Source organism: Lates calcarifer, linkage group LG7_1 (genome assembly GCF_001640805.2).
Source record: "Lates calcarifer isolate ASB-BC8 linkage group LG7_1, TLL_Latcal_v3, whole genome shotgun sequence".
In the NCBI taxonomy this organism is placed as follows: Eukaryota; Metazoa; Chordata; class Actinopteri; family Centropomidae; genus Lates; species Lates calcarifer.
In genome coordinates this window covers 21,985,420-22,045,594 of record NC_066839.1, presented here as the reverse complement: position 1 = coordinate 22,045,594, position 60,175 = coordinate 21,985,420, and the positions used below count along the sequence as shown (strand labels likewise).

At 40.5% G+C, this 60,175-nt stretch overlaps 3 protein-coding genes across 3 annotated transcripts; 1 reads left to right on the top strand and 2 right to left on the bottom strand.

Annotated features, from left to right (window-relative positions):
• The first annotated feature begins 550 nt into the window (after positions 1-550).
• ccn6 (cellular communication network factor 6) lies at positions 551-6,552 on the top strand. The gene is made up of 5 exons (XM_018699697.2): positions 551-950; positions 3,548-3,827; positions 5,212-5,448; positions 5,983-6,176; positions 6,265-6,552. Exons 1-5 carry the CDS (start codon positions 903-905, stop codon positions 6,544-6,546), a joined length of 1,041 nt encoding a protein of 346 aa, XP_018555213.1. The 5' UTR covers positions 551-902; the 3' UTR covers positions 6,547-6,552.
• A 1,823-nt stretch (positions 6,553-8,375) lies between these two features.
• tube1 (tubulin, epsilon 1) lies at positions 8,376-19,827 on the bottom strand. Its single transcript, XM_018699696.2, is given in 13 exon segments — positions 8,376-8,536; positions 9,155-9,329; positions 10,260-10,276; positions 10,278-10,401; positions 11,713-11,853; positions 14,332-14,501; positions 14,622-14,809; positions 15,133-15,254; positions 16,860-16,975; positions 17,202-17,259; positions 17,363-17,415; positions 19,376-19,449; positions 19,642-19,827. Coding segments are annotated over 13 exon segments (1,422 nt in total). The 5' UTR covers positions 19,667-19,827; the 3' UTR covers positions 8,376-8,377.
• A 1,375-nt stretch (positions 19,828-21,202) lies between these two features.
• Positions 21,203-50,885, bottom strand: lama4 (laminin, alpha 4). The gene is given in 44 exon segments (XM_018699714.2): positions 21,203-21,747; positions 21,837-21,956; positions 22,892-22,985; positions 23,100-23,227; positions 23,520-23,679; positions 24,210-24,299; positions 24,301-24,366; positions 24,485-24,674; positions 24,797-24,969; positions 25,081-25,234; positions 25,557-25,721; positions 26,524-26,657; positions 26,813-26,950; positions 27,196-27,325; positions 27,737-27,879; positions 27,982-28,113; positions 28,337-28,508; positions 28,624-28,757; positions 28,863-28,910; positions 28,912-29,026; positions 29,984-30,129; positions 30,826-30,990; positions 31,606-31,745; positions 31,895-32,080; positions 32,187-32,303; positions 32,409-32,493; positions 32,495-32,503; positions 33,008-33,149; positions 33,943-34,031; positions 34,033-34,092; positions 34,438-34,554; positions 37,494-37,687; positions 39,469-39,633; positions 39,831-39,942; positions 40,267-40,377; positions 40,803-40,954; positions 41,057-41,140; positions 41,615-41,795; positions 42,676-42,776; positions 43,228-43,442; positions 44,080-44,160; positions 44,261-44,388; positions 44,520-44,621; positions 50,484-50,885. Coding segments are annotated over 44 exon segments (5,622 nt in total). The 5' UTR covers positions 50,592-50,885; the 3' UTR covers positions 21,203-21,601.
• Between the last annotated feature and the right edge of the window lie 9,290 nt (positions 50,886-60,175).

Genomic DNA, 60,175 nt, shown 5'->3' with positions numbered 1-60,175 from the left:
AAATTTCAGCTAGCTAAAAGGTTGCTGTTTTGACACAGTGTAGGAAGTCCAGAGTCGCAGATGGTGCCCAACACCCTCACAGAATGGGACTTCCAGGAAGCGTTCCAAGTGCGGTTAGGTGTATTGCTGCACAAAGCGACTACTAAGAAGTTTCTTGTTATAGGCACACTCTTTTGGTTGTATTGTTATCAGATATCTGTAGTCATTAGTCTGTCATTATTAGTACTGGTAGTAGGTACAGTAGGTAGTGTCAGTAAAAGGAGCATTATCCTACAAATAAACAGTTTTTATTTTGGGCTTTCCATTTAAATACTCAAAGGGGTGTTGGCTTTACATGGATAGAGGGGGAGGGCTGGCTGTGAGAGGAACCTCTTTACTCAATGTAAATAATAATGGAATGCAAACTCAAATACATCAGTCTACATTAAGTGGGCTCCTACAGCTTCGGCACCACATTAAACAAACAACATACAGTGACTGCATTTACTGACTGAATTCTACCCATGAATTCAGTTTTTGTCCATTAAAGAATGAACTAGAGTATGTACTTTACCGACTGGTTGGTAGCAGCCTGTCACACATGGTTTACAGATTTAACTGTTAGTTGCACCCAGGTAAATGTGAGCAGAGTCCACAGACTAAGAATAAACAAGTGGGCAGGACTTGAAGGCCTTGGAGCGGCCCAGCAGTTATGAAGACAAATATTTCCCCTCTGGATCAGTTAGGTGGGGAAAGGTGTGTTTGGAGAGGAGACAGAGGGGTGCTTTGTCCCCTTCTCTGACAGGTCAGCTCTCCCAGTCTCTTCCGCCTCATTCCTCCCTCCCTTTCCCTCAATCCCACCTTCCTGCTCCCTCGTCCCTTTGCACTCTCCTGGAGCTCACACAGATCTTCTCACTGGAAAGATGCTATCGCCCCTCCACTGTTCACTCCTGCTCGTCCTTGCTCAACAGGTAAGAGGTGCATTATCTTCTTCTAACACTGTAGACAGACTGGGGTTTCTGATAGGTTTCTGATGCTTAATTTCCCTGAGGGAGTCATCCCAAAGGGATCAATAAAGTCTGTCTAAGGACAACACTTGGTGGAATGCAACACATGCCACATATGGAGTAACAGGAAGATTCACAATTGAGATGCCTGGGTGTCAAGAAAGGACACATTTAGAATCAGTTTTGGCAAAACTGGTGTATTTTTCCGAATTTGCCTTTTCATTAACTCTTGGAATATATCTCAATGCATACTGAGTGGTTTTCAGTGTTGCTATTCTATTTTTGTCACTGGCAAAAGAGAGGCAAAGTCTGAGGTCTTTATATTTAAAGCTTCTGTGGACCCATTTTCACACTATGAAATGAGCTCATTCAGTAAACCTGGCAGACAGGCTTCAGATTTTTGGCATAGCCGTCAGTGACCCTTGGAAGCACTGAGTGGCCAGGGGAATTGGAGCACAAGTGGCAAGCACTGCATCTTAGCAAATACCAAACAAAGCAAACCAAACATATTAGAGATTTTACGATAGTGAAAAGTAGCATATTTACGAGCTGTTGGGATGCCAACGCTCGTCTCACAAGTTTTTGATTCATAACAGGCTTAAACTTTAAATGCAATCATTTAGCATCTGCAGTCAGGCTGAGGGGGTTAAACCATTTGATTTACGAGTGGATATCTAATGAGAATAATAAAATACTTTAATCACAAACCCAGCAAAAGAACATTACGTCAACATTTAGATTCTAGCTGATTGATTTTAAGATGCTGTTCACATTTTTAAGTGATCTCACTGGCATTTTCTTTTTTGAACTGACAGCAGAGAATGAAAAATGAGGAAATAAAGATGGGTGATAAATGTCCCCAACCAGATTTACACATCACACATAGAATGGTGATGTTACATAGCAACTGTGATGTGGTTTAGACAATTTCATATGCACATCAGAAGGCTCGGTCATTTCCTAAAACAGCTGGAAACTGTAGTTTTCAGCAAAGTTAACCAAGAGGAAATAGTGCATTTGTTGAGAACTATTTTCAGCAGTCAATTAATATACATTTGGTATAGCTATCCTATCCTAATGACTCTGGAGATGACCTGACTTTTCCTCCAGCGACACCATGAGGTTGACATTTGTGGCTTTAAATAAAATGTTTTGACAAAAATTCCTGTGACATTCGGTTCAGACATTCACATTCCCTCTGGATGAACTGTAATGACTTTGGTCTTACCTTAAATTTTCATTAGCAATGCCATATTTTCCATTTGTCCAATACTTTGGTTTATGACAAAATACCTGCAACATTAATGTATGTATCACAGTCATAACAGTCCACCCAGGGCAAAATACCAACATCACTGAAGGTTTTTCTTTCACAGAAATGACTTGTAAGGGTTTAAGTTACAACTTAACATAGACAGGAAAGGTTTAGAATGGAAACAGAATGCTTCTGTTAGCAGTGGGCAGATGTAACACTATAGAGTAACAATGTTTTTTGCTACAAAATTATGTTTTATCTAAAATGGAATTAAGTTTATTGAAGGGAAGGGAAGGCTTACAGGAGATAGGAGCAAAGAGTAGAGAAAGGATGGCTGTGTGTACTCTTGTCAATATCTGTAAATATGCCATCAACTTTTACACTGTGCTGTTCTAATGTGAGCATTTGACATTTAAAATCTACCCATCCTTGATTTAATTTTTTATCAGTGAAACTTTTTAGCACTGGTCATCTGTATAAATCTATAGTGCATGCAGTCAGTATTCCTAAATTCAGACTGGGGAAAATATATCAAATTCAGCTAAATCACAATTTAGTTTAATCTGATATTTCCATTTGCCAATGGTTATACTGACATTAAGATGTGGAGCTGCTCTTTATTCACTTCTTGCACTTTGAGATGTGTTTTTCAGTCTTGGTAGAAAAGACTGAAAAAAGACTCTGAAAAGACTCTCTCTCTATCTCTTAGGCTTCGAAAAATAATATTTGACACAAGCTAAGAGAGATTTTTTTCCCCCTGTAGTGTCCCATGAAGGCTTCTGCAATTCAAAGTACCTCATACATGGCATACTCTAACCAGCCAAATCCAACATTTGCCAAAGAAGCTTAACATGGAGGACATGGGACATGGAGCCGTCCTATCACTTAAGAGAAATGAGATTATAAATGGGAAGTAGTTGGTGGTAAAAAAAAAAAATAAAAAATCTGCCGGTCACAGTAATGAAAACATTTATTACATGTAGGACTTTATGTTTGGTTTTGTCCACCAGCTGACACTAGGATCTAACTCAAATCTGCTTCTTACTGTTATTGAAGTTACAAACCAATGTGCACCTCTTACTGTGATATATGCTCCTGTCAGAGGAATCCATCGCCAACAAAACTGAAAGCTTTGGTTGGAATGAACATCATTTGATTTCTTACCAAAGTTACTAAACATTTTTAACAGCTTGAGCTTGAAAGATGTGGTCAATATTACCTCCCATTTCAATCCAGTAGTGTGCAAAAATTCATTGCAAAAGTGCACTTTGAATTAATCAGACACTTTGTCCTTCTTCTCACCCAGTGCTTCAGCAGGGCTCAGAACAATGGGCAGCTGCCGGCTCTTCGGGGTGGACAGCCTATGGCTGAGAGGCGGCAGTTCTGCCAGTGGCCCTGTAAGTGTCGGGAGAGACCTCACTGTTCCCCGGGGGTGAGCGCTGTCCTGGACGGGTGCGGCTGCTGCAAGAGCTGTGCCAGGCAGATTGGGGAACCGTGCAATGAGAGGGACGTTTGTGACCCACACAAGGGCATGTACTGTGACTTCTCAGCAGACCATCCAAGATATGAGGTTGGAGTGTGTGCATGTGAGTGGCTCATGTCCTCTCTCTCCTTAGCCATGACAGGGGAAGCCAAAGTAACAGGGACCCTACAAATTTTCCATGAACGTAACCCATTATTTCTGACTGATCAGTGTGATCCATGCTGTGAGCAGGTGTTCAAACTGAAAGCAGCAATCTAATAAAAATGCTTTTTGTTTTTTTGCAACAGTAAGAGAATAAAACTGAGTCACTTTGTTTGTCAAAGATCACAAACATTAGAATATGCAATTAACTTGACAAAACACCCTGTCTGAAACACGTTTGCATGACGTGATCCACTGCGTTCAGCGCAAGTCATGTGAGGTTCAACGTTTTCGGCCAGATGATCCTGCATGTATTTACTGTAGTCTTCTGGTATTGCCACATGCGGGCCCTTTGAACTAAATGAGGAAGCTGTGTTTTCTTTTGGGGCCCCCCCGAAGACGTTTTATCCCATACACCATCACTGGTGAGGAAGCAGCACTGAAACAGTGAATACATATTTCTGAGTGACACAATCCTCTCAAATGATTCTTTATGTTATTAGAATTTGATCCATTCAGCCTAGTAACAATTGGAAAGCCTAGAGGAGTATGATGAAATGATTAACATTCATGGTGCCAAAAGGAAATCAGCCGCCCAGAAAACGTGTTGGATGTGCATGCTCAGTGAGCTACTTCCACAGGAATGAATAGGAATCCATTTCTGTACATCATGAGTATATTCATGGTCTATACCAGCAGTCCACCATTTCACATGCACCTGACAGAACAGATCCCAGTCACAGCAAATACTGACTTAGGTTTAGTCTCTTTACTGTGCTGTATGAAGTTAACTGACTATTCATGGCTTTATTTTTGGAAAGCATCCTCACTTTACTTTTAGTGCCTAAAACATTTGAACAGTACAATACCTAAAATCTGAAGTGCATTTTTGCATGTCATGTCTGTTTCCTACAGACTTATGCATTTAACTACAGGTGCTGTGTTCTGGGCTGTGAAGTAAGAGCAGAATATGTCAGAATATACTTGAAATAACTTTCATTTACTTTTATTGAATTATCTTTAAATTCCAATAGTTGTGCTCATAATGAACTGCTGAATGAAACACCTGGAACATAACATGATTATTATCATAATCATGATAACATTGCTTTCAGTCACAATTCTGAACTGTCAGAAATATGAAAATCAACATTATTGTGACCATATTTGCATATTTCACTGTATTTCAAGTTTCTTTTTGCTTCATTTTCCATGCCTGTGAAAAGTTTAAAGATCATCACAAATAATGTAAAAAATTTGTCTCAGCTTTTACGATTCACAGTCACATGACCAAGAGAGGTTTAGTGGATACCAGATCCCTGAGATGCATCTCTTTATTTTTTCAGACATGATGGCAGTGGGCTGTGACCTGAATGGAGCCCACTATGAGAACGGAGAAGCTTTCCAGCCCAGCCCCCTCTATAAGTGCACATGTATTGCCGGAGCCATTGGCTGTACCCCAGTTTTCATCCAGAAGCCTGCCGGTCTCTTAGGCCCCGCTCCACTGATGAGCAACATGCCAGCTGGCCTCAGCAGTCGTCAGAGCCCAAAGAAGCACCAGCAGGACACTACCTACATGTCAGGTGTGTGTTTATAGAGTAAACCTGTGGAGAAGGGCCAGTCTGTATGGCCTGGAATGTTAATTGCTCTCCAAGCTGGCTGAGTGGGAAGGGGAGAGAGCATTTCATTACACTACTGGAATGAACAGAGTGAGGAGAGAGGTGTGACTGACTGGTTAAACTGACTCACTGAAGAAAACAGAAAGTTCAATGGTTGCTGGAGGCAGGACGCACCAAACATTTCACTTGATTTACCCTTTGGTTTGTTTGCTTAGCTGGGCATGAAACACTTATTTAATCTGTCACAGTGAGAAATGAAGCATATTGTTTTGAGCTAGCCTCCAGACAAGGACCTTTAAACCTGTGTGAGGTGTGTGTCAGTTAAGCTGATTGGTTTCTTAAACTGCACTAAATTGAAAATGAATTGGGTGCTGCAGTGTATGCTTTCACTTCGCAGGCTGACTGATCTGTGCTCTGCTTAGCAGTATGGTGACAAACAGGCTAGTTCTTTTTGTAGGGTGTTGTTGACACAATGCCCTTTAACTGTAATACTGAAAGCTTACAGGGATCCTCCTTTAGCCTGGAAGAAGAACTGTCTGATCCAGACCACCCCCTGGAGTCCCTGCTCTAAGACCTGCGGCCTGGGAATCTCTGTGCGCGTCAACAACGACAACAGCAAATGTGAGATGAGGAAGGAGCGCCGCCTGTGCCTTCTGCGACCATGTGAGAGGAGCGTGCTTAGGAGTGTTAAGGTAGTAACTTAAATTCAAATTCTTTTCAAGCACTGACATGATTTTATATAAAATCTAAAAAGGTACTCGACACTGTTTTCATTTTCAGGTGCCAAAGGGAAAGACATGTCAGCCTAAATTCCAGGCAAAGAAAGCAGAGAACCTGACACTCTCTGGCTGTACCAGTACCAAAAAGTTTAAACCCACATATTGTGGTGTCTGTACAGACAAGCGCTGCTGTGTCCCTAACAAGTCACGCGTGATCAAGGTCAACTTCACTTGCAAAGGAGGTTCCAACACACAGTGGAAGATGCAGTGGATAACGTCCTGCGTGTGCCAGAGGAAGTGCAACAAACCCGGTGACATGTTTTCTGAGCTGCGGTTACTCTGATGGAGCCATCAGGAGACACAGACACAGGGTATGATCCCTGCTGCAGTTGACTAACAACTGAAAAATATACATACTTTGATTTAAGTTTTCCTCAGCGGTGGTGATGTGCCCCAAGGAAACTAAAGACAGAAACTTAAACTTAAACTACAAAACCTCATTTCAAAAAGAAGAATGGCTGGGATCAATAACTGAACAAGACTAGTTCAGAACCTAGTATATGGCTGGACCGCATCGTATCTGCATTGAGTCTAGTGTCAGTCGATGTCAGCTCTTTATCTTTATCTTCTCTCCTGCTCTCTGTGCTCATATATATAGTATTTTAGTTCCCAATAAAGCTGTTCTCATTTATATGTTTTCCTGTTTCTGTTGTTAAACAACGGAGCAAGTATGAAATAGTGACTGAGACGTGGCCCATTAAGACTACATGATAACCAGCAGTCACTTCCAAGCTGCTGCTTGCACTGCTAAAATCCTGATTTAATAACCTCAACGTCATCTGATAAAATCACCAGATGCAGATGTTAGAGACAACGGCTGTGCTGTGATTTCAGCGATGTTTCCCATTCAGGGAGAAAGTTAGAAGATCATTTACATCTCTGTCAGGTGCCATGCAGTCAGCACAGAGAGGTATGCCTGCAGGGGGAAAAGCCAACCTTGCGCTTGAGGGGCAATACTGTTGACTCTCTTCTATGGAAAGTAGCAAAGGTCACATCCACACTACTACGTTTTAGTTTCAAAAAGCATCATTTGCTCCTGGTGACCACACTACTCCGGAGTCTGGAACCACTGATACTGAGACTTTTGGAAAGGCTGCTGATCCCGTTTTAGCTCGAAAACTCTGGGGTTGCCTTCTAGTCTGGACGGGCAGAATCACCAACATTTGGAAACAATGACGCAGACTGACCCACTACAGCTTCTTGGTCATGACGCATCTTTCCCTGATTTGTCATGCTCCTATGACGTGACCTATTTCAGCCTGAGGTGAATGTAACATGGATAATGAATTACAAGCATACCTGTACATCAGTTCAATTTCCTTGGTTGTATTTTCTGCAAGCAAGCAATAAACTGCAGAGTAGACAATTAGCTTCTTGTTCACACGGGCACACGCCTATGATACATAAATGGTCACGTGACATGCATTTTCAGGCGTTTTAGTGTTTTGAAAACAAAGCTAAAATGCTCACCTGGATGGAGATAGTTTTTATTTGAAAACATTGTTCTGAAATGAAAATGTATTAAGGTTTGTCCAAAAAGTTGCTAGATTTGTTGCTAGGTGCCTTTTGGAGCAAAGAGTTGCTTAAGGGGCCTGAAAAGTCAGTAAATCTAGCTACCAAGGTGCTGAGTTGCCACCCCCACACCCCCGATGATGTAACGGAAACTTTGGCTCCAGTTAAAAAGCAAGAGCCAATGGGGAAGCTCCAATGGTGGACAATGGTGTAACCTAGTCAGCAACATCCACATTCCTAGAACTGGCCCCTGTGTTCAGCCAAAAATGCTGTTTGCTATGATAAAACCTTTTATGAACCCTGCCTTCAGGACATGCGTGTGCAGTAACAACATAGACAGCGGCCAGTGTAGTAGCTGTGACAGCAGGTTTGACTCATTATCAGTACCTCATAATACTGTGGTCATGGAGCCTAAAATGACAAATTAGATCTCTCTAAAGATTAAGTTTCATTCTTCCTTTCTTTTTTCAGACAGGGAAAATTTTTATTTATCATATTTTATAATTTAATTTTGATTTAAGTTATATACAAAAGATTTGACTGTGTGAAGCTGTTTTAGAAAAATAGGCAGACAGAAAAAAAATCTACAACAGAGTGGACCTTCATCTGGCAATGCTGAGCCTGGGTGAGTCCTGCATGAATCTCCCCTTGGTGGCATCAAGATGATGGTACTCTTCAATCAGTGAGCTGAGAGAGGTGATGGCCTCTGAGAAGCAGCTCTGCTCCATCCCCTCTATATGCAGGTAGTGATGCAAGTGAGCCTTCAAGAAGAAAACAAAGAAAACAGACAATTACATTTACAGTCACTCAGTCTAAATACAAACAAAACTATTCCAAATTTATATTTAGGTTCCCCTGTCCCCTTGTGACAATAATATGTAGAAACAGAAGCATTCATTTTCATTCATACTTTTGAGAAGTGGCAAGTGACAGTATAATACCAGGCAACTTCATAAAAGAGAGAGTAGGGCACACTGAAGGTAGTGTTCATTTTAAAAGAGGATCTTCATTCATATTCAGCCTTTCAATTAAAGTGCTGAATGATGAAAAAACATTTAACTGGAGGTTATAAAGTTCATTTGGCAGGAAGACAGAAGAAACAGTCATGAGTATCATGCTGCTGTGCAGTCAACTAAATGAGATGCAAGGAGAGGTGTGCCTGTGGAGGGAAGCCTGACCTCACACTTGTGGGGCAATACTGGTAACTCAGTTTGTCAGTAGTCAGTAAATCTAATGACAAAGCCACCAAGGTGGCAACACTAAACACTCCCTGATGATATCACAGAAATGGCAATGGTAAAACTTCATCACAGACATTTGCACTTCTAGGGCCGACCGTGCTGTTGTGGTCCAGCCAAAAATATGAAATGAGTGGGCACCTTCTTCCTGTAGAGCTTGGTAAAACGCTCTCTCAGCTCCATGAATCTGTGCTTCACACAGGTGTTGTTGGCCAGGGCTAACAGGGAGTGAGAGTGACCCACAGGAGGCACTGAACACAGGCCTGTCTTCCAGCCCTCCTGGTTCCATGAGACAAAGGGCAGAGATGTCCTCAGTCTAGAACAGGGACAAAATGATATATTAAGTGCAAGAAAGTATAGCAGGAAATTCAGAAGGTTACATGGTTCCTGAAGCACCTAAAAGGACATTTGACATTTCATTGACAGAGGGATCTAGGTCTACACCTATCAGCCACAACCTGCCTAATGGTCTCCGCATTGTTTTAGTAGTTTGACGTTCAAATTCTGTTTAATAAGTAATAATAAGGACCTGCAGGTTGGTAACTGAGAGTGATAATGTTAGGTCATGTTGTCTCTAGATGCTCAGCTTGTTTTTAGGTTAGGATTCCTTCAGTGTTCATTGTTCAGGAGGTTTTTACTGGGTGCTGAATTACCCACAGAGCTCTTATTGAATAAAGCAGTTTCATATTTTAAAAAATCTGTTTCTCTGTGACACGGACACAGGACTTTCAGAAGGGCTGTTTGCTCAGCTTGTTTCTCTGTTTTCTGAAGATCCAGACGTCTGATGACAAAAATCCTCATCTGGTTTAAGATTAGAGTTATAACATTACTATATATACTATATACTATATACAGTTTTGCTTGACAAATGAAGGACCTACAACATATTTTGCCATAACACGTCCAGTGATTAAATATGCTCCTAAGAGTCTTCAGTTGAGCAATAATTCTGTGCTTTCCCTCCCCCCTCCCTTTTCTCCTCTTTTACACCATGGTCACCCATAAATATGTGCTCTCACACCAGCCTCTGTTAGTTTCTCTTGACAACATGCCATATGAAAACAAGGTCTGCAGGGGGAGCAGAGGAGAGGTGGGTGCTGAATGGGCTAGTCATGAATCACTGCTGTCTGTGCTGAATGGGGATACTATTTGAGAGACGGTCATCGTTGGGCCTATCAGGGTGGCTGTACTTGCTCGGCGCCTGTTTTGGTGCAGATGGAGGCTGGGTGGGAGGATGTACTCTAACCTCTCAATGTTCCTGCGGTAGGTCGGAAACCTGCACGTTGCCCCTGACCATGAGGGCACAGGCCAGGTAGAGGCTGTGCTTTGGGTCAGCTCGAATTAGCTGGTGGTCTTTACTGAAGGCATCGCTGAACATCTGATCCAGTCTAGAGACGGCAAAGAAAGAAATGTTCACATTAATGATTGCTCAAAAGCTCAATGTAGTCAATTCTTCTCAGATATTACATTTAAACTGCCTTTGTTGTTGACTTCTTTTGCACTCAGTGTCTGTATTTACTGGCTGTAGTAAGTGAAACGGCCTTGCACAGATTTCAGGTACAGTTGGGCCAATGGGGCAGTGTTTGAGAAAGCAGAATTTTTTAACCTTTATTTATCCAGGGTAGATCTGCTGAGAAGGCAAGATATTTTTAAGCAACACCCTGCTCTGCATTCATAAAGTCACATACATTCAGCTCTGGGAGTTACCCAGTACAGCCATCACTCTTTCTGACCAATGAGCTCCCAATGTCTCCATGGCTAACACAAGGCCACTTTCATGGCAGTTGTTGCTGAGGAGGAGGTGGGTTGGTGGTTGGGTGGTGGGTCAGATGGTGTTTTTCCTGTCACAAGCCTGCAGTACTTTAACTGCCACTGTTTCACTTGATAAAGTAAAAGCCAGGCTTTGTGCTGTCTGAGAATCTTTGCCCCATTTAAATTACGGCAAATGAATTAACAGCTATGTTTTTAAGAAAAGAAAAATGCAAAATAGCTTTTATGAGCTCTCCTTTGGAGTTCAGCAATAATTCTTAAATCTGTGATTATGTAAACATGTTTTTCAAAAATGCTGGGCAGGATTCTTACATTATTCTAACAACGTACTGCATTCATGTAAATAACTGGAGCTCAGTGATAATTGCTTGCTGACTTTCACTGGAATGATATCATTAGGATATGGTCTATCATGTTATTATTTTGCACCATTCAGCTGTGCTGTATGAATGCCTCTAAACAAACTAAAGAGTGACAAAATTAACTTCTGAAGTTGTTTTATACTAATGAGATTTATCAGACGTTATGCATAAAAGTGGAACACAGGTCATTGTATCATCATCAGTTTGATTATTTCATGTTATTCAATATATCTGCCATGTCATAATAAATACCAGTATCAGGAAAATATTCTATATATTATATTGTGATACATGTCCTCTAGCCCCATCATAATACACTCCTTATTCCACGTGAACAGTGCTGTTTCATCACGTTTCAAATAACAGTGTAAACAGATTTTACAAACTTAGTATCAGTGAGGTCATCACTGCAGGGGCTTCCCTCATCACTCATCACTCATCACTACAGTCAACGTGAGGCGTGTGAAAGGGATGATGGAGTTCTCAGTGAGCTAAATACCGAGAGCTCTGCTGGAGTCAAAGCAACTGTGAGGTAAAAATAGCTGTAGTGGCAGCCAAACAGCAGACCTTCTGGTGTGGACACTGACATCTGCCAGCGTGTAGAGAGGGGTGAGGCTGGGCACCAGGTAGTGTAAACGAGGGAAAGGCACCAGGTTCATGGCAATCTCATTCAGATCCATGTTGAGAGAACCCTCAAAACGGGCCGAGCTGAAACATAAGATCAATAAAAAAGAACACTTAATATGACACTTAGCAACTTTTACATGAATGGAATTGATACTACTTCAGCTTTTACTAATACATTTGTCATTACAGTGCACACAGAAAGTTTCAGACCTTTCAAGTTTCACATTTGTCATGTTTCGGACTCATCTTAAAATGGATTCAATTAATTTTTTCCTCATCTACACACAATACTCTACAATGACAGAGCAATTTTTTAAAGAGATTTTATGAGTGTTCTGCAAATTTATATAAAAATAAAAGACTGAAATATCCCATCTTCAAGTATTCAGAGCCTTTGTTATGTCACTTGCAACTGAACTCTGGTGGATCCTACTTATATCAATGGTCCTCGAGATGCTTCTACAACTTGATTGGAGTCTACCTGTCAATAATGTAATTCACTGGACATAATTAGGAAAGGAACACACCTGTCTATATAGGGTCTCACAGTTGATGGTGTATGTCAGAGTGAAAACCAAGCCATGAGGTCAAGAGAACTGTCTGTAGACCTGTGAGACATGATTGTGTCAAGACACAGATGTGGGGAAGAACAAGAAAATCTCTGCAGCACTGAAAGAGCCCAAGAGCATGGTAGCCTCCTACCATCTTCAAATGGCAGAGATTTGGAACCACCAACACTCTTCCTAGATCTGGCCACTGAGCCAAACTGAATAATTGGTAGCTGTGGCTCAGGAGGTGGAGTGGTCACCCACCAACCAGAAGGTTGGTGGTTCGATCCCTGGCTCCTCCAGTCCGTGTGCCGAAGTATCCTCGGGCAAGATACTGAACTCCAGATTGGCCCCGATGTAGCATCAGAGTATGACTGTGTGTGTACGTGAACAAGTGCTGCATGAATGTGTGTGTGAATAGGTGAATGTGATCTGTGGTGTGAAGTGCTATGAGTGGTTGACACGACTACTATAGTGCAGTCCATTTACCATTTAATCAGGGATGAAGGGTGTGTGGAGGTAACCAGGCACTGAGCATCACCTCATTAATACCATGTCTACAGTCAAACATGGTGGTGGCAGCATCATGCTGTGGGGATGTTTTTCTGCAACAGGGACTGGAATACTAGTCAGGATAGAGATGGATGCAGAAAAATATAGAGCCATCCTGAGTGAAAACCTTTTTCCAGAGTGCTCTGGATCTTAGTCTGGGGTAAAGGTTTACATTTTAACAAGACAACCCTAAGTATAATGCCAAAATAACACAGGAGTGGCTTTGAGAGAACTCTGTCAAAGTCTGGCCCAGCCAGAACCCAATACAACATCTCTGTACAGATCTGAAAATGGCTGTGCACCAATGCTCCCCATTCAACCTAGTTAAGCTTGAATGATTCTGCTAAGAAGACTGGGAAAACGTTCAAAAGGAACATGCTTGTGTAACATGCTTGCAGGATAATTTGAAAAGACTCAATGATGAGTCTGAAACATAACAAAAAGTAGAAAATTTGAAAGGGTCTGAACTTTCCATATGCAGCTGCAGATTGTATAACAGTCTAAGATTCTGTTTACATTTACATTTAGTATCCTTAAGGTCTAATAAAGTCATTGAACACATTTACCTCCTCAAGAAGCATTTGTAAATCTGTTTAATTTCAATATTTTTGTATATTTTTTTAAATTTGCTAGCTGTCTGTCTATCTGCTAGCTGTTCTTCTGATCTGCCTTTGTTTTTGCATGTTCGATCAATGGAATAGTGTGAAACCATTGCCAGGAATGTGGTTTTGAGCATGCATGTGCAAACAGCCAAATGAAAGAAGGACCCACCCACTGGTAAAAACATCACGTCATCATGCTCCTTGTACCCTGAAACTCTACAAGGTGCCTTTTCAGCAGTTCACATATTTCCATCACTTCAGATTAGAAACTATAGAAGGGTAACAAATTACGAAAACCAGAATACCTGAAGTAAAGAAGCATAACTAATAGATAATGCATGGTTCCATTCATGCATCAATTTCTCACTGAATGGTTTGAGGAGTGCGAAACTTATGTGAATCTCATGTTGTGGCCTTCGCTGCCACTACATCTCAACCCAATTCAACAAATATGAGAGATTCTAGTTTTAAGTATGAGGTATTTCTTTCAAAAACACCAAAGGACATCCCATCTTTCAGGAATATGCCATCATTCCTCCATTTAAGTCCCACAGACTGACCGGGAGAACTAAAGCTGCTCTGGAGGACTGTGGTTGACACCTTATTATAACAATTTATATTGTATTTTCCTTTCATTTGTCACTTATCTGAATTTGGCATTTAACTTTATTGCTTTTATTGTTAGGCATTAGGAGTATTATATTATAGTTTTATAGAAGTGGCATGAGTATTTTACACTTGCTAGCACCACAAAAAGAAAAAAATCCATGGCAGCATGACCAGCAGTAAGAACAGTCTCCTTTCCCTCAGCATACAGGGGTCTACTGTACACAAGCACACACACAGTAACACTATACCTGGTAATATTGAGCAACAAGTTAGCCACAATGTTATTCATGGCATCAAAGGGCTTCTCTGCTTCACTGAGCCCGCCCTGTCCAGAGATGATGGTGCTGTCTCTCTTGATCATTGGCCCTGGTTTTCCATGAGACATGTGTTTAATCTTGCTCACGATATCAAGCAGTGACTGGAGGAGAAGTGACAGAGAGGAAAAAGCTATTAATCACAGATAGTTGAGATGTGTACATACAGCCAGAGATGTTTACAGGGAGACTGAGAAAAATACAATATTCATAAAAAGACAAACCTGGTTTTCCACAGGCAAAACACAGTTAGCATGCTCTGTGAGCTCTCTCATGGCCAGGACACTGTTGTAAGGAGAGGTGATGACATCATCCTCCGCAGTCGGATAGACTGAGGTGACAATTCGACATACCTCTGGGAACTCCTCCTCCAGCAGGCCCAGCACCCTGGTTCCCAAGCCGGAACCAGTACCTCAAATTCAGTCATGTGCATTTATTTGAATTAAAGTAAGAAGTTTTCTGTAATCTGGTTTTTTAATGTCATGAAATCTGTTTCCATAAATAGAGTAGGGGATTAGAGAAACCTGATTGCCTGGCTATGTATAAAGATAATCTGATCAGTTTTTTATAGTTGATATAACTGATATATTTATGTAGTTCAAATGCAGTGTATAAATATAGCAGAAGCATCTACACTCTACTTGTGCAAAATGAATTAACTGAGGTAATGTTTAAGTAGAGGACCTCCTTCAAGGATCAATGCATGCATTTGGTCAAAGCAGTTTTGTGCCTTACCTCCTCCCATAGAGTGAATGAGAAAAAAGCACTGCAGACAGTCACAGTCTTCTGCTGCCTTCCGCAGCTTATCCACTATCTGCTCCCTGTAGGCCGAGCCATATGTCATGTGTCCAACTGCCCTGGACAAGGAAGCAGAAGCATCAGACCAAGTTGCTGCATTGTTAATGTGTAAAACAATACCTTGCTTTTCCGTGTCATGGGTTAAAGCTAGCACAGGCTACAGGTATGTTCATACACTGATCAGCCACCATGAAACCACTGACAGATGAAGTGAATAACATTGGTTATCTTGGTACACCTGTCAAGGGTCAGGACATATTAGGCAGCAGGTGAACAGTCAGTTCTTGAAGTTGATGTGGTGGAAGCAGGAAAAATGGGCAAGATCTGAGCAACTTGACAGGCACATTATGATGTCTCAACGACAGGTCAGACCATCTCCACATGCAGGTCTTGTGGGGTGTTCCCTGTATGCAGTAGTTAGTATCTATCAAAAGTGGCCAAAGGAAGGACAACTGGTGAACCAGCGACAGGGTCCATGGGTGTCCAAGGCTCACTGATACACATGGAGAGTGATTACTGCAGCAGAAATAGCTGAAAACATTCATGCTGGTTTTGACAGCTCTGTGTAATGTTCTGTTGGAAAACCTTGGTTCCTGGCATAAATGCTGATGTTACTTGTACATGTACCACCTATCTAAATATTGCTGCATATCATGTACACCCCTTTGTGACAGTATCTCTCAGCATGTACCCTGCCACACAGCAAAAATTGCTCAGGAATGCTCTGAGGAACATGACAGAGTTCAAGGTGTTGCCATGATCCAGTGGAGTCCACATCTCAATTCATCAGAGCTGTTTTGGCAGCACAAAGGGGATATACAAAAAATCTAGCGATTTAATGTTGTGGCTAATGTGTGTGTGACGTGTGTGTGCTAAGGTGTGTATGACGAGAAGTACAATGTACAAATTAAGTAATTTATTTTTTATTAATTTGGGTACGATCTCATTTGCAAGCTTCACAAGTGGTGGATAAAATGCTCAAAGAATAAAAAGACTCAATTTTAAATGTTGAGAAATGTAATGTGCATGTCTGCACAGAATCTTATAAAGTCAGTTCCCTGCATTTTGATAAACTTCAGAGCAAAAGGCTGAAGAAGACCAGTGTTGAGGGGGAAGTCTGTATGCTATAAGTACAGCACTAATGTAAGACAGCCACAACACGTCTTTGTCTCTTGTGAACTTCCCTTTAATATGCTGAAAACTTCCACCCCCCCCTGCCTGACCAGAAACTGCTTGACAAGTGTGTCATTGCAAAGAAGAAGTGTTTCTTTTTACAATGGCTGTCAAGCTAAGGAAAGCACCACTGACCTTTCCCCTATATTATACTATGTGGGCTCGAGAAAGGGCCTACTGGAAAAAACACACCCAGTTGCTGAGGTTACTGAGCCGCTAATGTTCCTTCTTGCTTTGTCCCTGGGAAGTTGAAATTTGCTGGCTGTATAAGAAATCAGATTCCAATCCTTTCAGCCAAGGAAAAATGATTATTTAACACTTATTTTGGCAAACCAATCTCAACCCCTGGGCACCTCACCATTACGACACTGCATGATGTAACTGCACGTGTGAATGACTTTAAAACACATGTTAAAAATTCTGGTTTGGAACAGTTGCTCCTGGCCACGTGAACTTGTGAGATGGCATCCTGTGGCTCGTCTGTCTCTCACCAGTTGTTGCCTGAACCTGACACGTCTGTGAGGAGCTGAGTGCTGTCGAACACTTCACTCAATGCGCCTTGCAGGATCTCATTGACCACACCCTCCTCCATGTCCACCAGCACCGCCTGTGGATTTAAATATGTGAGTATGAGGCCAACGCATATTTCACTGCCATTATAGGCTCAGCACAGGTCTTTGACCCCCCACCATCATTCCATAATTCTTCTTTGTAACCTTAACCAATAGATGCCAGAGCAATATCCAACCCTGACCTTGACCCTGAATCTAAAATAAACTGGTACCACAAAAAATGTTCTCTCAAGCTGTTTTCTGGCAATTGGCAGAACTTACTCTGGCCTTCAGATGTTGGATTCTCCCACCAACGCCACAGGCATTCCCATCACTTTTCCTGGAAAAGCACATCAAATATATAAGGACTCATTTTGGACCACTGTGGTAGAAACATGTCTAAACCCATGTATCAGTAACTCGACAAAAACAGTTGTAATTACCTTGAGTCCACATTCCGGAAAAAGCTACTGAGAGCCTCATCGTACAATCCTTTCTGAATAAGAGAAAAACGTCAGGATATTAGGAATGCCCTTAAACAGTGTGGTGGGTGACTGCATGTCTGTCTTAATAGGATGACACAGGGCAAAACAACAGCAGGCATTCCTCACAGGATAAGTCAAGTTTGTTACAACTCAGTTTTTATTAACAGAGTTATGGCCATCACTACTATCCATCACACTTTTATATGTAGTCTGTCCATACGTTCAGTCATCTGTTTTCATCTGTTTTTGGCCTTGTGAACGCAATGTATCAAGAACGCGTTGAGAGAGATCCCCACAAATTTGACACCAACATTCACTTGGACTCAAGAACAAACTGAAAAGAGGTCAAAAGTCAAGGTTACTGTGCACAAACACACTAACTGAATGCAAGTGGACCAACAGGTGGAGACATACAACTGCGATGCAGTAATTCTAGTTGTAGTAATACTTGAGATAAGTTATTAATGTCCAAATATATATATATATATGTATCCATTCATGATATTGACAAGATTTTAACAACTTCATCTGATCTGACATGGAATGAGCCAGTTATGCACCCAGATCTCAGCAATTAATTCAGCAAATACAAATTAAGGCAAGTAATAGGAATGAAGTCCAGTACTACAAAACTAAAACCCAAGTTGGGGTAGAGTTTATTATTTAAATCTTGTTCTGTAAGGGTTAAACGGACTGTATAAACAAGACTTTTATGTGAATTCCTGATGCATTAGTGGGTATTTCCCTATCCTCAGAGAGATTTTACTGTTTTTTTCACTGCAGTCCAAAACGTAAATATATTCAATTTAAAATAATATAAAACAGAAAAAAGAGCAAACATTCACATTTGAGAGGCTGGAATAAACATAGTTTGCCATTTATGCTTTAAAGAACAAAAATTATTATTCAGTTATCAAAGTTGTTGGTGACTGGGACAACCTGGCAGCTTAATAAGGTAAATACCACATGTCAGCAACATCTGAAGTTTGACTCCTGGCTGGGGGACCCTTGTTGCATATTTCCTCTACACCGACACAAAGGGTGAGTTAACTAATTGTTTCACCCCCTACTATCGACATGATCAGAAACACACAGTGTATGATGTTTCGAATACAAATGATCATGCTGTGAGTAATTTGTAACACAATGAATGACTCAGATATTAGAAAATATTTTGTAAAATGAAGTGACTGATTTAAAACTGAGAGACTTGTTTTTAAATATTCAGTACTGTGCAAAAGTTTTAGGCATTACCTGTAATTAGTCATTTATCCCATACAAAGTGAAATAAAAAGACAACACCTAAATCATTATATATAATATTGGGTATGATTACCCTTTGCCTTTGAAACAGCACCAATTCTCCTAAGTACACTGGCACACAGTTTTTCAGGGTTCTTGGTGGCAAGCAGATTGTTCCAAGCAGAACTTGCCACAGTTTTTTTTTTTTTTGTGGATTTATTGTAGAGATTATTAATTTTTATCAAAGAAAGAAAATAAATTAGTACTGGTGACTGTTACAGTTTAAACTTGCTGGCAGGAGAGGGATGTGTGGGAGTGAATATGAATGATAATAGCTGGGTGTAGAGGCCTTATGTGTGTTGGTAAGCCATAACTCTATATTATAAACTGTGACCTAATATTAGTTAGAGTTCAGTCAAAGTTCAGGAATACATTTTGACCTGCAGAGGCAAGAAAATTACAGGTTTAAGTACTAACATTAAGTAATGTAAAATACACCATTTCCAACAAAGGGTCACAGTAAAATATAATGTATCCATCGTTTACCAATTACAACTGTGTTTAACTGCTACATCTGTAAAATGTCTGCTGTACCAAAGGTCTATTGTTGGTGTTAAAAAAATACAAGGTGACCAGATGTAATGCAACCTAAAGTATACTGACTGTGAATTGCGTGAAGGTCTTACTGCAAAGAGTGCTGGTGCTGTATGGTATTTGTATTGCACTTACTTTATTGACATGTGCATGTTCTCGCAGAGCAAGATCCCAAAACCTGCAGCCAACCTGGTTACCACACTGTCCAACTGAAGAACACGAGTGTTAAGTTTACTACACATTTATTAAGGGAACTGTTCCATTAGTTTAACTAAAGATTAATTAAATCAGTCGTAAACCAATTCAACAAGCAAAGAAGCTACAAGCTACCTATCACTTAGCAACAAAGAGCTAGCTAAGCTAACATTCAGTTCAATGAACTGCTTTCGAGTTTTACCCACCCTGGACAACAACTGACTGCGTCATGACAGCAGCAGCACATTGACACTTCGTCGCACCGACTTAAGTCATTAATATTGACATTTGTCCACATAAGCGTCCATTTTAACATTTCTTGAAAAACCGTTTAAGTAACTTTTGAGGCTCGCGCCTCAGCTGCTTTTTGGTCGGATGCTGATGACGTTTAGAAGTGGACGTAGCCACAGTGACGTCACCCATTGGTTTGTGAAGTACCGTTTTGCAGCATGGCCGTTTTATTATGATCAATACATCCATGTTTCGAAGCTCGAGATTTGCCATCGCCTATTTTTTTCCTCTCTTTTTTTTCTTTGGAGCCAGTAATGACCATATACATTACATAAATTATTGTTCCTCTTTTTCAGAAAAAGTAACGTTACTGAGTGCTTTTAACTATCATGGCACGTGCACACACACAATGTCACAGAAATGAGTGTTACTTACTTTTCTTCTATGTTATTTTTCTATTTTTCTTTTCTTTCTCCTTTTTGCCCTTTTATAGTGACCTTAGTAATCCGAGAGAATGTTAATAAGAGCAGATTTCAGATCAGCTTCTCCCCCCAAGCTGTGAGCCTGCTACATATAAACTGTCCCACACACAAGGACTCATGATGAATAATGATTCATAGATTTTTTTGCACCTTATCTCCATTAGGACTGCTGCAACAGAAGAACTAACATCTTGAATTTCTAGTTTACAATATCGTCATCGTTATCATCATCATAACAAAATACTCTATACGTAAGTGTCATTTCACTAAACACCCCCAACTGTAGATTTCACAAATTTGGTGATTATGTGTTGGACTGAAAAACTTACTGAATTGTAGCCTACAACACTGAATTTGTCACTGTACTGATCCCCCAATGTGTTACAAATAAAGTTAATGTAAAAAAAAAAAAAGCTAGTGCAGTGGAACTCTCTTAATACCAAGGTTCTCTTTTCCTAAGTCCTTATGAATTCTCCTTGACATCTTTTCTTGACCTCATGACGTGATTGAGGTCAAAGAAAAGTGGCAAAGAAAGAAGATTTTTTTGATTATTTGAGTCATTTTTTATAGAGTCTCTTGTCAAAGGTTTATATATATCATAATATATCTAAAGAATCATCACACTATCTAGACTTCATATTATGGTTGTATAACTTACAACTACTGCTGACATAGCAACAGCTGTTAAACAATGAATGAATAACAGTGGATATGTAAGTATGTAAGTATCAAACAAGGGTCCAAGTCCAAGCAGATCAGTCACAAAAGGAGTTGTTTTCACTCATCCTCTACTAATTTGGTTCGAAAAATCCACTTAATACGCAATAGAGGACAAAAATAAGTGTAGCTTTACGATAGGAAAACAATGAGCCACTTTACTTATTTTCCAAAATGGGTTGTTCTTTGTCAGCACAATTCACAAATGAAAATTCTCTTTGGTTGTATGAAATTTAAGCACAAAATAGAGCATGCTTCCCCTTGTCAATTTCCAAAATATTGCACTGAAAAGGAACTATTTATTTGATAATGAAAATAGGAAAGAGGCAACCTTACATGGGTGGAAAACATTATTTATTTGTCAGAAATAAAACTGTAAAAAAAAAAAGAAAGGTTTTGAGCACAAATGTGTACAAAAGGGACGGTGGACCATAAAACATTCCTCATGATTCTGAATCTGACACACATTCTCTTATTACTGATTAGATGATTTATGGGTTTTTTTTCTTTTCACATAGTTTTTTCCATTCTTAAAATTGGACGATTTGGTCATGTGGGCAATTTCACATAAAATAATTAAAAAGACTCAACAAATTAAAGACAGAAACAAGGACATAAATCTGACAGAGTGAAAAGAATGACAATACTTCTCTTTATGGTTATGTTTAACAGAGAGACTTTTTAAATGTGTTTGGTCAGTGCTGTATTGGGGATAGTGATGGTGTTGACAAAAGTGTTATGCTGCTGGGCAGGTTCCAATGCTGACAGCTCCACTGACCAGAACAGCTTTGCTGAAGTTCACTTGACTGTTATTGATGCTCAGGTTCCTCATACAGCCCACGTAGGCCTCTCTGGTGGGAATGTTCTCTGGGAGGAAAAGATCTGAAAGGAGGAGGAGTGTTTATGTGATTAGGAAAGTGTGGAGTTTGTGTCACAAGAGAAAAGCAGGAAAAGTTGTGTTCCTCACTTACCGGGAGCTCCACCGATGAACACTGGCTTTGTACTATCTGTGGAGCTGGCATTCAGAGGTCCCACCACATGGTTGACCTCAGAGTCCACATCCAGCTGGACAACATTGGCATCTCGGATCACTGAGATCAGGCAGGACATAATGCATGAGTTTAGCCAAACAGCTCTTCAGAATCCCTCATTATGGCTGTTTCTATATTGAAACCAAAGCACTGTGATGCACTGTTGTGACCCTTGCATGCAACACTATAAAAATGCTCAATTATAGTAAGTAAAAGTCTTGCATTTAAAATTTTACTTAAGTAAATGTACAAAGCATGTAACGTACCAAAAGTAAAAGTACTCGATATATAATGTTACATTACAGGATTGTTTATATTGTTGAATTAACATGTAAGAGCAACATTGTAAAGGGGCACCCCACTTATTCTACACATAAAGATCATTTCCTCAAAGAGGCGTCATGGTTTGTACCACTCAGCCTGTGAAATTAGCAGTAAAATGTCTTCTATGTGACTTGACATTTATCAAGTCTAAAAAAAAACAACAGCCCTAATGTTGTTTATAGTGATGCTATCAGGGTTATTTTTTACCTCACAAAGGGAAACCTGTGTTTGAAAATGTGGGCATAGATTTTGACCATGCTTTTTCAAAACTTTCAAACTTTTCCCAATTTCACAGGAATAGACCATTAATGCTTTAGCTGATGGAGGTGGGGCTAATTTTATACTTTATATACTGTTAGGTAGTTTCTAGAAAGAGGCATCATATTTTGAAAATTAATCTTAATGTATGTTTGAAAAATCTTAATCTTCAAAGTAACTGATAACTACAGCCATGTAAAGTAGCAGCAAAAAAGTGCAGAGAATGTACTTTGAAATTGTATTTAACTAAAAATAAATGCTCACTTAGTAATTTTCTCTTTTCCACCAATGTGACTGGTATATTTAAACTGAAGATTAAGAGTTGCTCTACAGAGGGCTGAATAGCAATTCATGTCAGTAACAAGTTAAAAGCCCTTGAACAAACTTTTGATAGCTGATAAGAAAATCCTCACCAGTAATTCTGTGCCAGTTTCCAGCACACAGATCCTGTCTTGGAGACACCTTTGTGAAGAACTCATGGGTCCCATCATTTACAAGAACCACCACCTGGAAACACACATCAAAGTTGCATCCATACTTTTGAGCAGAAGATACATTTCACTGTAACATAACCTGACCAGAATATGTGTATTTTTGTGGTTAACAATGGAAATGACTTACTGCTCCTTGATGAATGTACATAGTTAAAAAGCCCTCTGCTGCGTGCACATGCATTAGCACCCCAGATGACACACGGGGGCGCACCTCCATCACCAGCTCAAACCTCAGCCCGAGGTCAAAAGAGTCATCTGAGGGAGGGAAGCAGACAGAACAAGATGAAGTGAGTTCTGCTTACGTTATTCATTCTAGAACTCACCTTTTTGGTGCATTAGTCAGCCATGTTTCTCTGTGATGTATCTGTGCATAATGTGAAACTACTTGACTTGTTCAACAGACTGCAGCTCAGATTTTAAGTTACTTGGGGCCATCTCCTGGTACCCTATTCTCCACTCCACTAAAATCAACACCTTGCCAACTTAAGATTAAGGAAAAACATGCCAGAGCCTTTCATTTTCCATCAAAAAGCTGCTAGAAATTTACCCAGCATAATGTATCCTCCCTCTTTTGAGAAGTATGTTCCTGTCTCAGAGACTCCCTCAAAGCAGGGTGTGACCCCAAACGTCTCTGTCGCAGAGGACAACTGCTGCCCATCGAGCTGAAGGTTCTTCAAACAGCCTGTAAAGCTGTGTGCTGAGTTTCTCTAAAAGGAAGTACAAAGAAATGTATATCAGAGGTATAAATAATATAAACACAAAGAAAAGTGAAGGAAGAAATAACCCATTTTTCCTCCTCAAAGCAAAAGTTGACTTTGTAAGCAATATGTACTCTTTCTCAGTTCAACACAGAGGTTTTGCTGCTACAGCCTTCTTGGTCTGGTATGATCAGTTGCTTACAGTGGCTAATGTTAGCTTATGTTAGCAAGCTCATGCTAGATACGGCCATGAAACTATCATTTCTGACTTAATCGCTTCTTTTTACTTGTGCTGCTGTTATGTTCATTTAACACTGACTAATTATTGTCATTTGTGGTCACTGGAGTTGCTGTGTGAAAAGTTACATAGACTGGCATTTAAACCACCCAGCAGTACATAGTATCAGTAAAAGTAGTTATATTGCACTAAAATGCAATGTTCATGTTACTGCATCAATAATATTAATCCAACAGTGTAATATATAATAAGTTACACTGATGGAGAACATTATTTACCCCAAATGAACTTTTACCCATACCTGAATATTCTTCTGAGCTCTCCCAGGTGGAACTCCTCCAACATAGAGGGGACTGTTGACATGCCAGGAGGTGTTGCTTCCCTCAAGCTCTGTCCTCCAGCACTGTAAGCCCATCAATTATCAACCGTCCCATACTTTCATCACGGATAAAAATAACCTTCATCAGGGGAAGAGAGAGGGTTGTCACTGTATAAACTGTTGACACATAAATAAACATGCACCTACCCATGCATATATATACAATACTGACAGATGGAATAAGTTCATGAACTTACATTATGCCATGCACCATCATTGTATTTCTTCTCACTCTTGATTTTGACTCTCTGGTCTGCTACATTGAAGGTGTATACAAGCTTCCCATGGGCCAGAAAGAGAGCCATGAAGTTGTCCTCTTGGACATCAGATACATAGAAGATGAGACCAAAGGATGAGTGGGTCTTCAGGGACAAGGAGAAGTGGGACCTGAGAGATGGAAGGTGTATTTAGTTATGCATGCAGACACAAAGAAACCCTTGAAAGAGTATGTGCACTGTGAGCTTTTGAACAGACTTTGAGGTTACCTCAAGCTCTCTGTTAGACATTACCTCTCAGAGAGGGAGTCAGGGAGATCTTTGTAGTGCTGTCTGCTATTGGCAATGCCACCATAGTGGAAGGCTTGGGGAGATGCTCTGGGACTTGAGGAGAGGTAGCAGGGCTCCATATTTGGCTCTGATATTAGGCTCAGGCCTAGAGGGAGGCTGGACTTATCCCTGGTAACCTTTGAGAATATTTTTTGAATGTCAGTATGGCTCAAATTATTGCAACCAAATGAAAAAGGAAACATCCCCCAAAAAGCAGTGTTCATTAGGGGCACTTGTTTTGTTTTTACCTTCTGTGACTGGCCATGTTTAACTCTGGTTGTGTTAACGCTGTGTCCTGACAGTAGAGCGGCAGGGGGGCGCTGGACTGGACAGTCCTGCAGGGAGGTCTGAACCTTCTCTGTGTACCGTTGAAAGTCCTCTGGTTCAATGTCCCGGTCTTGTCTACAGAAGATCAGATAGAACGAGTGACAGGGAGAGAATACAAGAGTGCCAAACATGTAAAACCTTTAAAGATGCTCTCAACACACAATCACGTCTCCATAGCAACATACTCCTTAACCACACAACTTTATTTGCGAGTCTCCTCTTCAGATAGAGCAAGCAAGCAGCAACTAAAGTCAAATCCTCACTTGGAAAACTCTGACTGTCACAGTCTGGAGAAGATATGAAGGGGACAGTTTGGCCTGCTACAAAGAACATAATACATCGGTCCCATCCAGCAGTACTCTGAGCTGTAGTGATTTACCATTCAATAGTGACTCACCTGTTGATGTAGGCATAGCTGATGCAGCCTGTGAAGTTCTTGAAGCTGCTGCTTGGAGACCCACCATAGTAGAAGGTTTTTACAGCAGAACCTGATGAGGATCTTGTGGCTGATGACGGACGTTTCTTCTCCTGCTTGTCTTTGTCATCCACCAACAGAGAATACCTAAGGTGAACAGTTCAACCAGTTACTAAATCAATTCTGACACTTGGTATTTTTGTTATTTTCTGGTATTTTCCTATTTTTAAGTACCTATTTACTGCACACATCACCCCATATCTCCTAATAATTGTTTACCCACCCAGATAGACAGTCAGAAAGGCTATCTACAACATATTACAAAAAAATGTATCATCAATTTTTCATGAATTGTGTCTGAGAGATGCTCAGTTAGTATACAAGTTGCTATATTTGGAGCTGATGTAGCTCTGGATGTTGTGGGGCTCTCTTGGCAAACCTCAGATTCATGGAGGAACAAAATGGATTCAGTCCTGGCTGTGGAACAGTGGGCCAGCTCTTTACCCTTGCAGGAGTGCTGAGGGTGGTTCATGGGAATTTAACCATCCAGTTTATATGTGTTTTGTGGACTTGGAGAAAGCTTATTACCGTGTCCCCCAAGGGACCTTGTGGTGGGTACTGTGGGAGCATGGGGTACCGGGACCTCTGAGGCTAGCCTGGAAGGCTGAGCCAGAAGACAAAGCTCTTGATTTACCAGTTGATCTACGTTCCAATCCTCACCTATTGATTATTGACTACTGATTTGGATAATCTATAATTCGATAATCACATGAAAATTCTTCATATGGGTGTTATCATGTTATCACGCCACCAAGATAGAGAATTTTTTGTGTCTAATGACTTAATACAGTTGAGAGGAAACAGGATGTAATGATTATACACAAGAAGCCAGGTGTGCACAAAAGACAGCTGCTGACAGGATTCTGCTGCTGTTTAGTTAAATACTTACTTCTGATTGTTCACTGAGGCCACTAAGAAGTGTGTTCTTCCATCACTGTATTGTTTCTTGTGTGATTTGACTCTTGTACCTCTGGAGTTTAGCACCACTGCTCCATTCTCCAGGGAGATACTAAATTCATCAGACTGAAGAAGGAGAAAATAAAATGATAATTATTATTCAGCAGCACAAGAAGGTTTTAAAGAGAAAAGGCCTTTTTCTTGATTACAGAATTTGTAAACCAACTGAAACAGTACTAAAAACTGTCTCACGACAAACAGCAAAAATGATTTGTACGTACCCCTTCACTGTGATAGAACAGAAGTCCACTGGACTGCAATGTTCTAAAGTTGAGGCCTCCTTCAAAGTTGTCGAAGGGTGAAATCTTTGCTGTGGATCCCAGGTAGCTCTCTCCAGTGAAATAGGCTTTACGGGACATCTATCGCAATGAAAAGACATCTCAGTTTCATCACCTGTCACAGTTCAGCTTACAGATCCTTCAATGGAAACATCGAGTGGCTCAAGTGAAAGTTGTTGAATTACAACAATAATCTTCTCTCAATTGAGAGTGAACATTTATGTATGTGCAGATGTGTGTTTGACTGTTTGAAATAGTGTATGTGGAGAGGGGGATATACAGTGCATTATCTGTGACAATGTGTAATATGTTGCAGGGACACTTACAAAGGACTCCTCAGGGCAGCCGCTGCTGATGCCAATAGTACCAGGTTCCTCCAGCAGGTTAAAGTCTTTTTTCTGGAACTGGAAGCCTTTCACACAGCCTTTCAAACCCATCACAGCAGACAGCTCTGGCCTGTGGTGATACACATGCATTGCAGGATTCATTTAGAGACATGTTTGTGCCCCCTGACGAAGCATCATTTTAGCTGCTAGAGGTGAGCATCTAGTTATCTAGCTAGATTGTCTGTCTGCCAGTTGCTGTCTGACTGTCATTTACTCGGTTAGTGTACAGTGGATTTATCTGATTATTTGCTCTGAAAACAGATGCCTGCTGCTGGAAATGACTGTATGCTACCCACCACCAGACAGCAGACAAAGTTAGCAACTAGCTAGTTAACTAGAGTTGTCAGAGACCAAAGCAGAGCTACAAGAAGGACTCAAAAGGGTGTGTCATCACCCAAGAAACATACTTTAAATGCAGTTCCTGCAGAGGCCTCTGCTGCATTTATAGTAATACATTTTGTTGTAGCATTATTAAACTCACCTGGATTTTAGGATACTCGAAGGAGCCCCACCTATGTAGATATCTGAGAAAGGCAGTGTGGTTTTTGGATTCTCCATAGACTTAACATGGCTTTTGTCCACTAGTAAGATCACCTTCTTGGACTGATGGTAGATGACTGACACCTGTGCAAGCAGCCCAACACAGACAGTTACAGCAACACATAACGCATTCACATGTCCGAGCTGAGTTTGCCCAGGCAGCTAAATTACAAGTGTGAAATATACCTCGTGGTATCGTGCATCATTTATTTGCAGCTTTGGTAAGTTATTCTCCAAAAGTTTTGGCCCGTTGCTGAAGCCAAAGTCGTACATAAGGCGCAGGAAGCCATTTTTTAATTCTAAAAGGAAGAATTTATCCTGCAAAGAAGAAAATAAAATGTATAAGCATTCAGTTAATAATCAAAATGTTTCAAAAATGCTTCTATGCTCTGATAATTTTTGTTATGTGTTTACAACATGAAAGAAACTTGATACGTTATGATTCACATTGCTGTATGTACAATATATGGGGAAAACTTATATCTAAAAATGAATTTCAAGATGTTATACACATGCATAATCACAGAGTTCTTAGACTTACCCCACTGACCATGAGGAATAGGACACCATTGTTTGCAACTGTTCGTACTGCAATATCAAATCTTGTGACAACACCAAACTTGCCCCTCCTCTCAATATTATTGATGAGCGCGTAGCCTGTTCCATCAAACAGGTAGCTGGCAATGCGACTCTGCGAGAACGCCAACTTGTACCTGAGAGAAAAAGGAGACATGTGATTGGATACTTTAAACACCAGCTTGTCTGATAAATTCAAAATTCTTGACGTGTCAGTAGAGAACTTGTAGAGTGAGCATGAAAGATGTGTACCTGGGGCATGGTGATGATGTAACCATATCCATTTTGTGAGTCATCTTGAAATTGTATAGACTGATCACATCATTGTTCAACGAGGCCAACTCAATGCAGCCCACAAAAGGAGCAAGAGCCAGGGGGGGAGGAAGCTTGGTTGAAAATAATGAAGCACAGTCACATGACATTATTTTAGTAAAGACAGATAATTCAATAAGGACTTATATTTGTATTAAGACCTCAGTAAAATGCATTACCCTGACATCTGGTGGGACACCACCAACAAAAAACACTATATCCTTGGGAGTCAATGTCAAACAGGGAATCAGTGCCTGGAGCCTCGCCTTTCTGGATGAACTTCTGCTCGTCTGTGGAACTCTGACTGGGAATGGTCAGGAAGACTTTTCCATGTCTGCCCAGCCTACATGCAGAAAGCACAAAGAAGCATGAGTAAAAAAAAGTCATTTTACCACCAGCGAGCTGGGCTTCATTTTTGTGTTCGTATCATGGAGCTCTCTTACTTGTCTCTCTTACTTAGATGTGTGTGTAAAAGTTCCAAGTCAGATTCAGAACATTCTGTTAACTGAACAAACCTGTGTGAATGTTGAAGTGTTGCATAAGTGAGTTTTGATTATTACCATAATCAACTTCTTTGAATTTCTACATACAGCTACCTGTTCCTCTCCATTTCTAAATAAAAGAGTAAAAAGAAGCTATCTGAAAAACAGAAGGAGGAGTGATCTCACATAAACAATGTCTTGCTAAAGCATGAGGTCCATGACTTGGACTGAGGTAGCCATGGGGATGTCACAAACGATTGCTGAGAGAATATTATACAGTAAGATGATGGTACACTTGATAGAACAGAATGGACAGAACAGAAGGTCACTCTGGTAACTCTGAGGCAGTTGCTGAGTTGAACTCAATAAGTTACCATGCTAAAATCATAAAGTAAAAATAAATAACTAAATAAATGAAATGTCTGAAATCTCAATCTAGTGTATGCTACTGAGTAAACTATCAAGTCTATTTGAATTCATTTATCGAGTAAATGAGACTTCAGAGAGAAGTCTTCCTTGCCTGCAAGATGTGCCAGAGGTGCTTACACATGCATGTTTGTCATTATGATATAATAACAAAAGATAATGCTTTCTCCACAGTGCTACTAGTGGTCAGTATAGGGTACTTTTAAGTTGTTTTTGCTGTTTTTTTTTTTTATCACTTTAGTAAATTGCACATGAATTGACTTTATATTTGGTCAAGAGGGTTGATCTGACATTCAAGTTTAATCACATGTATTTGCTTCTTGATCAAATCTGTTTGTATGAGTGGTTTTTGCATGAGGCCACTGCTTCAAAAGCTCATCAACAGATATTACCTCTCTACTTTGATGTAATTGAAGACTGCAGGCCACTGGCTAACAGGCTTTGAACCCAGTGGGATTTCAACATCTTCGCCACCGAGGTTGTAAACGTACACCAGGTTGTCATTCTTGATAGCCAAACCCATGTAGTCCTTTGCACCCTGAAGGCATAAACATCAGAAAACATCAGAGTAAGCTGACACTCATTTTCCTGTCACTGCCATTGTTGTGTCACTTAACAACAGTTCACCACTGTGGTATGACTTCTTTTTTGAAAAACAAAGACATCCTGGATTTGTGACTACCAGTTGTGCTTATCTTGAAGCTAATATTCCACACTGAAAAGCTGTAGACAGACATTATTGCATATATTACAGTGGCAGTGAGATCACCAAGGTGGAATGTCATTAAAGAGAACAGAGAGGCCTCACACTGGGTAGCTGCACTAGTCTGTGCCCCAGTGAACAGGGGCAACGGTATTTATGTAAATGAACGCCAACTTTGAAGGCACACACATGCACTATTGTCACAGGCGTCTCTTGGAGACTCTTTGAATGGGGCAACTGTGCTCTTTCAAAGGCTGTAATTCCTGCTCCCATGATCACAACAAACTATTCATGTCACAAGCTGATCCCTGCATTTTATCTCTGCCCTCTGCCCCTGGGCGCAAGTCTGTGTTTTAGCAACAGAACTGAGCCACATACCCAGCCATATTAAACACAGTTGTTTCCCACAACTGCATTTACTTGATGTAATGACTCCCATCTGTGTCTAAGTAGCATTCTTCCTGGTGAGCATTTATTTTAGCGTGACTAACACCAAACTGCAAAGCAAACAATTCTCCCTGGACTACTCACATTTCTGTCTCCCAAGTAAAGGATGAAACGGTCCTCTATGGGATCCTTGTCAGGGTCCACTCTCATGAACAAGCTAATGGATGTCACTGTCTTCAGCTCTTCCAGGTTGGTGTGAGGATGAACCTCCACCGAGGACTGGCCGTTAAACTTCATGGACACTTGGACCTGGGATAGAAAACAAATCAGAATGACTGAGAGCTTAAGGTGAACCAATACGAGGGGTTGTTTTTGTGACAAAAATTGCATGAATTACAAAAGTCATGTATGGGGGATGCTCCAATGCCCCATGAGGGGTTAGTTATTAGCCTCTTGCTCTCTGGTCAGGGCACTGGATTTTAATAGGGTTTATGCATGAGCAATAGATAATGCAAAATTTTATTAGGCTCTATGAGCTTTTCTCTGATGATCAGTTTAGATTAACCCTGCCTCTACTGTTTTGTCTGTTTTTATTTTCATCTTATTTTGCAATAATGCTGAGTTGTTTTATCTTACTTTTACCAAGCAAAGTACTTTTAAACGTGCTGTATATATAAAGTTTCTTCTTCATCTTACTCCTCTTACTGTTATGATTTTATTATTATTATTACCAATATTGCCTCTGAAAAGTAATTTGCTGGTTTCCAGCAAGTTGCTACAGTTATAAATACAATAAATCTCTATATCCTGACAAGGTGTTTTCTATATTGTAACTGTGTGAATCCTTGGTCTAAAATGAAGTTGGATTTGCCTGTCTCTCCTACACCTACCATGCTGTAATCATGTTTTGAGTCATTAACTCACTTTCTTGGCCACGCTCCTGGCCTGGGCTATGAGCTCTCTGATCCTCATGATGTTGGTGGTCACGTTGTTGACAGGTTTCTTCTCCTCAACCACCTTCAGCTTGTTCAGCAACTCAGGAACGAGCACATTCAGGTTCTCCACTGCAAAACGAGTTAAAAAAGAGAACAAATATTTAATTGAGATACATACACTGTTACTACAGTGGATAAGCCAACTGGATAGCAGAGTTAACACATTTTTGAGTTACTGTTTGCTGATATTCATATAAATGTATTCCTGAGTCTGATACCAGCGTCTCCGGCAGAAGAAACGGCCTGCTCATAAGCAGCTGTGGAGTATTCATTGTTTCTCATGTTGTTGGCCCATTCCTCAACCTTGCTGCTTATGGGGGTGACAGTTTGAAGGACTTCTGCTGAGCGGTTGAGAGTACCCTCAGCTACCTTCAGGGTGAACTCCAGGCGCTGTGGTGTTCTGTCTGTGAACAGATGCAAATAGATAAAAAAAAGAGCTAATGTATGTCAAAGTATGTCATGGAGAAGTGAGAAATGACATATGTGTAAAATAACAAAATATCATCTTACCTGCCTGAATTCCACTGATATCCTGCACTATTTCTGAAAGTTTTTTGGTGTTTTTATCCATGGTCTCTTTGGTCTCTTCAATGTATTTCAGCTTGTCAGCCACCTCACTTTCAACCTCTGTCACAAAAAAATGCAGTAAATGATGGACATTGGATGGTGTTCACATGTATACAGTTGATATGTCAGTAGTATTTAGTTCTGTGAACAAATTATTATTCATACCAATTTGTTCTGAGCGTAATGAAACAGACTCCTTGAAAACATTGTCACTCTGTGTCACCAGGTATCCAAGCTGTTTGTTGACGCCCAGTGATAGCCTGCAACACAGAACACATAAGGTGAAACCTAGTATGCTATGAGTTAAAGTAAATGTATTCTGTATAGTGAAATGATGTAACCAGTGGGGTGCCATCATGACAAGAAAGGCAAGCAGCAGCTTGTTAAAGCTACAAATACACAACAATTAGAATGATATGATACTGAAGTGGAGGCTATAGCTAGCTACGGACAAGTGTGCTTGTCAAGTTGCTCTTCCACTGTTCTTAGATCAGTTATGATATTGATATTGTAATACACATGCATAGATGTGTGTGGAAACTGTACTTACGCATTAGAAAAATTCTGCAGTCTTTTCTTCCTAAGCATTAGAGTGTGTCATTGTCTAGTAAATATTTCAAAGATAACCACTGAAGTGATTTTTAATTTTCCCCCTCTATACTGCAGATTTGATATGTTTACTGTCAGTTCAGAAGAATAGAAAAGGAAAAGGAATAGCTGGTTCTTTGGCTTTGCCTGCATATCTGCCACAGGATGTAACCTACATCTTCAGCTCTTTGGGATAAGTTGAGGGTGGTGAGTGAGGTGATGTTGGCATCGTCGATGTATTTCACTATGTTGTTGTAGACATTGGCGGCACTTATGGCTCTCTGCACAAAGCCGTTGGCATCACTCGCTCTCAGATCCCTGGAGGAGACAGGATGGTAGATGTTACAGTCTAACTTGAGTGTTTCTATGTTGTGCTAATACATTTGCCAACATGTTAGTCATTACAAACTAAAGAGGTGATGCTATGTTACTGTGTTTTCAATGTGTTCCGCTGGCCAAAATGGAAAAAAGAAATCAGTGCAGCTTTAAGTTTTCAAATAATGTCAGGTCATCACATATTCTTTAGATTCCCCAGTGAGTGTTAACTAAAATTAAATGTGAAATTAATAACTTAATTAATAAAATTAATACTGAATAAAAAAGTAGTGGTAGAGTTAGTAAAGCAGCAGTTAAAGAGCACATGAACAATAATCAATCTTTCCTCTGTTGCAGCTATAGACAGAAGACATTTGACATGTCACAGTGGGAAGTGTACAGGTGTAAATAACAACATGAATGATGGAAACTTCTCTTCAGCTGCCTCAGTGTGAGGGTCCTGCTATTGTTGATGCTGCCTCACTGTCAAGTCACAACAATGAATGTATCTTACTAACAAGCATTGTGTGTGTGTATCCAAAGCTTGATATGTTGCTCCTCTGTGCCATAGAGCTTCACTGATGTCAAAAAACTAACATCAGTGAGCCGCACTGTACTGGGTGATTTATAAAAGATTGAACTGTAGTATATTTTGTTTTCAAAGGTTTATATCTTCAATAGGAACCAAAGGTCTAAAGGTTTAGCATCACAAACAAGGCAGAGTTTCGATTTTGCTTATTTTATGGTTAGTTTGATGATGTGCATTAAATAAGATTAATTTAGAAGGGTATCTCACTCCTCCAGTTCGTTGGCCTGTCTGTCCAGCTCCTCAGCGTGATCGTCGGCCGTCTGAACCAGATCTCTGTCGGCCAGCGAGAGACGCTCCTGTCTTCTCCATCAGCTTTTGGCTGGCACCATCTATCGCTGCATGGTACTCTGTCACATTCTGTGTGCATTGATGTGCACATACAGACACACAATACACAGATACATACACTATAGGATTTACTTATATGGATCAGAATCAGTAGATTAGATTCAGGAATCTCTATACAGGGTTATTCTCAGTAACATCACCATTTACTTTGTGACACACACACACACACACACACACACACACCAATCCACACTCCGCCTCCAAATCAAACTGGCTAGTTGTAGAATCTGACAAAGGCGGCGTCACAAGAATCCATTTCATGATAAATTCAATGCAAGGCCTGAGATACTACACAACCCCATATCACAGTTTATTAAGTTATGATGCACTGATCCTCATATTAGTGAGCCTCACCTGCACCATAGCATCCACCTCAGCCACAGTCCTCTCTGTGTCAGAGATGAAGCCTCTGGCTACTTCCAGTGTGTCATTGACAGCAGTATGGTCATCTGTCAGCCCCTGCTGCTTCACCTGTGGACACAGGGAAATAATCCTTCAGATTCAGATTTTACCCCAATACTGTTTTTCCTTCATTACATAGGACACAGTGAGAATAGATATGAAATGAGAAGCACTTTCTCCAGCTAGACTCAAACTGCATCTCAAAAGCCTAAAGCCACCAAGACATCTTGAAACAGTTTTGTCACTTAAACAAATGCACTTCTTCACTTTCTTGCAGAGAGTTAGATGACATGATTGATACTGCTCTTATATCTGTTTGTTTAAGTGGTGAGGTGGGGGTGGTTAGCTTAGCCTGAATTCAAACAGTACAAACAGTTAGCCTGGTTCTGTTCAAAAATACACCTACCAACACGACAGAAATGCAATAATTAACACCATGTGTGTTGTTCACTTAATCTGTGCACAATCAGTAAAAACAACAGCTTGTGATTTTAGTGGGAGTTACATGCTGGAACTGACAGCACTGGTGGCAACAAGACTCTGAGAAGTCACTCATATATGTAGCCTTTAGTTAATCATTAAGATTGAGACCTATGTTGAGATCTTGGTAAGAGTACAGCAGAGAGAAAGAGAAACAAACGTAGACAGACTAACCTAAGGAAACAGACAAAAGCATGTGTACATTCAGAGAACATAGCCAGACGTGACAACAGCACATTCAGCACCAGAGACGATCACTGACATTACAAAACAGAATTGATGTTGAAAATGTAAACTGACAGCTGCTGTTTACATAACTCCCCATAACCACATAAACCACAGGTTTTGGTTTGACAGTGCTTTCAGTCTTTATGTTAAGCTTAGGTCACTGGCCCTTGGCGCTATAAGAGCACTAGTTTTGATAACATTTTGAGTTTGCTCTTCACAAGAAGCATCTACTGATGTGAGTCATGCCTTGCAAAATAGAGACTGCATTAAGCTGGAAAGGGTTACAGAGCCATCTCAAAGGGTTAAGACATTCATCAGTCCATGGTTAGACAAACAAAAAAAGAAAAAAAGATGATTTAGTTCTGGGGCTACTGGTGCCCAGCTCTAAAGGTACAACACAGAACCCCAGAGTAACAGCTAAAGTAGTAAAGAAATCACTGGAGCTGTCAGGGACCATTGTTGCATATCACACCGGCTCTCTCACTGCATTGGCAACAATCCAATAAAGAAAAAGTTTTTACTTTAATCTCAGATAATATTCAAGTTTTTTCTCTAGATATTTCCCCCCTCCCTCTGGCTGATGGTGGATATGAACATTTACAGTACCCACACCCATCTTTTGTTTGACCACTGCATGACTAAATATGGCACAATGCTGAGATCATTTGATTGGCTGTGGTAACTCAGCAGTATGGCTGCAGCTGGTGTTGACCGGTCTGTGCTGAGGCTAGGAAGAGCCCCAGATTAGGAGAGGCTCTGTGTTTGGTTAGTGCACCATTCATGGCATTGATTTACAGCAGAGACCCTGATCATGGAGATCTCCACTCCTGATAACATACGTGCACACACACACATATATATATATATATACACACACAGAGTCCAGCCGCAGCTGTTCTGCTGGGTAGCAGGAACCATAATGTTAACCAGTGTATGGCAACAAAACATGAATCACAGCTTCCTGGATCCAAATTCCAACCATATATTATTTGACAGTTGTAAGTCAACAAATACAGCATGTAAACTCAGGGACTAGAAAGACCATACTATTGCTTGTGCCTGTTTTAACAAATTTATCAAAAATTTGTGTGTATTTGCATCACTGCCAACCATTTTCCAAGACAAATGTTTAGAGATTTAAAGAGTTTTAATGAGTTTCCTGCCTGGAAGGCAGCCAATGGTTTCCACATCTCTGCTCTACAAACAATTTACAGAGGCTTGAAACTTGTCTCAGATACTACAGGTCACAGTCAACTTAATGTCTGATTTTCTTTGTTAGTTATGGAACCAAAATGGATATAAATCAACTTATATCAATAATCAATAATATTTTTACACCATTTTTACAATATTTTCGGTACTGGAGACTGCAGGCTGTTTGGTCTCTGGGTCATAGCCATTAGGTATAAGTCTGGTTAATCTCTAATCACATTCTAATCACAGCTAGTTGTAGTCATGTGTGGTCTGTTGTGCTTATGACCACAACTGAACAATCAGTGATGGAAAGAGCCAGAAAAAAAAAAACATCTAGTCACCACTAGTTAAGACACTAGAAAGTGACACAGCAAAATTTTTCCTGGTGTGCTTGCAAAATATGTTGAACTATTGTAGCTGGCTCGCTGCTTAAGTGCTAGTTAGTCACAGACAATCACAATAACTCTCCCAGCAAGGTTGTTAGCTTGAGCGCTGACAAGATAAGTTCACACACTTCACTGAAGATTCATATTTGTACCACTCACTCCCATCAGTCCTGTCACGCTAGATAAATCTCCTCAGTACAGTGATAATTTTGTGTTTTGCCTTTGGGCATCGTGGGAAAATTGAAATAGAATGTTTCTCTGTGTAGGTTCTGGATATTATCATGGGAAAAAATGTGCGTTGCAGCATTACTTATCCCCCAATGCAGGCCTCCTCTTAATGTAATAATCCAAAGCTCCCACAGATGGTTTTATGTTTTTGTTCTTGATACTTAAAAACCACAATAATAGACTTCTCTGACATGCCTGGAAAACTACAACCAGATCTCCCTCACACTGTATTTGACAACTGCAGAGGAGACTAAGGACTGGCTCTTCTAGTTTCCTTTAAGGCCAGGTACCTCTGTGCGATTGAGTAAAGCTCCAAATTGTTTGAAATATTGTGAGTGGAGATAAAGCAGACAGCACTTAGAGGAGGAACTCCATGCCAGCGCACACTGTGAGCTCTCAAACAAGACTGTATCCTAATAAATTCATAGTGACAAACACAGAATAAGAAGGGAGTGCTGGGGGAGGGATGAGAGAGGGGACCATGGGAATCACCTCATTCCTCTGGAATTTGAGGACGTTGGCTGTGTACTTGTTCTCTGTCTCCTGGATGGTGCTGGCTGCTTTCTGGAGAAAACCCTGAGCATCCAACAGCTTGGTGGAGAAGCGGGTCAGAACCTCCCTGACAGGTGGGAGGCGGCTGTCTGTGATGATCAACTTCTTCTCCAACTGACGGATACGCCTCAGCACTGGAAACACAATCAGAAACCAGAGCCATTACTTTATCATCATTAATGTCAGATTTGAGTGACTCTTGCTACTATAGAGTATCAGGCCATATAGCTACATCTGTTTCACTGCTGTTAAGTTAAATCAAAATGGGTTTGTGGTCAGTCTCCAGCAAAAGCAAAGTGTATCTAAATATGCACTGTGTCTCTGTTGACTCGCATTAGTGGAGTGGCTCTATGAGCAGGCATGACATTAGGTAAGATGGTTGAACTACCAATTATTTATGTGCCATTCCTTCAGCCTATTGTAACAATAGTAACGACTGTTATCTGCTAAAAATGAGCACGTTAACATTTTTAGTGTAAGCTGTTAGCACAGCCTACAGAGCTACCATCGAGCACTTACTTTTGATGCTGTTCATAGTGGTCTATTAAGTCTTTTCTGGTGAGATATACTGTAATTTGAGCAGTGTTGCCATTTCTCTCTCTCTCTCCTACATAGCAGACTGGACAAATATATCTTTTGCTGGGCTGTTGTTGGCTGTTCATTCTGGCATTCAAACTGAAGAAAAACATGGCAATTGTTCTGGAATTTTTGTGAGGTTTGTAAATAAAAAGTTGAATTCATAAGCAATAAAACATACCCTTGCTCAAATCAATATCCTCAGGGGGTTTGTCTTACAAAAATGACCAAGGATAGATGGGTTACTATAACAAATGTCAGTTTACTTAGCATGGAAACAGATGAATCAGCCAGCTCATGTTTATTTGCTCTTGTAGGTGGGTCTGGCCCCATGTAGACAGATTCCCATACACCCTGAGACAGGCGGGCCATGACTGACGGAGGAGCACCACTGAAGTGTTTTTGTTAACAATGTGATGTGAAGAGGTCTGTTGTGACAGTGTTGAACAAACCGGATGGTAATTTTCTCTAAAAGAACAAACAACCGCACTTGGAGTGTTTGTTGATAAGAGAGATGTGTTTGCTGCACCACCATCAGGTTTGGTAAAGGTTACCAATTGGCCCTGCTGGTCCCCAAAAAGATGGGGCACAGCGAAAACCCAGCAGATATTGTTCGTCTGTTGGCCACTCTCACAGAGGGACAGGAGCAACCAAACTGGGAATCACTGCCCTGTAGCTTGGAGTCCACAATGAGGCAGAAATATGCCTCTGACATTATACTTGGTAGCCTGGAATCCTGGGTGCTGAACAAGTGGTGAGGCATGTTGGCATCCATGGTTTTCCAAGAAAATCTTGTGGGAACTGCCGCCAAAGAAGTTCACCTCATGTAAGTGTTTCCTGCAACATCATGTCATCTTAAAGTTTTTTTTACAGTTTTCTGTCCGTCTGCGCAACATCACATGTTTCATTGCTCAGAATGGTTGTAGGTCCATCCATTTGCATCCTATCTGCAGCCATTGTTAACACCTCTTTAAAACTGACAGTGAAGTTAGAGACTGGTGATACCAGGCTAGAGTACAGTTGCCACTTGCTGTTGAGCCACTGTTCAGCAAAGGTTTCACAGGTTTACTTTGATTATTAATTTAAAAAGTCACCAATTTTGTTTCCTCATATGCTCACTGTTTACTGAAAAGGTGTCAGTTAAATTTCTCCTAGTTTTTGAATAATGTTCACTCTCAAAAATGAACTAATTTAAATACAATTTCACAAGCTCCATGTCTTGCCATATCAAACTCATACCAAAGAGGATAACAAAAGGAAACCAATGTGTCTGTATGTGCATGTGCATTTTTCTGTTTGAGTTTGCAGTGTGTTTGTTTCATGAGCTATATGTTCTCACAGTCGTGGGCCTCAGTTGACTCGTCAGTGGCAATGGGCTCTCGTGGGGACAGGTCCAGTTTCCTCATCCAGGCCACCATTCCCTGGGCTTCCTCTGTGTTGCGTCTGACCACCTCTGGGTCCACATCCTGGTGAACACTGTACAGCTCCCAGTCATGGATCATCTCTGCAAACATGCACAAACACAAAGATTAACACACATGGGTACAGACACACAGCGTGCATCATGGACCCTGCATATGAGACTAAGATGCATAAGTCATCCAGATTTTAGGTTCAGAAGTCACGTGGTTCTCTCCAGTAAGACAACTTCAGTGATAATAAAAAAAACCTCTGTTGTACGTGGGCAGAACAATTTGGTACCTTCGATGCGAATGTTGAGATCAGTGAGGTTTGTACTGAGCTGCTCAGCCAGGGTTAAGGTTTCTGATGTGTCGTTATCCAGCCTGTTCCCCAAAGTCATCACCACACTCTCCTGAAAGCCACCACAAAAAATAATCAGTGATCTCTGGCAGCATCAATCAGTGGCTAAAGTCACTGCTACAGAATACACTGTGACTCCCAGTGTCTTCTAGAGAGATTAGAATAAGTCAACAATATACTGTAGAGAATATGGATATGTAGCAAAGCAGTTTTGAATATGGCAGTTTTAACCTCATTGTTACTGGGATTAACACTGATAGGAACATTTACAGCACTGATGTGGAATGTATCTCTAGGGAATAAACAGTGGCTTCAACTTCTAAAATCCTTCCAGGGACTGGTCCATGTGCATAAAATGAAAGATGACTTTGCTGACCGATTCTCCCAGCTGTCTGATGTCTAACACCACAGTGTCAGTGGCCTCCTCCAGCTCCCCAGTCTGTGCCTTGATTGCAGATGATTTGTTCCTCCAGCCTTGAAACTGAGTCTGAAGGTAAAGCAGTTGAATGGATGCATCAGACTGCGCTATAATTAATAAGTAATGGTGAAAAGCTCAAAGTAGCATAAAATGAAAAAGAAAACATAAACCAGTGCAGCAGTCTAATACTCCCGTTTAACCATCATCATACAAATTTAAAACAGCTTAAACTGCTGTACATTTTTTGGTTTAACATATTATGGCCTTTTCTGGCCATAATACCAAAACAATGGGCTAAAAGAAGCTAAAAAGCACCATGGGGCTAAGGAGAACTTTAAAGCTGGATGACAGTTTTTTTTATACCACAAACAACCATTTCCACAATACACATTATTTAATCCATAGTTCATACAATAATATTGAATTAACTTTTTTTTTTCCTTTTTTATACATCATGTATTTGTATTTATTTTCTTGCATTTATGTGCCTTTACCTGCAGTCGATGAGCTGTGTAGTTGTAGTATTTGAGCCTGTCGTTAGCAGCAGCCCCAGTGGAGATGTTCAACACTCCAACCTTCAGCTGGTCCAGTGTCTTATTGGACAACCGCAAGTCCCCAATCAGATGCCAAATACACTCATCACAACCTAACACCGTAGAAAATTCATAAGGTTTCAAACAGACAAGACAAACAGGCTTTTGTTCTTTTAAAAACTGTTCTCAACTATTCTGTCATGAACTCCACTTACTGATGTTGCACAGGTTGACTGTTGCAGCCTCTGGCAGGCACTCTCCTGTGTGCATATCACAGTGGCCCTTTTCACAGTCGCACTCTACAAAGAAAACAGATGCAGATACAATTCATCATACAGTGTAAGACAGAAAGCTATGCACATTAGTTTAAATTCTTGCTCAGCTGGAAACGGGCCAGTACAATTGGCAAATATATATCAAGACCCACAGATGGTATCTTGGCTTCAGGCCTGCACATCTGTTGTGTGGCCTCTCCTGTGTGGAACTGATGGCTTTAGCAGCTGTCTGTGTATATACTGTAGATCTGGGTTTCACAGTGATGTCATCCGGCTCTCTACAGAGAGTCTCCGGCCACAGGGTCACAGCTCTCAGCAGATGCTTCTCTGACATCATGTGCACTACTGTGGTGGTGGGCGTGGGAATGTGAACACTGCAGCTTTTTTTCTCTGGGAAAGCGTTATCTGCAATGAATGTTTCGATAAAGGATCCCGGGATGTTTTATTTAAAAGTGTAATAGAACATCTGACACGTTGTATGACGGACAGATGACTTACTCTTGCAGCCGGAGGGGCTGTAGTCCCAGTAACCTGGGAGGCAGCGCTCGCAGTAACGACCTCCAGCCCCCGGGCGGCACGGACAGCTATGGGTGAGAGGATGGCAGGTGGAACGAACAGAAGCTGGCCCGCATTCACACCTCCGGCAGCCCTGACAGCTGGAGAAACCTGAGTAGCCCTCCTAGATTACATGAATGAAAAACATTGTTAGATTCCAGCATCTGCCTCTAAGTCCATTTTGAAACATGTTGTGCATCATTTGAAGGATGGTTCTGATCTGTTACAACTGGTGTCTTATTTTGGCAGTTTTGGTCATCATTTTTTATCAGTAATGATAATGCTAATGTAATCACAGGGATTTGAGAAAACAGCACCATTACTACAACAGAGCCTGTCTGGAAACACACTCAGTTCAGCCAAATTATCTAAACCACTTTAAGTGGAGATAAAACTGTGAGTGTGTCCAACTGCAGGCAATATAAGACAACTGGGTTCACTCCCAACAACAGTGTGAAGTCAAATTTGTACCAGGAGTTCAGTCTATAGATCTGGTCCTGTTGGATGCTTATAAGGGACAGTCTGTGTGATCATTTTGTCGTCCACCTTGATTTTTTCCTCCAAACAATGACAAACATAAGTTACTCTCACCTTTTACACTTCAAATGACAGTTCAACTGCTTTCAGCTCTTGTTAAGTCTTGTTAAATAAAAGTTCTAAAATAATAATAATGATAATAATAATAATAATAATAGCTGTTTTCAGTTATTACAATTCAACGACCTGTTTTCAGCACTTCACATGAGCTAAAGCTTCATATTCATATTTCTCTGACTGTGTTTCTTGCCTTGTACTTCATTTTTAGTGATTGTACTGGATATCCTAGATCACTGCAATTCACCTCTATTGTCCAATGTTATTATTATCTGTAGGAGTGAAAAGATCATAAAAATATCCAGATTGTAATAAACCTCCTCTGCCTCATTCTTTAACCTAGCATCACACACAATCCCTGGGTTTCCCAGAGGAAGTTGGACTGAGTAAAGTCACGAGGTTTGTCTCACCTCACACTGGTCACAGAGTCGTCCAGTGACACCTGGCTTGCAGTGACACACTCCTGTCCTGTCATCGCATGAAGAGGTGCCACATTTATTGCACATGCATTCTGGGACAGACACAGGACATATGCAGTGATGAGAACATTAGAGGTCAAATGATGCCACAAGCATGGCTATTTTTGGACTTGCAGGGTCTCAAAAGGCATATGGTAATCCTTGATCCTGACTTGTGACCTTGTCTTGTTTTTCCACTGAACAATATAAGGATTATATACAGATCACAATGTACAAACCATGAAAAGTAACTTTAACTTTTGATGCATATATAATAACTTTGATATTGCTCAACTGATAAACAATGTAATATGCGATTACATACAGATAATTCCTCAGAGCTATTCATATGTGGACTCCAACACAGTGTGACATAATATCCCAGGTACTACATTGACCTGGTGGAATGCTGAACTGCTGTTGCTGTAAGTCAGCCAGAGCAGGATGGATTAAACATCTCTTGAATGAAAATTAAAGATAGAGGAGTTCCCTCCTCATCCGCACCTCTGCAGTTCTTGTCAGTGATGGCGTCGCCATAGAAACCTGGGGCACACCTCTCACAGTTGGCACCGGCGGTGTTTCCCCAGCAGTGCTGGCAGTGGCCTGTCACGTTGTGGCACTCGTTGAAGATCAGGTTGGGATCGGAGTTGCCGTTACAGTCACACCTCTTACAGGAATTACCAATCGCCATGGGGTTGCCATAGTAACCCGGAGCACACCTGGATGGGGAAAATATATCAGTGATATAATATCACTGCCTGTTGCAATGAATAACTTTACCTTTGGATAGCCTCTTTGATCGTCAGTGCATGTGTGCATTTCTTTCGTTTAAGGTTTTTAATTGACTTCTTTCATTGGGCAATCTGTGTGTCAAAGTGCTCATGACAGGTCTAAGCATAGAAAGCAATAATAATGGCATGTGAAATGTACTAGAGTGGCTGATTTTTTTATTTGACCACACACCTCAGTAAAAATGCAACTGTCTTGTGGCAGCAATGAATTTTGGTTTGGTTTCAAGTGGAGAATCAAACACAAACTTGCTCTTATTAATGAATTATATCTGATTTATTAGTCACTATTGAGGCCATTAGTTACATTTTATTACAAATTACAAATTATATACTTATTACACTGATTTGTTATTAACCACAATGCAAGTTATGTGCACGTTGCAAGCATTCTAGTGTGGCTTGTGCTGTAACCTACAGTAAAATATCTTGGACATATATATACATGTATACATATATATCAACATAAACACACACATATGTGTTGTATAACCTGTAGTTTTATTGCATGTACATGGACCACATTACTGTTTACAATGGATGTGTGTAACTTCTTGTGAGCACTGACCTCTCACAGAAATGTCCGGCATAGCCCTCTTGGCACTTGCACCGCAGAACGGTTCCTCCTCTGTCACAGTGCACTGCGAAGCTGGCCGGATACACAGGGGAAAGTATTTCAGAGATTACACAGTGCTTGCCAACACTCAGCCTTGTGGCTACAGAAACAAGAACAGACTGAACTGACTTACTTGTTGGAGGGGACTGAGAGGGGGCAGGCGCAAGGTCGGCAGGAGTGGCGTCTATCCAGACTGGGAGCCAGCATGTAACCATCTTCACACATTTCACAGAAATCACCTGCACTGTGGTCCCTGCAGTTCTGAAAAGGAAATATTAAACTTATGGCTTCTTACAATATTAAAACAATCTATTATCTGTTCTCATGAAAATGAATGTAGTTTTGTTTACTTTGATAACTTAAATTCATGATAATCAGCATAAAAAACTTACTATGCAAATGCCAGTGATGTCTTCACAGTAGTCAGCGTGGCCTTTACAGTTACATGGTAAGCATATGTTTTGCTCACTAAGGAAAAATCCCTTCGCACACACCTGCAGTGGGGACAGAAATATATATGCTAAATGAAGAAAAAACAAACAAACAAGTAAAAATCCAGCAGAAGTGACCCAAAAATTAAATGGTTCCATCTGCAGCCTTTAGAAGTTGATCTTTTGTCCGAAGGTTGGCACAAAAAAGAAGTTCAAACTGCAAAGGACCCTTTTGTCTCAATGAGCACACCATGTAACAATCCCCATTTGAATTAAAAAATACTGCAGTAGAAACCTGACCACTTCACTTAAGAGTATGAAATGAATCATTTAGTGACTGAGATAGCACAAGGGGTGACTGATAAGTTCTTAGACCATAGAAGGAGATAAGTTCTCATTACATGCACATGCAGTTTAAGTCTTTGAGTGATGCAACCACTTTTGTGGTTTTTCTTTTTTTAGGTAACAAAACATTTTAAGTCAGTTCTGTCTGAACTCCTTCTATCATCCTCACACTCAGAGTTAAACTGCACCAGCATGTGATGAGAGCTGTTTAACTCATCTTCCTCTAACTTAGGCCACAAACCTATCAATCATCTCTCCTAAGCACCAGAAAAGGACTTGGCTTATTTCGAAACTTAATGAGTTGATGTTTGGATGAAAATCAATTTAAGTCAAGTTTATTTGTATGGTCCAAACATACAATGTCTCAGTGAGATTAGAAGTTTACATCAACTGTTCCTGAGTCAGCCTAAACTCTGTAAGAAGACTGGGAAACAATCCTCAAACAAACAGCACATAGAAAGAATGGAGGAAACCTCATGGGAGAGGCAATTCAAAGATGAGTTTCTTACTCCTGAGTAGATAGAGATGCAAAATGAAACCAAATATTTCTAACCAATACTTTCCAATATAAACCAAGTTAGTGAATCTGCTAGGGATTACTGAACAGGCCCACCACACACACACAGGGTCAGAGGGCCTGAGTTTCTTTTTGGAACCTCGGTCAAAAGTAGGGAAGTCCTGGTCATGGTAAAAAACTTATTTAGTAATGTTTTATTTATTTTATCAATTCATATAGGCTAAAGTCATTAACTAAAGTAAATAACAAAAGTGATTTGTTATGTTCAACAGCAGAGTAGTTTGTCCTTGTCTGAAAGGTATTGTTGATAAGAGCAGCAGTTAATGGAGGAACCTTGTTAAGATTGTTAAACAAATATTCCTGATAATACTGATAATCAGTGAGATGTTTTTTGCAGTTAGACATTGACATTATACATTAGTTTTAAGCACTGAACAAAATGTTTCAGGCAAAAAGGCTGATTTTTGAAGTGAGTTGTGAGAAACTTCAGAATTGTGGCAGCTCCCTCCCAGTTACAGAATGTCATTTTAAAACCTGCATCCTGTCTGATGTTTGTCCATCTCGGTCTCTCAGGATGGTGTGATGTCAGAGTTCATAGCCATGTCCGTCTGTCTGTCTGTCTGTCTGTCTGTCTCTCTCTTGCTCTCAAAAACACACACACACACTTTTGAACATCTCTGCACATCTGAAGCATTCAATGAGGCTTACAAGCATACAGTAGCGCTTTGTTTGCAGCAGTCTGGAAGAACTTCATACTCTGACCTCCTTGTTCCACTCAGTCATCTGGACATTGATGCTATGCATGTAGAGCAGCCAGAAAATGGAACATTCCCCAGACATACAGTACTGTATGTCTACGTGTGATTCATATTTTCCTCTGATTTATCCACAGATGGGCTGTGGGACAAAGACATGCTGTAGCTCACTAATATGAAACATCCTGTCAACAGCAGCACTTCCTGCAGACCCTCTTCCTGTGGTTTTCCCTAACCCACAGTACACATACACTGATACAACCATCCATCAGTACGAGTTAAATATTCAATGTGTCCACGTTCCATGTAAACACAATCTGAAAATGCAGCTCATTATGCAAATGGATTTGTTGTGCACAGAAAAAAATATAGTTTCGGCTCCAAATGGTGGTTCAAGCCTTTAGGAGTAATAAACCACAAGTTTATGGGAAATCCAGTGTTATTTACCACTTGTGAAGCCACTCAAAAGAGTTTTGAAATGGTTCACCCTTAGCTGTGTGACAGGCAGTGATGGGTCAAACAGCTGTAGTTTGTATACACAGGGGAGCACAGGACAGAGTTTAGGGTTGGAGAGAGATGGAGCAGATGGTGCAGAGACAGGACATGAACACTTTAGACTCTCAATCCAGTGGCTTGTGGAAGAACATTTTTCTACCCATGTTTTGGCGATGTGGTGTTGTAATCATTTGCATTTTAAACTCCAGACTTTAAGAAATGAAAAATACACAAACCTGCTTTATTTTTTAGAGAGAGAGATTAAGTATGAATCTGAGGTATGACAATGTGATAGCCTAGCTTAGCATAGCAAGACTGAAACCAGGGAGAAACAAGTAGCCTGGCTCTGTCATAAGTTAAAAATACGCCTACCATCACCTGTAAAACTAAAGGCTTAACACATGGTATCTTGTTTCTTTTACATAAACAGAGAAGTGAAAAGGATACTTTGTGAATTTGCGTTGGTGCTACTTCTTATATTCATGCACCCAGTGCTCCTGTGCAGCTACACTGTAGGAAGAAGCTCTGATAAACCCACTGTACACTAGCTGTCAAGGTGACTAGCTAATGAACACAAGGGAGCATTTAGCAGTTAAAGAGCCAGATATTTTTAGGAGTTGGTGGAGACCAAAAACAGACTAAAAATAGATTAAGGTTAAGATTAACTATGCTGTGGAAGAAAACGGTCTTGGATTAGGTTAGGGTAACTGCTGTACCAAACAGACATGACAAATATCATATTATCAACAGGGTTAGGGGAACCAAACAAAATTAGACTTATCACTATTAAATTAAAGGAAATTTATCAGAGAGGCAAGATGACAGTTTAGCAAGGATGCTCTCATTTGTGGGTTCTAACATTATGTATAACTGAGTTTCATTAGCATAAAAATGGCAAAGAACACCATGATTTTGACTAACCTGGCCAAGATGTAGCATGTAAATTTAAAACAGCAACAGAGCCTTGAGGGACACTTTGCTCAAATTGCTAGACTTTTGCACAAAAACAACACAAGCTCTTCTTGGCTTTCACATATTTTGGTTCTCATGGACATATTTCCTGGATTTTGTTTCCTTCCTGGCAAAAATGTACTTTACATGTTTTGCTATCATGATAAATGTTGCAAACCTAAATGTTGCTAGCCTTGTTAGCATGAAGGCAGTATTGTTTGTCTATTTTTTCTCTGCACCACATTTCTTGCTGCCATGGCCCATATGAGAACCATGAGTGAAGCAAACTACATGCATTTAATTTTCAAGTGAGCTTAAGAATTGTCAGTAGCCTTACTTTAAAGACAGAGCCAGGCTAGTTGTTTTGTGTTGCAAAAAGTTTTTAAGCTAGGCTACTCTCACTCAACATACTTAATACACAGACACAAGATTGATGTCAATCTCACTCCTAGAAAGAAAACAAAGTAATTGTCATCAGCACCCTTTTGCCAACTATGAGCGCACTCAGTAATGTGAACTATTTCTGTGGCCTACGCACTGCAACCACTACAGAGAACAAAGATGACATTCAAGATGTTATATAGTCTCTCACAGTTTTCATGTGAAGCTTCCATCCTGCTTCAGTCTCCATTCTGTTCCAGCAGTATGTATCAGTGTATTTCCTGTGTGTTGACTCAGTGCTTGATAGACCTTTGGGCTCCATCTCTGCATTACAGAGCTGAACAAATGGAGCTTGTATCAAGCACAAAAACAGGATTTGGCTCTACAAATGAGTGATGTCCAATGTCAACACACTCTCTCATCATGTAGCTTCAGGACTGTGTAGTCATGCCCTCTCTCTGGAGTGTGTATGGGGTTGGGACCACTGGATCTGTAGAATGTTGCATAAGAAAATTACTTCTAACTGTGATTGGTCCTCTGCTTGTGTTCTGTGTTATATGGCTCAACTCTCAACAGAGTTTTCCAAGAGTGGGAGAATTAAGTGGATTAAATGTTAAGGCTCGAAGGTTGAACCTCATTTCCGCTCAGTTTCTCATCTGTAGCTGGCTGCTGTACTTTTACTGACATTGGAGAAGGGTTCAGACACTGGATTTAGTCATGGTAACTCCTCCAAACACCCTCAGTATGGGACAGATCCTGGGTCATGAGAATGTCATCCTAACTTAATAACTGTGCACAGACAGTCTGGCTGCAGGGGTGAGGCCTGCTCTCAGGGGACCCGCAACTCAGAAAGTTTTGTTATTGTCTACCTCCACATTCTTTTAGACATTTTTGATATTTTCCCAGGATGTTTCTTTGTACCATTTACTTCTGCGAAAAGTCACTATAAAGCCACTTACATCTTTGTTACCAAGAATTATGGCTCTTTAGCGCAGTTCTATGGGACACAAACCAACACAAATCAACCTCAAAAGCACCCACAGCAAACACATTGATAGTCACAGTGTAAAAGAACATTTCTTATTTGCAGCTACAGGGACCTAGCACATGTACAGTATACAAGGATGTATGACATTCTTATGCCTTTGCTTTCTGTTGTGTTCTTTCTCTATCCCCCTCTGAGGGGCTGCCAACCAATCAATTGCACTAAAGATCAGTAAGTCAAGATACATTTTGGTGGATGTTGACTCATTAGGTCTGATCACAATCTGGCAAGTAAGATGCTGTCATGCATTTAGTTTTTAGTTTTCATAATTTTGCTCAGATCAAGTTGAGATAACCCAATTAGTCAGACTGTCAATACTGTAAAAGTCCAGATTATATTCGGTGACAATATTATTATTTTTTTAACTCATGCTTTCTACATGGCAAACACAGTATGGTTAAGGTAAAGGAAAGCATGTGCTGATGGTTAATAAATACCCTTATGTCAAGTGCAAGTCTATGACAGGACATAAACTCATCTCTCCTACGTAAAGAGATGTCCTGCATACATGAAGAGCAGCTCTTGTATCAGTTCACAGAGCAGCCAAACAAATGGTGGCCTGAGAGGATTAATCATGTCATATTAAATAAAGAATAGTGGGGAGGACAGGTGCCATCCCACATGTTAGTGCTGAACCCAGTGCACACATGCACGCAGTTCACACGTCTTCCGCGTTATGGCTTTTGTCTTCCACATAATGTCGAGTACATGTATGCACTACTTCCTGTGAGTTTTTTTGTGCATTGGAGTGCAATTTCAATTGTGTAGGAGAGGCTGAATTACAAGCAACAATTAACGCACTGTATTGGGGGATTATAGTATTTGACACTGATACTGATTTACAGGCAGTCTTGCAGATAATAACTTTAGAGCAAAAGAAATAAACTCAGAACTAGAAAAGATATCATAATTAATACTTTATGAAATGAAAATTGTCTGAAGAGTTGATAGTCTGGCCTCTGAGCCTTTATCTGAGCTATACTAAGCCAAGGGAATATTGGCCTGTGTACCAGTAGTCCTTCTTATGCCCTTACTGTCTATTTGTGCTCTTTCTCTGTCTCTCTCTCTCTCTGGGGTGTTGCTCAACATTTGGCAGCTGGTTTCCATTAGGGAACTTTAAGGGAGGGGCGTGACAGTGAAGACAGTAACTCAGAGCCCCTCGGAGCTTTAGCCTCGGGTACCTCTGATGACACAAACACACACAAGCGTGAACACAAAGCAGGACCATTGTGAAGACCAGACAGAGTCAAGTCACGAGTCACCAGACAGCCTCACTCACAAGTCTGCCTCACCCTTTACCGTTTTCACTTGAACATTTGTGAACATAATCATCAGCCTCATTACAATTACGTACATGTACAGTAGGTAAAACGCTAAACATAGCTGTGCTAGCATGCACAATATAATATATAAAAAGAGATAAAGTCAGATCTTACTTTCAGCACTGACTGTTGCTGTTCCCCAGGCCTAGTGGCAGAAGCTGGATAGGCAATCCCTGAGAGGATGCAGAGAAGGCAAAGGCAGGACAGAGATTTAGCAGCCATATTTGTGTGTTTGCCCAGTGGAGCACTGATCCTCTTTTTCTGTCTCTGTCTCTGACAGTGTCTCCTGGCTGTAGGAAAATCTCTGGGCAGCTCCTCTTGATGGGCTGTTCCCGTTGGTTTCACTTTTCTGCTACTCCGACCTCCAGATGCAGCTGTGCCTCGTCCCAGCCTGATCTGAGCCCTGTAAAACAAACTTGTGTGGACTTCCTCCCTTTCTCTCCCTCCCTCCCTGTCCTGATTCCTCTCCCCTAGCGGACTTGCCTCTCCCCTGAGCCTGTGACTAAATCACTAACAGATGGGAAGGCTGGAAACTGAGGGAGGGTGAGGAGGAGAGAAAAAGAGAGAAAGAATGACAGAGAGTCAAATGAGCAACAGAGGGCTTCTGTCTCTTGAGCAGAGGGCAGGCTCGAGGCAGACAGTGCATGCATCCAAATGGCAACCCCACCCCCTGACTGGCAGAGTCAGATTGAATGTTAGTTCCTCGTCTCCATTTGCAGGTCTGTGGCACCCTTTCACCCTTGGGTTCAACAGGCAACACCCCTCCCTCTGCTTTTCCCCTCCCCTTCCCCTCTGTTCGGCCAGGGTGGGCAGAGGGTTTAAAGCCTCAACACTCACTCTGTGCTCCACAGGCAGAAAAGAAACAGCTGCTCTAATATCCCAGCCCAGCTTTACCTTACAGCCTTAGACACGAGCTTTCTGATTGTTTTCCAAGGTTAGCCCTGCAAAAGCTTCTAAATTTATGACCACTATGTGAGGCTCTTAAAAGGAAGAGCCTGAGTGTCATAAAAAGAAAGTATTGTCAGTGTCTAAAAAAAATTGTTCCCTAAGATGTGAATTGCTTATTGCTGTTAAAGGCCACTTAAAAGTTGAAACTCATGACTCTGAGCAGCCACATCACACAGTTTCGGTAGCTAGTTTTTTTTCTCCTCAAAGACCATGTTGGAAACAGCTCAAAATATGTCCAAGTTATGTCGTGTCAGCCCATAGGACCGTGTGGAAGTTATATGTCTCAAGTGACTAATAAAACAGGTTGTCACATTCCAGTTATCTATGGCAGAGATGTCATCCACACAAGAGAAAAAAACACAGGCAGCTCTATGTTTACTGTTTCAAACTGAGGGTATACAGTCAAAATTAAGTGAATTCTTACTTTTTGTGTAAGGAAATAAAAAATATAATGTTACTGCAGCTTTTTTTCCAATTAAAAAAGGAGAAGCATGTGGATTTTCAGCCTAAGTTTCAATCCTAAGAGGAAGCATTTCCCATGAAAGCAGATTACTGCTATCTGAGAGCTGCTGTTGATACAGTGAGAAACATGCTGTCAGCTTCCATGGTGTTCTACTGGCAGGAGCACCTCACAGCTCTGTATATCCTCTGAACCTCATCCCCTCCCCCCTTTTTCTACAATTGTACACAGTCCTAGATTTACACCATTAACAATTTAAGACACTCATTTAACATTTCGGGGAACCCACCGTGCTGTTCAGTTTGAATTCCACTCAACATTCCACTCCACATATTTTGTTTCAGTAACAAGCTGTATTTATATATCATGTAGAGATGACATTTCCAGTGATTCACAATGGCATACATACATGCTGTATACATTCAATGAATAGTTGGGAAAGCTGAGTTGGAATTTCTTACATTTTCCTGTTGATTTGTACATATAAAAAGTGAAACCATGTTTTTTCAACCTTGTATCATTTCACTGTGATAAGCCTGCACTGAGAAATTATCACCTATTTCTTTGTAAATTTTATATTCTGTATCATTTTGGGTTCCTAACAGCTGCATACTTTGCTAAATTGACACAATGATAAGTCAGTCTTCATACAGAAATTGTGCTGAAAAAAAGGATATCATACATGTAGGGTAAGGACTGTTTATCTATCTATCTATCTATCTATCTATCTATCTATGTCTTTACACACACACACACACACACACACATGTGTGTGTATATATAACTACTTGCTGTCCATGGAGTAACTGTACACTCCTGTTGTGCACGTCATAAACCACTCTGATGTAATGTACATGGCAGAGGAACAGCACCACCATTAAACAGATGTTTGGCGTTGCTGAACCACAGTCTGTCCTCACCAACTCACTAAGATGGAGAGCTCTTTGCTTCCTTCTCCATGTTTGGCCTACTACACATTGGTATTCACAGCACAGGGCACAGTATAAACACCAGAGACCACTCACAGGCCAGGGTCCTATTCAATAATTGGGGAGGTTTCACAGGAGCAGCACTTTAATCTGAACTTCTCCCACAAATGGATGAGTTTTTCCCATATGACCCTCTTTGCCAGCTCCTTCAGATAAGGCCATTCATGTCATCAAAGTCCATTGCTGGGTCTGGCAGCTTGGTGCAGCCATTATTTTTTATTAGAAGAAATAAACAACTCGTGCTGTAGCTTAGGTTCATCTTCAGATCAGGGCAAAGGAAGAGGCTTCGACAGCCTCTCCTGAGATGGCCCTGGAGGTCAGAAAGTCCAGGTCAGCCCTCTCTCCTTGGCCCCACAGTGTCTCCTTACACTCTCCACACATACCAGAGAAAACTATAACTGCCTTCATAACAAACACCTCCTCACTTTGCTGGTGGTGCTAAAAGTTCCCTGGAAGAGCACGAGCACAACGTTCAAAAGGAATAATTTGCATTCACATTCATGCTTTTCCAAATGGAACTTACATACCTATCAGGATAGACTTAAGTTACAACAAAAATAGAGTATGCTCACTCCTATGTTGCCAGTGTGGTGAAAGCTGTAACAGGAGAAAGGAGAAAAAGACAAACCATGCTACCTATGCAATTGCCCCACTGGAACCAATAATAAAATAAGATTTTATTAATTTTACAGCTAAAAACCCTGAAATATCTAAATGTCTGTCCAACATAAACTTAGGCAAAACCACAGAACCTGGACTGACACCACTTGTGGAGAGGCAGACTACACTGAGGGGGTATTAAGTATGGGAACCTCGTTCATTTGCACTGAAAGAAAAGGGACTAACACAAAGACATTAATCACAAGCAAATAAACAACCCAGTCATTATTAGTACTTGCCAAAGTAACTGATAAGATGTAGGCAAGAAACATGAGTCAGACATGTTGTGAAAAAGCCAACAATTTAGCCAGATTATCTAAACCACTTTAGCAGTAAAAAATGAAAGTTGTGCTAATGGTGAAGTGAAGAACTCATTAAGTGTCCAAAATGTAAAGGTTCATCCTGTAGGGAGCATGGATGCTCTATAAATGTCATTAGATTTTAATATTTGTTATTTACAGTTGCTCTGATGTTGGCAGTACAGAAAAAGTTAGAGGTCGCCAAAAAAAAATCAGAATCATTCATTTGAGGATCATAAAAATCCATGTGAAACTGGACAACAAATGGACAACACACAGCATGGACTTACCTACATGAGTCTCTTAAAGGCCCTCAGCACTGCTTCAAGCAATATATATTATACAAGGTATTCCCCTGACCATGTCTAAAGATAAAAGTGCTCAGAGGACCACAGTGGAAGGTAGGGTTAAGAGTGTGCTGTGTCCTCCTGGATGCATCCCACCACTTACTTGATCTCTCTAAGAACTCTGTGTCTTTGTAGTCTAAACACAATGATTTGGAGTTGTGAGAGAGTGTTAGTTGAAAGAAGAATTAGAAAAACCCCAAAGAGATAGAAGTTCAAAACTTGCACAGCTGTGCACACCTGGTCAGTTGCAGTATAAAGTGTCTGTGGTTGTTAGCTTACCTGTTTCAGAAAGTTTAAACAAATGTCGGACACTGCCCCGAAATTCCACAGCTTAAAAAGGGAGTGTCAGATGCTATTAGATTGGCAAGCACTTAGTTTGAAGCACACTGACATCTATAGACAGTATATAGTGTATATACTACACTGTCACCTTTTGTCAGATGATAAATTAAATTATAGATAATCCTTGATACTATATGATGAGACCTTAAAGGACTATGCTGTATAATAGCAGTGGTAGAGAATTGTTAGATGAACAGTTCTTTTCCTGTAGTACTAAACATTACAACCACATGACATGGAACAAATATCAAATTCAAAACATAATCATTCAGTGGAATAAACAATTAGTTTCTTTCATTGTCTCCATATCATTTTAGAAACTTTAAACTGTCAGCTATGTTTTTTAAGTGGAGCTGTCCACTGAGGCCTGTCCTTACTGTCCAGTTTATAGACTGCTTAACAGTTTCTTTCACAAGTTTGTGAGTTGCCTCTTCAGGGGGAAGTGTATCTTGGTCTTGGCAGTGAGTGTTGATTAGAAACAGATGGAAGGAGGAGGGCTGTGTGAGAGAGTGATTTAAAAAATGTTGAGCAGAGGTCTGACTTCGTGGGAAAATGGAATGATTCAACCTCCACTCACATGAACTGTCTTCACCAAAAACTAAAACTACTCAACAGAGTAGAGAGCTATAAACCACATGTGTGAACTCTGGCAATTCTTGTATGATTTGTTGTGCATTTCCCTGAAGGTAAGTTTTGTCCATCATCTGGTCTAAGTCTAGGCTTCTCCTGAGCCATCTGATGGAAAAACAAGAAAAACTTCAGGCCAAGAAATAATTAAGTAGGTGAATGTCAGCTGCCTTGACCACAGCAGATCAGAAAATATAATACCTTCGTTTATATAGTTACAGTGCTTTATGTTAAAAATGATAATGCAAGTAAATAAGATCCAAAATAAAAAAAAATGACACGATAAAATTATTTAAATCATTATTACAAATACAGTTATGAATAAACCATATGATAAAAGTGAGAATTCGCAGAAAGAGGATACTGAGTTTGCCTGCCTGGGAAGTTTAGGAGATCTGTAAGATCAAAACACATATAATACGCAATTCATTTATTTTATTTAACAGCTTCAATCATGGAGAAGCAGCTCAGTGAGACTAGAGAACAACTAAAGTCATTTATGCAAGGCCACCCCTCAGCCTGTCATTCTTGGCTAGAGGAAAAATAAATATTCTATGGGAGATGACTCAATGAACAGAGCACATAAATCAAAATGTATCCAAGACTCTGTGATGATAAAAAAAAAGTCAATATTCTCAGGCATGATAAAAGCCTGGAAGATAAAAGACATATTTGCAGTTTCACACTGCTTTTCAGTGATCCTAACAGGAATGAATAAATTGGCAAAGGAAACAAAACTAACACCAGCAGGACCTGCATCTTCAGGGCTAGGACAGGGTCTTGCTGGGGAAGCCATCAGTTAAAAGATAACTGGGAGTTTTTAATCATGGACCTATTTTACAGTGTATTTTTGGGGGAAAAAAATCTGTTCAATCTGTCCCCAACTGAGCAAGAATTGTATACCTGGCTACCAAGAAACAGTGTTGCAATGTAATCCAACTGAGCATTTAAGACTAAAAATTGTACAGTACGACATCATATTCCACCTCCTGTGTCATATAATCATATCTACCGTCTACATATGGTTTTTGAATTATCTGAAATCAAAGATCAAAACATTTAATCTCTGTCTGAACTATGCTCTCCTGTGGAAACAACCCAGCTCCTCTTGTGTATGTGTTGTTTGTCGGAGTTGTCCCTGGACGTGGTGACAACTCTAAGATTGGGCAACATACGACATACAATGATGGTATGGTATCCCTGAGCTTTCCAATATCAGACAAGAACTCCAACAAATTGAGGGCTTGATCAATGATCTCCTTCAGCCACAAATCCAGTGGGTGTCCTGTCTAGCCAAGCTGGATCCAGTGTATGGACTGTGGCTGCCTCAGATTCTGCAAGCTAAGACCTGACTACCTGGGCCACAGTGGTCAAAGACAGTTAAAAAATAATGCTCCCAAAATTTTGAATTATTGCCATTTAATAATGAATCCTCCACAAATCTGTGTATGAAATAAATCTAAAAAATAGTAACTCCTGAGAAGTGATATTTTAAAATAATGTTTACATCATGAATCCTAATAGACTTCAATGACAGTTAAATCAATTAAAATTTGAAGTTATTCCCATTAGTTGGAATTTCTTTGGATGTCCTTTCTTTGACAAGTAGTTGATGATAGTTTGTCAACCATATCTGATTTTCAAACAAATGGCTGTAGATGCTGCTGTATGATAAGTTACTTCACTTCCTGTGAGCCAGAGAATTTTAGAGACCAAGCTCTTAATGACTATTCAGAAAAGGTCAACTAAAATGTCAAACTCCAACTCTGTAATACTGTAGATCACTGTAGCCCACTAAGCATGTCAGAGTCCTGACATGCTTAGTGGGCTGGGCTTTCTAAAATAACAGGATATGGTCCATCAGCAACACTCATATAGGGATAAGAGAGGAAGTGTTCAGCTGGCTGATCGTCCCACTGCAGTTTAAGTCTGAAGGAATACACGACAGATAGCAGTGTGATACAGAACAGGCCACATGTAATGCTAAGAGGAACAGGAAACCCCCCACCCCCTGCACTGTGAGAACACAGCTGTGTGCTGTTTATCAGGCACACAATGAATACATACAGCCTGGAAACACATACACACACACAATACATTATATACATTCACCAAGCACTTCCTTTTTTTCAGACAGCTACAGTTTCTGATGGCATGGATTCTGAAAGATGTTTTAAATATTCCTTTGGGATTCTGGTCCATGTTATCATAATTTGGATCAGCTGCATATTCATGCCACATTCATTCTGCAAATCTCCCATTCTACCACATGGACTGATGACACAAGGGGTTGGGTCCATTGATTCATGCTTTCATCATGTGGACCCATGTAGACATGTGGATGAGGAAATTATGAACTGACTTTTAGCAACTCCTGGATAGATACGGCTGTGTAAGTGACATTACTGATTCAGACTGTTGGCTTTATGACCCCTCTCCATGTGTGCCATCATTATGTTACATTTTGATGTTTAAAATGAAGTGCTTATTGGATCACTTAGAGTTTAAACTCATCTCTTTTTTGATTCCTCACACAACTGTGTATGACTAAGTGCAACACCATGAATAAGTTCAAGGAGGGACTGTCTGAAAGTGTGCACTGTTATCTTCACTTGTATAATTCACTCGTTCAAGACTACAAAGACACACTAAAGATTCAGAGCTGGACAGGTAACAGGCTTTTCAGCAGGCATTTAGTTTTGCTTTGACTATTTGGAACAGATGTAAATACTTATATCTTGTTGCTGGAGAACATGCTTAAAATGCATTAGTTTGTTTTAAGCTTACTGAACCCTATTGCCCTTCTAGAACTAGTGCAACCCATCTTCATTAGTTATATAGTCTGTTGATGCTGTAATTGTTTAGAACTCTACTCTTCAGCTTCCACAGAGCTGCAACAGCTAAATATCAGTTTCATCCATGAAAAAGAAGCATCTGATGGTATTCTGTTTCTTCTTCTTCCTCTTCTTCTTCCTCTCTTTGTGGGATTTGCTGTCATCTTAAAAAAAAAAGATTAAATACTTCAGCTGTCTGAGGTAGACGTAACAACAGTATGGAGGTGTATGTGCTTTGTACCTGATATGGTGTCCTCCTGCTCTGTGGTGAGTGTCTGGATCTCCTTTGTGGCTTTGGTGTCCTGAGCAGAAGCTGCAGCAGGGTCAGGATCCAGGATTAGAGTTTCACAACTCAATGTATCACTGAGGCACTCAAATGTGGTGTTTTTGACACCCTGAGTATACTGAGCCTGGTCAGACTGGTTCTGAACACACACAACACGCATAGATAGTATGTTATAACATACTGCATAATATACTCAGGAAGATGCTGTACATGTGGCTCTCCAAAAAAAAAAAAAAAAAGAAAACTTCTGGCCTAGGCTACTACATGTGGCCCTACTGTTAGAGAAACAGTGGTTAACATTGTTACTCTTGTTCAGGTACTTAGATCACTTTTCTCTCTGAGTCACAAAAGGAAAGAAGGTGTAAATTTGATAAGACAGCATCCATGGTACAAATGAAAAAGTGAGATGAATCAATAGCTGCTGTACCTGTCATCAGCTTCAGTCACAGCCTCTGTCCTCCTGAAGTCAGTCAGGGCCTGGTTGCTGATGTTACTGGGCTCATTGGCTGGTGGCTGCAGAACTTCATTCAGGTAGCTCTTCGTGATGAAGGGATGATTCAGGACCTCACTGGGAGTGATCCTCTTACTGGCATCCACCTGAAGCATCGCTTTTAGCAGGTGGACACACTGCTTCCATTCTTCGGCATCGCTTTCCAGTTCCTCACTCAGCTGAACAAGCAAGTCAACAGCAGTCAAGTTTTATTTCCGATTCATGAAAAGAGAATCAACAATTTTTCATAAGCTACAACTGATTAAACTACATACTGCTATCAGATCATCCAGAGAGCTGAAGCGAATTTCTTTGTGCCTAATGAAATCTTGTGTTTCCAATACTGGCCATGTGTCTAAAAGAAGGAGAAGATTACTCTGACTTTAAACCACCTGTTAGAATCTTAGACATTAGAATGTAGGACTCTTGGAAAAGTTAAATAAAGCACCTTGAGAGTCCACTGACCGTTAGAGGTTTTGATGAAGAACTCCTTTGTTTTTAGTCCAGCATCCAGAAGATGGTCTGCTGGTTGGCCCAAGATTGCACAGATAGACTGCATCTGAGGACAACACAGAGGCCACATCAAAGAATTCAACACAGATGACAAGATCCAGCCTCAGTCATTCTTCACATGGTGAACTGAGGCTGGTCGCAGTGTATGGGTGCTGCAGTACCAGATCTGTTAGGAGAAAGCATGTTTCGTAAATAATTTACCTGATTATAATCAAAGAACCATGGGAAGATAAGATTTCCAAACATCATCAACCCCATCACAGCACCTAGAGACCACATGTCAATGGCCTCAGTGAAGGGGAGTCCCAACATAATTTCTGGAGCCCTGAATGTGAAAGAAAAGCAGTATCTAAGTAGCTAGCAAAACTGGAACATACTGTAGTAGAACTGAAAACAGTTTCTTTGTAAACCTCACCTGTAATAAGGTAGTTGGTGAGTAGAGCCCACCACTGCTTCAGATCTATGGAAGGCCAAACCAAAGTCAATAAGCTTCAATGTGTAGGACTGCTCCTGATCTTTCACCAGCATGATGTTATCAGTTTTAAGTCTCCATGGATCAGTCCAACAATCTTTAATCCATCAAATGCTGTGGCCAGCTGCAGGTACAAGGTCAGAAATATGGCTGCAGTTTCACATAATTTTAAAACAGATCTCTCTGTGTTGCTTTCTGACACTGCATGTGTACCTGCTGGATGATGAACTGATGTCATTTAAAGGTAGGCGATTCTCCTTCATGTAGTCTGACAGAGTCATATCGAGCATTTCCAACACTAGTCCAATGGTGTTGTTCATGTGGTACCAGTCATAGAGCTTTACAATGTTGGACTGGTCCAGGTTATGTCTCATCAGTTCTTCTAATATGGACACCTGGGGACACATGACAAGTTTGATATGCTTAGATATCAGATCTTTTATTCTTTTCAATTAAGTCTATCTTTATCACAGTGAACATAAACTATATAAGTTAACCAACCTCCCCGTGCGGCTGTCTGGACAAATCTTGAGACTTTT

Coding starts and splice junctions, on each gene's coding strand:
- ccn6 (XM_018699697.2), top strand. CDS start 903: ATGCTATCGCCCCTCCACTGTTCACTCCTGCTCGTCCTTGCTCAACAG. Junction 951..3,547: donor TGCTCGTCCTTGCTCAACAG/GTAAGAGGTGCA, acceptor CTTCTCACCCAG/TGCTTCAGCAGGGCTCAGAA. Junction 3,828..5,211: donor TGAGGTTGGAGTGTGTGCAT/GTGAGTGGCTCA, acceptor TTATTTTTTCAG/ACATGATGGCAGTGGGCTGT.